This window comes from Bubalus bubalis, chromosome 6, assembly GCF_019923935.1.
Source record: "Bubalus bubalis isolate 160015118507 breed Murrah chromosome 6, NDDB_SH_1, whole genome shotgun sequence".
Classification (NCBI taxonomy): Eukaryota; Metazoa; Chordata; class Mammalia; order Artiodactyla; family Bovidae; genus Bubalus; species Bubalus bubalis.
The window spans coordinates 86,920,083-86,992,171 of NC_059162.1; the positions used below are offsets into that span (position 1 = coordinate 86,920,083).

Here is a 72,089-nt window from a genome sequence, read left to right on the forward strand (position 1 = left end):
GTGAGTAATACTGTAGCCGGGAGTCCAAAAGCTGCAGCTGGAGGTCTGTGCCAAGAAGACGGTGCCAGGTTTGGTTCTGAGGCAGAGGGGGCCACTCCAGGGCCAGCCTCAGCCGGATGGGGAACAGCTCAGCGTGAGTCAGGGGCTGGGTCTCTGCTCCAAGAGTCTCAGGCAAGCCACATCCATTCAGATGCATCACCCACACAGATGGAGCTGTCTTTGCAGAGACTCAGGTGGCTTTTCTTGGGGGTGGTACGTGCCGGGCATTGAATGGAAATGATAGAAAAGTTCTGCAGTCTAAGCACAAGCCAGCACAAAATGGAATGCAGACAGTCTGGGTTGCAGGTACCAGACCTGTCCCCAAGGCCATGGGCTGCTGAGCTGCCACATTGCAAATGACAAGAGCTACCATGTACTGATTGCTCATCAGATCCCGACACTGTGCCCAGTGCCAACAGCTCCAATGCCCTTGTGTACAATTACAGAGCATGTTGAAAGCAGAAAGCATAGTGAAGCTGGGAGACTATTAAGCCACTCCCTCCACCCCCAACTCACTACCTCAATTTCCCCACGGCAAAACAGATATGATACCTGCCTACATTATGGGTTACTTTGAGAATTGCAGTACAGTGGTTCAAAACTCAGACTTTTGAGTCAGAAAAATCTGGGTGTGAGACTCAGCTCGGCCTCTAATTCACTATGTGACCTTGAGCAAGTTTCTTAGCCACTCTGAACTTCTGTTTCCTCATCTGTTATCACTAGAGAGCCAGCCTCAAAGGCTTATGACAAAGATCAGATTAGGGAGTATGTGAGCCTGCTTCCTCCTCTATAAGCCAGAGAAAATAATATACATCTCTCATTATCGTGTAGAGTAGATAACATTTTTAAATGGCCTAATAAAGTGTCTTGCACTCAGTAGGCCCTCAGTGAATCATGGTTTTTTTAGTAGCATCAAATGAGACACTACATGGAAGGTTATTGGTAAATTTTAAGCCGTTGTTTTTGATAAAATGTACTACTTATTAAACTCAAGTTAGGTGCTTAATGTGGTCATTAGTACTTTGATTACAACTGTTTCTTTTTTTTTCTCATTCTGTGTTCTTTTCCATGAGAAGTTTAGATTATGTTGGGGTTTCCGACCTCAGATCCCTGGGCTGAAAGCATTAGGAAAGCAAAAGCAGTGAGACAGGGGTGTCTAGAAGTGTTTTCAACATTCCCAAAAGTATGGGGAAATTTACATTTGTCAATACGTGACCGCCACAAACTCCCAGGACGATCATGTTCCCTTGCTTTAGGCTGAGACTGTAGTGCTTTGATAGCACCACTAGCTAGCTACCACTCACCAAAACCTCCAGTTGACTGAGGAATGTGCGGTGGACCAGCTCTATTAGTGTCACGGGGCTCTAGAGCTAGAATCCCTGACTCACCACTTGGCAGCTTTGTAGCCTTTAGCAAGATTTGGACCCTCTTTGTACTTATGTCTCTTCATTTGAAAATTGGGGATAACAATACTGGGTAACAATGGCATCTCCCCACAGGAATCCTGTGGGGACAGTGCCTGGTCCATAGGAACCACTCTATAATGCAAATGCTTGTGTCATTGTCCTTACCAGATTTTAGGAAGCATCTTCCCAAGTTCAGACATGGCTAGTCAAGGGTAGCAGTTGAAGCATGAGTTGGAAGAGTGAGTATTTGTGCTAAGGAAGTCACATTTACTGGATGTGTATGAGGCATTGGGTGGTGGTGGGGGGGGTGGTTCCCAGGTAGCACTAGTGATAAAGAACCTGCCTGCCAGTGCAGGAGACATAAGAGATGCAGGTTTGATCCCTGGGTTGGGAAGATCTCTTGGAGGAGGGCATGGAAACCCACTCCAGTATTCTTCCCTGGAGAATCCCATGGACAGAGCAGCCTAGTGGGCTACAATCCACAGGGTCACAAAGAGCTAGACACGACTGAAGCAACTTAGCATGCACCCGTGCATGAGGCAGTGGATGCTGGGCCAGTGATCCAGATGTCCTCCTGTTGGATCTGGTCCACCATGATGTGAGGTTGGTATGTTACAAAGGAGGTACCAGGGTTCAGATTGTCCCCAAGTCACACAACCATCATGTGGAAGAATCAAAGACTCCAGTCCTGTCCTTCTGACCCCCATAGCACTCACTCTTTAAATTAAACCATGAGAATCCCAGGAAAAAGTTAAGTTACAGGAGGTTCTTCATGGACCATAGGATGAAAACCCTTAGTCTAGCATTGCAAACACTTGGTGAAATGGGACGTTTCTTTCCTTTCTTTACATTGATAACACAAGAACCACTTCTGAGCCCTCTTGGAAGAGAATGGAGTCTCAAAATCTCCCTCAGTGGTGGGAGATTTAGACAGATTTAGACATTGATACCTACATCAATGATGGCAACAGATTTAGACAGTTCCGTGAGACCCTGGGTGAAATCAAATCCCCATTTGGACACAGCAGGAAAACGATTTCTGTTTCCTAGCATGCTTAGACTGAAGGCTTGGTTAATGTGTTAAAACCAAGGCTTGAGGAGGTGGCTAAGAATGACTACCAGTTATTCACTCGTTCATACCACCAACACTTGCTGAGCCCTTCTCTTCCCCAGATTCTATGTTGGGTGTCGGGGAGTTGGCATAATAAGCAGGCTCTATCAATCAGAGCACAGACAAAAATACAGGTGCTAGTATCTGCTGCTTTCATGGAGGCAGCCACAGGAGGCCACTGAGCACACAGAGGGTCTGAGGGGATGCTGAGAAGAGGTGGTGTCTTACGGGACAGACGGTTTGTTAAGCAGAGAGGAGAAGAGGAATCGCATCTTCAGCAGAGAGAACAGCATGACGACAGGAACGACAATATGAGGGATCTAAATGGAGCTTTGTGTGGCTGGAGCAAAAAGTGAGATTTATGGAGGGCTGAGCCATGAGGCATTAATAACATGCAGAAGGAACTTAAAAAATACTCTGCTCAGAAGCAAGGATTTTATCCTTGGAGCCATCAAAGCACCTTAAGCAGGGGAATGGCCTGACTGTATTCTGCAGGTTTCATTTGTGCCATTTCTGGTTTCACCCTGACGTGCTTTGTCAACAGCATTTATGAAGGTCCCTGCCATCCAAAATTTTCATTTATCCCAGGAAATCTGAGGACAATGATGATTAAAATTATCATCATTTCATATATTGAAATTTCCTCTTTACTTAATTGTAAATCTTAGAAGATAGAGACAAGATCTTGTTTACCAATATTTTCTCAGCACCAAGCACAATGCCAACCACACAGCTGCTTTTCCTCAAGCTAGGCTTGAACCCCAGGTCTGCCTGACTCCAAAATGTTTTGCTTACAAATGCAGGATCACAAGTGTAAAACTGCATTTTAAGGCTGTGAATATCCTTTCCACCACCATTTTAGTCCACTCCACAGGGTGGGCATGAAACCACCCTAAGTGTGGGGGAGGGAGCAGGAGTAGGGAGGGTGGTCTGCGTTCAGTACATACGCAGTAAATAATGAACAAAGGACTGGACAGGAAGTCCAGGCATCTGAGCAACAGGATCGATATACTCCTTTTAAGCTGTAGACCTTGGGCAGCCAGTTGACCTCTCTGGGCTTCAGTGTTCTTGCCGTGTAAGGAAGGGCCTGGAACTGACAAACTCTAAAATCACTTTCAACCTGAGTTGCCATGACTCATCCAGACTGTTTTTTAAAGGCCACTTGAAGCTTTCCTAAAAGATCTTGCCTCTATCAATATATTATTTCATAAGACTTGCCTAGCCCACATTTTAACAGTCTCAGATTTCTCCCTGAGGGAATCTTAAGAGGTTTCTAATTGATGACCAATGCTATATTAAAAATCAAAGAGGAGAGTAATAGTTTTTCCACCCTGGCCACAAAAAGAAAAATGATAATCATAATCAAAATGCTGCTCCCTTGTTAAAGAGGTTTAGAAAACCTGACTTGAGCATGATGTTTTTATCCATCTTCCTACATGTCCTCTGGCTTCAAGGACACAAGGCTGTTTCTCTTGTGGCAAGATCAGCCCTGGGGCACAGCAGCTAAAGAGAATCTTCCCTTGGCCTCAGTTTCCTTCTCTGTAAAATGGAGATGTTCACAACTTTGCTTTGCCTACTTTACAAGGTTATTGGTAGGTAAACAGAGATAAAAGATGAAGAAGATGCTGGACAAATTCAAAGGAGATCATGGTGACTGTACAGTTTGCTAGATAAACAGAACCAGAGAGAGAGGGCTTGATTATAAGGAGCTGACTCACATGATTATGGAGGCTGACAAGCCCCAAGATCTGCAGTCAGCAAGCTGGGACCCAGGAGAGCTAATGGTGTAGTTCCAGTCTGAGTCCAGAGGCTTGGGAATAAGAGCTGATGGTGTAAGTTCTAGTCTGAAAGCTGGCAGGCTGAAGACCCAGGAAGAACTGATATTTCAGTTTGAGTCATAAAGTGGGGGAAAAGCCCATGTCTCAGTTCAAAGATCATCAAGTAGGTGGTCTCTCAAGAAGTCTCTCTCACTTATGGTAGGGGTTGGGGTGGGGTTTGTGTGTCTGTCTTTTTGTTCTATTTAAGGGATTCCCAGGTGACGCTAGCGGTAAAGAACCCACCTGCCAATGCAGGAGACTGGGTCAGGAAGATACTCTGTAGAAGGGCACAGCAACCCACTCCAATATGCTTGCCTGGAGAATCCTGTGGACAGAGTAGCCTGGTGGGCTACAGTTCATAGGGTCGCAAAGACCTGAACATGACTGAAGAGACCTAGCATGAAGCGTTCACCTGATTGGATGAATGAGGCCCACCCACATTAGGGAGGGCAGTCTTCTTTACTCAGCCTACTGATGTAAATGTGAACAAACTCAAATCATGCTTGACCAAAGAGCTGGACATCCTGTAGCCCAGTCAAGTTAACCAATTTAAGTTAATCATCATAATGATGAAAATGTAAACTCAATGAGGGAACCAAATTTTTGTCTATTTTGTTTCCTGTAGTATTTTCAGGGCCTGGGGTGGGGGGACAGTTTAGTGCAGAATAGGGGCTCAAAACATATTGAACAAATGAATGAGAAAGAGAAGGAACATTTGAGGCTAGTGGAAAAAGAAATCCCATACACATCTGCCAGGGACTTTGGTCATTTGTTCAATCAACAACTACAGATGTTAACTCTCTAGCAACTGAATCCCAATATTGACTTTGTGAAAGTGGAATTCTCTCAGTTGTGTCCAACTCTTTGCACCACCATGGACTACACAGTTCATGGAATTCTCCAGGCCAGAATACTGGAGTGGATAGCCATTCCCTTCTCCAGAGGCTCCCTCGTGGCTCAACTGGTAAAGAATCCGTCTTCAATGCAGGAGACCTGGGTTTGATCCCTGGGTTGGGAAGATCCCCTGGAGAAGGGAAAGGCTACCCACTCCAATATTCTGGCCTGGAGAATCCCATGGACTGTATAGTCTATGAGTTGCAAAGAGTAGCACACGACTGAGTGACTTTGACTTTCACCTTCTTCAGGGGATCTTCCCAACCCAGGGATTGAACCCAGGTCTCCTGCATTGCAGGCAGATTTTTTACTAGCTGAGCCACAGGGGAAGCCCAAGAATACTGGAGTGGGTAGCCTATCCCTTCTCCAAGGGATCTTCCCAACCCAGGCATTGAACCAGGGTCTCCTGCATTACTGGTGGATTCTTTATCAACTGAGCTATCGGGGAAGCCCTTGACTTTGTTGTTAGGCATTAATATCCTCATTTTTCAAGGTAAATAATGTGAGGTTCAGAGAAGTTAAATATCCAACAGGTAGACTATATCTTCATTCCACAACTTTCCAGGTTTCTTTTCCTATCTCACCACTTAGCACCATGCACAATTCCATCACTGTTTATTGATTTCATTTTATTCTTGCCACTCTCAGTGAGTTGTATAAAGTGCCCCAAAAGATAGGTCCACCTGGGACCCAGGCAAATGTGACCTCATTTAGAAAAGGGTCTTTGTAGATAGAGATCTTGAAAGGAGATCATCCTAGATCAGGGTGGACCCTAAATCCTGTGACAAACGTCCTTATAAGAAAAGAGAAGGAGAGAAGGCACACGGAGGAGAAGGTAATGTGTAGTTGGAGGATGAGCTTGAAGTGATGGTCTGCAAGCCAGGGAATATGGAGGCTTGCCAGTAAGAAGCTAGGAGAGGGGCCTGGAACCGATTATCCTTCAACGTCTACAGAGGGGACCAACTTCATCAACATCTTATTTCAGACTTCTAGCCTCCAGAACTTTGAGAGGATAAAAATTTCCGTTATTTTAAGACATCCAGTTCTGAGTTGTGTGTTAGAGCAGCCACGGGAAACTAAAATGCCCCCTACCTCCACTTCAGCCTCCAATTAGGCTCTAAGAGCCACAGGGGCAGTCATAGATTCTATTTTGTTCACTATTTTATTGAATCTAGAGTCTAGAAGTGCCAGGGTCAAAGTAGGAGCATGGAAATTGTTTGTAGAAAAAAACTGAAAGTTTGACTAACCAAATTTCAGATGCTTGCAGTCAGGGAAGTCTCTTGAGTCAGAGCAAAGAATCCTGGGTCTCTGTCCTGCTGCCTCACCAGGACACAGTCCCTAGGATTAGCAGCACAACTTTCAGGGTGGTGAGGTGGGCTGGAGGGGGACGGCCTGGGGACGGGGAGGGAGTGAGTGCATTTGGGTATCCATCTTCCAGTTTGCAAAGTGGGCCTGAGGCTTCCTCCCAGGAGTCTTCAGAGGTGGGCACCAGGTTTACCCACACAGGTGGGTACACAGGAGAGGTGAGGTGCCCTGATGAAAGGGAAAGGATGCTTCCCAGAATTCCAGGCTCTAGTCCAGCTGGGCCCAGGCTTCTGCCTCCTGTTTCCTTCTCCTCCTCTCTTCCTTTTTGTTTTTGTGCCACTTCTCCCTGCTTCTGCTGCAGAAGCAGTGGGTAGGCTCAGAGATGTCAGGTAGGGGACTGCTGTGAGGCCAGGGGACTCAGGAGGTTGGGCTCTACAGGTTCCCACCCCCTCCACCCCCTGTGCACCCTGGGCAGAATCTGCTCCTCTCCAAAAGGGTCAATAAGATCTGCATTATCCATTTAACAAGTCTTGACTCAGGACTTCCCTGGGCCTGAGCACTTCCTGCTTATCAGCAACACATAGGAGGACGGCTCAAAATCCAGGAGGAAGACATGTCCATAACCCTTTCCAAGTAACAAAACTGAGTTAAGTCCTTGACTGCACTACTTATGTGCAAGTTACTTAACCTCTCTGTGTTCAGTCACTCAGTCATGTCCAACTCCTTGCAACCCCGTGGACTGTAGCCTGCCAAGCTGTTCTGTTCATGGAATTTTCCAGGCAAGAATACTGAAGTAGGTTGCCATTTCCTACTCCAGGGGATCTTCCTGACCCAGGGGTCGAACCTGTGTCTCTTGCATCTCCTGCATTGGCAGGCGGACTCTTTACCACTAGCACCACCTGGGAGCATCTATAAGTTGTGAAAATACCACCCACCAATCCTGTGAAAAGAGGACAAACAAAAGGTGTTAGGTCTTTTAGACTAGAGTCTAATATATAATAGGCGCTCAAAATGCACTTTATCTCCCTTTTCACTCTTTTCCAAAAGAGATCATAGATATTTGCATTCATTCATTCATTGACATAGTAAAGTACTTATCATGACTCAAGGAATAGCAACTGATATTTTTCATCCTTTGAGCAATTATAGCATCTGTGATCATTTGGGATCTGAAAATCAATATGATGCAAGGGAGTTTCAAGAGCATATAGCCCTGCCCTAGGTTCTTCAAATCTGGAAACAAAAGCTGAGAAAAGGCAAGGGATTTTCCTGAGGTCACACAGCTGGTAAACTTAAGAGTTAGAACTTCACTCAGCCTGCTGCTCATTCACCTAATGACTCATCAGGCCTCAGGCAGTGATGACAAAGGCTATTCGCCAACATCCTCTGGTACCTACAGAACCCAAGGCCAGAACTGGCCACTCTAGAGGCCCCAAAAAACCTTCAAGGGCCCCAGAAATGTGGACAGATGGAAGAAATTATAAGGCAGGCATTTAGGAAGCAGTTCCTTTCCAAATCAAATGCATTCTTGCATTCTAACACTCATATCCTAAAAATTGTTGTTTAATGGGCTCTCCACATCCGAACTTGACTCACTCTCTGAAATGGAAATCTGGGCACTTTGGAGTTTGGGTGGCGGTTCTTAACAGCCAGCCACAGGATAGTGCTTGCTGGCAGTGCCACAGGCAGCCCTGACCTCAATCCAGAGCCTCTGCCTCCAAGGCCACTGGGAAGTTTGAGCGCCTCCAGAGCTGGGGCCTCAGCCTGGGGAACCTTGACCTTGCCGGAGGCTGGATCTGTTTCTGATACGGCGTGGCAAATTTCTAAATCTTAGCTGTGGGATGGCATTTGCTCCTTGCAGAAAAAGAGCAAGGGGCCCAGGAGGTTCCAATTGATTCCTAAGTAGAACCAGCTGTTGGAATCCTGCAGCGCTGATTAGGGAAGTTCACTTGCAGGTTGCAGTTTCCAGTTGGTGCCCTCACCCCCTCCCAGTGCTGTCGGAGAAGCACCCCAAAATCTAAACTGCTGCATCTATTGATCCAGAGCTGGAAACGAGGCAAAGGCAGGAAGAGAGACTAGAAACTATAGCTTCCATCTCTTGAGTACCTAGTTAATATGTACCTGCCATTGGGCTAGGTGCTTTGTAAATATCATTTCCAGTTCTTACAACCATACCAGCATTCCCAGATTTACAAATGAAAAACCAAAAGAGTGATTCAGGGAATAATAAACATCATCATCACTCTTTTTCTACCTACTAGTTACTGAGTGCTGACCATATGCCACACATTTCTTAAGCACATTACATGTCATCTGCCAATTTATCTTCACATCAACCCTATGACACAAGTATTATTATTGTCTCCACTTTATAGATGAGGAAACTAAGGCTTAGGAAAGTTAAGTAACTCCTCATGTCCCTCAGTTTGAGATATGCAGCACATAGTTCCTGCCAGGGATACAAAATCCAGGTCTTTCTGACTACAATATTAGTAATAATAATGATAACAGCTGACATCTGTTAAGAGCTTAGTATGTACCACATGCTGTGCAAAATTTCTTTTCTTAAATGGCGTGTTACTTCATTGAATTCTCATGACAATCCTGTGATGTGGGCCATAGTTTCCTGCTTTTACCAATGAAGAAACTGAGGCTCAGTCATTAAGAGAAGCAGGATTCAAAGGCTGCCTCATTGGTCCCCAGATGGCTAGTTTTTAATCACTGTGATCTCTACTTCCCCAAGCGTCCTGTCCTTTGGTTTGAGTTCCCAAGTTTTCCATTCTTCATATAGTTTTATCGCATAACGAAAAACAAGGAGCCAGCCTCTGACTCAACTCCAGGTTTCACCGTGACTCTTCTGTCATTCTTTCCAATATGAACCTTCAAAAGCCACTGTGAAACTGTAGTTGCAATTTGAAACTTGCCTTTATAACTGAATGTTATTTATAACTGAATGTTATCAACAGAACATTAATCTAGGGTTGATTTTGTAAACTATTAAGGATGAAATGAGTTTGATATTTACCAAGTTAAAAAAATATGAAGCTTATGGCTTTCAAATTGCTCTGCAGAGTCTTGCTAGAATTTTTTCCTTATTTAAAATCATAATGAATAAAGCTTTTGATAATATATGTTTTATATTCTCAAGTAGAAGTCCACTTGATCTCACAGATACCCTTTAAAGCAAGATGAAATTGGCATATCTGAAAAGGAGTAAAAGGACAAATTACATGTCTCATCAATCAGTCCACAGATACTAAACACTGACTGATGTCTCTGTGACCACTGGACATGTTCCAGGAGCTTCCAGCATGGTTAGACTTGTTTGTTAATTTTGCATGAATATGTGATGTGGTTGTTCATACATTCATGCAATTATTCATTCACTTCTTAATGTTAATTAAATGCCTTCATGTGATATTTACAGATGCTAGGCATGGAAGGGTCCTCCAGAACTTGGGGAACTCAGAACAGGTCATCCAGAACAGGGTCCTCCAAGACTCAAGGGGAAGCCAACAAAGAAATATCACTTAAAGGTCGCTATTGATGCCACAGGAGCAAGAGGAGAACCCTAATACTGCCTGGGAATAAGGGAGATCAAGAATGCTTTCTGAAGGAAATATCACCTAAGCTGATGAATAAAGAATGAGTGGAGTTAATCTGAAGAGAGATAAGCAGGAATACCAAGTGGAGGAAAAGGCTTTGCAAAGATCTTGAGCAGAAGGAAACTGTACTTGCCAAGTGCTGAGAAAATGGGACAAATGACACTGTCAGAGTTTAGTGAGGAAAGCTCCAGTAGAATTAGTGTGGTCAGGAAAGATGCACTGGAGATGCTAGAACTGGAGAGAGTATTTAGCCAGCAGGGGAGGATAGGGAGGTGTGAGGAACTGCATAACTAAAGATACCAAGGGCGAAAGTCATGTAAAAAAAGGTAAACAGAAGACCCACCATAATAAAGCAAAGCACACAACCACCACCATACTCATCATGGCTGATGTTTACTTACAATACACCTGGCTTCTATTGGAAGATAATTCTCTATAGGTCTTTCACATTTCTGCGTGACTTGTGAGTAGAGGCACTGATTGCTTTTGTTCCAGATCATCTTTTCAAGGATGACTGTATAAGAACAGACTTGGAAGATAGAGATAGTGCCCCCACTCTACAGCAGAGGGTAGGTTCACCTACAACCCACTAATAAAAAGATTGAAGTTCCTAAAGCTCAGGGATCCTCTCCATAATGCAACCCACAAATGTCAGGTGTCATCTGGCACCTCTTCACATCATCACATGGGAACTGAAGTTCAAGGAATGAGCATAAGAAAACACTGATACTCATAGATGCAAACAATCATAACAGAACATGATGAATAATTATATGTGACAAATTGGACAACCTAGAAGAAATGGAAAACTCCTAGAAACGCAGCATTCCAAGACTGAATCAGAAAGAACAGAAAATCTAAAAAAAAACCAATTACTAGTAATGAAATTGAACCAGTAATCAAAAAACTTCCAAGAAACAAAGTCCACAAAAGAATTCTACCAAATATTTAAAGAAAAGTTAATCCCATTCTTCAACTGTTCTTAAAAACTGAAGAGGAAGGAACACTTACAAACTCATTGTAGGAAGCCAACATTACCCTAATACCAAAACCAGACAAAGAAACTACAAATAAAAAGAGAGAGAAAAAAGAAAGAAAATTACAGGCCAATATCCCTATGAACATAGATGCAAAAATTCTTTACAAAATATTCAGTTCAGTTCAGATGCACAGTCATCTCCGACTCTTTGAGACTGCATGGACTGCAGCAGACTTCCCTGTCCATCACCAACTCCTGGAGTGTGCTCAAACTCAGGTCCATCAAGTCAGTGATGCCATCCAACTATCTCATCCTCTGTTGTCCCCTTCTTCTCCTGCCTTCAATCTTTCCCAACATCAGGGTCTTTTCCAGTGAGTCAGCTCTTCACATCAGGTGGCCAGAGTATTGGAGCTTCAGCTTCAGTATCAGTCCACAAAACATTAGCAAACCAAATTCAATAATACATTAAAATGATCATATATTATGATCAAGTGTGGTTTATTTCAGGGATGCAAAGATGGTTTAATATCTACAAATCAATCAATGTGATATACCACACTAACAAAACAAAGAATAAAAAAATCACATGATCATCTTAACAAACACATAAAAAGCATTTGAAAAAATTCAGTATCCCTTCATTATAAAACTCAAAAAATTTAGTATGGAGGGAACATACTTCAACACAGTAAGTCATTTATAACAAACCCACAGCTAACATTACACTCAATGGTGAAAAGATGAAAGCTTTTTTCTAAGATCAGAAACAAGACAAAGATGTCCACTCTCACCACTTTTATTCAACATCATATGGGAAGCCCTAGCCACAGCAACTAGACAAGAGAAGAAATAAAAAGGCTTCCAAATCGGAAGGGAAGAAGTAAAACTGTCACTATTTGTAGACATGATCCTATATAGAGAAAACCCTAAAAATGCCAAAATATTAAAAGCTAATAAATTCAGTAACATTGCAGGATACAAAAATTAATATGCAGTAATCTGTTGTATTTACATATACTATTAATAAAATATCACAATGAGAAATCATGAAAAATAATCCTATTTACAATTGCATCAGAAAGATTAAAACATCTAGGAATAAATTTAACCACACAGGTGAAAGTCCCACACTATGAAAACTATAAAACGTTGATGAAACTGAAGGCAACACAAATAAATCAAAATATACTGTGTTCATGGATTGAGAGAATTAACATTTTTAAAATGTTCATACCCCAAATAATCAATGTAATCCCTATCAAAATATCCATTTTTCATAGAACTAGAACAAATAAACCTAAAATTTGAATGGAACCACAAAAGATCACAAATAGCCAGAGTAATCTTGAAAAAGAAAAACAAAACTTGAGGAATCAAGGTATCAAGCTCCCTGACTTCAAACTAAACTGCAAAGCTACAGCCATCAAAACAGTCCAGTACTGGACAAAAACACTCACATCAATGGAATTGAACAGAGTCCGGAAATACTTGTATGCCTGTGATCAACTGATTTACGCCAAATGAAGGAAGAATATACAAAACACAGTCTCTTCAACAAGTGATGTTGGGATAACAGGACAACTACATAAAAAAGAATGAAAATAGACCTTTTTCTTACACCATATGCAAAAACAAACTCAAAATGAATTAAAAACTTAAACTTGCCAAAAGGTCAAGAAAAGACTGAATTCAAGGCTTAAATGTAAGACCTGAAACCATAAAATTCTTAGAAGAAAACAATAGGCAGTTCCCTCTTTGAAACTGGTCTTAGAAATATTTTTTTGGATCTGTCTCCTCAGGCAAGGGAAACAAAACCAAAAGCCTTTAAATGGAACCACATCAGACTAAAAAGCTTTTGCACAGGGAAGGAAACCATCAACAAAAGAAAAAAGCAACCTACTGAAGGGGAGATGACATTTGCAGATGACACGTCTGATAAGGGGTTAACATCCAAAATATATAAAGAACTCGTATAACTCATAATATTAAAAAAAAATCCAATTTAAAAATGGACAGAGGACCAGAATACACATTTTTGTAAAGACATAAAGACACAAGTCCAACAGACACATGAAAGGTGCTCAAGATCACTAATAATCAGGAAAATGCAAATCAAAGTCATAAGAAACCATATCACTCCTATCAGAGTGCATGTGTGTGTGCATGCTCAGTTGTGGCCGACTCTTAGCCACCCCATGGACTGCAGCCTGCCAGGCTCCTCTGTCCATCCAATTTTCCAAGTAAGAACACTGGAGTGCGTTGCCATTTCCTTCTCCAAGGGATTTTCCCAACCCAGGGATCAAATCCATGTCCCTTGTATCTCCTGCATGGGTAGGCAGGCTCTTTACCAACTGAGCTTGTCAGAACGGCAATCATCAAAAACACAAAAATACAAATGTTGTCAAGGATGTGGAGAAAACGGACCCCTGTGCACTGTCGGTGGGAATGTAAATTGATGCACTGTGGAAAACAGAATCGTGGTTCCTCAAAAAATTAAAAACAGAACTACCATATGATCCAGTAATTCTACTCTTGGGTATTTATACAAAGAAAATGAAAACACTAACTGGAAAGGATATTTATTGCAGCATTGTTTACAACAACCAAGATATGGAAACAACCTCAACACCCGTTGACAGATGAGTGGCTAAAGAAGAGGTGGCATATATATACACATATATATGGGTGTGTGTGTATATATATATCAGATCAGATCAGATCAGTAGCTCAGTCGCGTCCAACTCTTTGCGACCCCATGAATCGCAGCACGCCAGGCCTCCCTGTCCATCACCAACTCCCGGAGTTCACTCAGGCTCATGTCCATCGAGTCAGTGATGCCATCCAGCCATCTCATCCTCTGTGTCCCCTTCTCCTCCTGCCCCCAATCCCTCCCAGCATCGGGGTCTTTTCCAGTGAGTCAACTCTTTGCATGAGGTAGCCAAAGTACTGGAGTTTCAGCTTTAGCATCATTCCTTCCAAAGAAATCCCAGGGCTGATCTCCTTCAGAATGGGCTGGTTGGATCTCCTTGCAGTCCAAGGGACTCTCAAGAGTCTTCTCCAACATCACAGTTCAAAGGCATCAATTCTTCGGCACTCAGCATATGCTTCCCTGGTGCCTCAGACGATAAAGAATCCACCTGCAATGCAAGAGACCTGGTTCACCCATACACACACACACACATATATATGCACACACACACACATACAATAGACTATCACTAAGCCATAAAAAGGAAAGAAATCTTGCTACTTGTGACAACATGGAGGGACCTAGAGGATACTTTGCTTAATGAAATAAGTCAGACAGAGAAACATAAATATTGTATATTTATACTTACATGTGGAATCTAAAAAACAAACTTATAATAAAACAGAAACAGACTCAGATACAGAGAACAAACTAGTGGTTGCCAGAGAGGAGGAGGATGGGAGGATGGGTAAAATAGGTGAAGGGGATTAAGGGGCACAAACTTTAAGTTATATAATAAATAAGTTACAGGGCTATAATATACAGCACAGAGAATATAGTTGACTTTGCATGGTATGTAATCTCTAAAAGTATCAAATCACTATGTTGCACACCTGAAAGCAATATAGTATTGTGAGCCAACTATGCTTCAATTAAAAAAAGAAAGAAGAAACACTGATATACTGACTATTGCAATTGCTGTAATAAAATCCCTGCCTCTAACCTTGCAGACATGAAATTGTGCCAGGTTAAATTATTATTTTGCAAATGACGAAAGATTGTAGATCCTTCACAATTCTTAAAAGCCCTGTTCTAAGTGCTTTTCCATTATGAACTCGCTTAATCTTCACAAAAATCCTATGCTATAGGAATGATTATCATCCCTATTTGGGCAGGAAAAATAGAATAAGAACATTCAAAAAGTAGGTTGGTGTTGGGTCATGAAGAGTTTTGTGCAACAGGCTAAGGAGGTTAGGCCCTATCTATTTTGCAATCATGGAAAGATTCTGAACAGGAGAGGAATATGAAGAAAACAACATTTTCAAAAAGCTTTCCTAGCCATAGTCTGTTGGATGGGTAGGGCAGGGGGAAAATCCTGCTAGGAAACAGGCTAGCAAGTGTTCGGTGTCAGAACCAAGATTCCAGACAGACTTGATAGATGGGCTAAATGTACTCCCGGCAGAATAGAATTTCACTAGCCTAAATGTCAGGCCCTGGACAAGACTTCTTAACACCAATGGCTCCAGTAAATGGTTAGGGAGACATGAGTTAGCAGTATAGCCCTTGAGAATGAGGCCTAAGGTTTCCAGGGACTGGGCAAACTGGGGTGAGTCAGCAGGGGACGTGCCTGCCAAAAGCGCCACCGTGATCCTTGGCCGCATGAGAAGGTCCGTGTTGGGCCAGGAGGAAACAATCCAGCTCCTGCTAGGCTCCTTCAGGTCACCCTATATTTGGTTCTGGGCCACACTTTGCATATGACCACAGCTGATGATTATTGCATGCTTGTCAGACTCCGTGTCAAGTCCTTTGCATTCACGATCTGATCTAAATCCCCCAAACAGATGGATAGGGTATTATGACCATCTTGTTTTACATATGGAAACTAAGGCTCAGAGAAGCTTTCCTGAGCTCTCCTAGTTAATAGGTGGCAAAGATATGCTTCATACTTGGGCCTGGTGAAATCCCGAAGACTGTTCTTAAGCGGCATGCTGCCTGCTACTTTATGAAGGATGTGCTCAAATAGAACAAGTTCAGAGTCAGTGCTCAAAGATGAGAAGGGAACTGGAAACCATGACACTAGTCAGGGGTGACAGAGGCACTCAGGAATGAGGAACCAAGCCACACACACAGCATGGCACACGAGCTATTCCCATATTAAGGGGCCATCCACAAAATTCATGTACACATCTGTGTAGTTCATCAAGGGCACAAGGACCAAGGAATGGTTAAACATTCCCCTTCGTCTAATTCCTTCCCTCTGCCTCTTGGCCTAGAAAGTCTCTGGGCATCCTTTATGCTGGAGCCCATGGACCACTCTGGAGAAGGAAATGGCAACCCACTCCAGTACTTTTGCCTGGAAAATCCCATGGACAGAGGGGCCTGGTGGGCTACAGTCTATGGGGTTGCAAAGAGTCGGACACGACTAAGCAACTAACACACATACACACACACACACACACACACACACACACACACAGACCACTTCCCCCAAAATCTTCCCTGCCTGCTCAGGTGCTCTTCCTTCATGAAGCTGCAAGACCCACACTTCCTTCCATCTACCTGTTTCACCCTGATTGAAATGTTCAAGGCCTCCTAGCCTGGGAATGTCTCGAGGGCAGAGGCTGTGTTCAACTCTACACCCCCAGAGACCTGTGCGTCCCTGGCTCAGCAGAGGGGCATCGAGTGAAGACAACCAGAAGATTCCATGGTAAATAAGAAAGGAAGCCATGAGGTCATGAAATGGATCTGGGAGTGCTGACCTGCAAGGATGCTGGGAAAACTGGGCCAATGAGAAATGGGTAGCGTGTTCCTAGCTCTGGCCAAGAGAGGGGATGTTCTGGCAGGCAGAGTTATTCTTGGTAGTTGGGCACCTGATATTCAGGACCGGAGAGGAGGGACAGGAAGGAAGCATCCACCTTGCACAGTCAACGTTCCCACATCTTAACATCCTATTCCTCCCTGGACATATTCCAGGGAGGGAAAAAAAAAAACAGGTGTTCAGTCAGGGATGATGTTTCATCAGTGTCTGTGGGGGGGTCAGGACATCAGGGACAAAACTCTCTCCCCTCACCTCTGCAAGCCTGCCCTGAGAACAAGAAGATGAGGCAGAAAGAGAACTGCGGCTGCTGCTCCTGCTTAGTTTTGAAGTCAAGTCCAACTCTGAGATCCTATGGACTGCAGCCTGCCAGGCTCCTCTGCCCATGAGATTCCCAGACAAGAATACTAGAGTGGGTTGCCACTTCCTTCTCCAAGGGATCTTCCAATCCAGGGATCAACCCTTGTCTCCCGCCTGGCGGAAGGATTCTTTACCATTGAGCCATCTGGGAAGCTCAGAAAGAGAAAACTCATTAATAAATCAGAACATCAAACTTTTCCTAAGTTCCTTCTATACTCTTGGCGTTGAGAAATGAATGCCAAGATCAACACAGCATAGCATGGTGTAGACAAGAGAGAATAGGCAGGGAGTTAAGCCCCTGCTAGGGGAATGCCCAGCTTCATTCCCCATGAAGCTGGGATGCTGGATTCCCCATGCTGTGGGATGCTGGTCAATGACTTGACCTGTGGGAGCTTTGGTTCCCTCACCTATAGATGGGGGCAGATGCCACCCTCACTGAACTGGTGTGAAGACTGAATAGGACCACATATGGGAAGTCTTAGAAATCACAGGGATGCCCTGGCTGCTAATGCCTACCACCCGCACCCTGACTTGTCCATCGGCATGAGAGCTCACAGGTGGCTACCCACCTCTCAGACTCACTGGGCACGAGCTGTTGCTTGGTAAACTAGGATAAGGGGATGGCTGTGAACATGCTTTGTAAACTGCAAAATGCTTATCAAACATAATAAGGGAACATAGCTATTGCCATTCATTCTCTCCTTCAGAGCATAAAACTTCATGCCTAAAGAGATGGCCTAAAACACAAGTCTGTTGAAGCGCAGTGGTGGTTTAGTCCCTAAGTCATGTCTGACTCTTGTGACCCCATGGGCTGTAGCTCACCAGGCTCCTCTGTCCATGGGATTTCCCTGGCAAGAATACTGGAGTGAGTTGCCATTTCCTTCTCCAGAGAATCTTCCTGACCCAGGGATCGAATGTAGGTCACCTGGATTGCAGGCAGTCTCCTGCATTGCAGCCCCTGTTGAAGTACAGTAGGATTTTTTTTTAATTTTTTATTTTATCTTGGGGTATAGCTGATTAACAATGCTGTGATAGTTTCAGGTGAGCACCAAAGGGACTCAGCCATATATATATACATGCATCCATTCTCCCCAGACTCCCCTCCCATCCAGGCTGCCACATAACATTGAGCAGAGTTCCCCGTGCTATACAGTAGGTCCTTGTTGGTTATCCATTTTAAATACAGCAGTGTGTACATGTTGATCCAAACTCCCTAACTATCCCTTCCCCCCATTCTTCCCCCTGGCAACCATAAGTTCATTCTTTAAATCTTTAAATCTGTTTCTATTTTGTAAATCATATCAGATCAGATCAGTCGCTCAGTCGTGTCCGACTCTTTGCAACCCCATGAATCACAGCATGCCAGGCCTCCCTGTCCATCACCAACTCCCGGAGTTCACTCAGGCTCACGTCCATCGAGTCAGTGATGCCATCCAGCCATCTCATCCTCTGTCGTCCCCTTCTCCTCCTGCCCCCAATCCCTCCCAGCATCAGATTCTTTTTCAATGAGTCAACTCTTCGCATGAGGTGGCCAAAGTACTGGAGTTTCAGCTTTAGCATCTTTCCTTCCAAAGAAATCCCAGGGCTGATCTCCTTTAGAATGGACTGGTTGGATCTCCTTGCAGTCCAAGGGACTCTCAATCATTTATATCATTTCTTTATAGATTCCATATATAAAGGATGGCGTAGGCTACTTCTCTATTTGACTTACTTTGTTCAGTATGATGATCACCAGGTCCATTCATGTCGCTGCAAACGGCATTGCTTCATCCCTTTTAATGGCTGAGTAATATTCCATTGTATATGTGTGACGTGCTGTAAGATTTTAAGAGCAGACCTTCAGAGCTGTAGGATTTCAGGAGAGGAGGCCTGGGTTGCATATGGGCTGAGGTGATTGGGAAAGGCTTCTTTTCCAGAGGATAACTGGACTCAATGGAACAAGCTCAGAAGGCTGCCTGAGCCTCTCTCGAGAACATTCAAGGTCCTTCTAACCTGGGAGGGCACCCTGTCTCTGAACTCCCTCATCCCCTACACTTCCTTCCCAAAGCACATCACTCTGAGCTGGAATCATTTATTCATGCATCCATTTCCCTGCCAGCTCATGAGTTGGGGTCCATGTTTCTCTGCTGTCATATCCCTACCACCTTGCACAGTACCTGTGAATGCTGAACAGGTGCATTTGGGGGACAGTGGGAGGGCTGGGGCAGGGAACCAAACAAAACCTGAACAAGGTTTTCTGAGTCACCAAAAACCTAACAGGTCGTAGTTTCAGCACAAGAGACAGGGCCTGAATGTCTTCAGAGTTTGGTCTTTCCCATCCCAGAAGCTCCAAGCCAAGTGGTTGGACCTGGCCTGGCCTTCTTTATGCCAGATGAGTGCCATCTCATGGGAAGTGTTTGCTATCCCCAACCCCTTCCTTCGTCCCAGCACCTGCTGCCTGACCCTTATATTCTTTCTGCGTAAAAGGGGAATCTGAAGTCTAGATGGGCAGTGCTCAGTAGCCCTTTCTATCATAAAAGTGCACCTCCCACCTTCTAATAAAATTGCTCAGCTCACCTCTCTACTTCTGTCTGCCTTACCTTTTCTGGAATCAGCAGCCAAAAGGGGCTTTGGGGTGCCTATTCCTTTTTCTGCTCCAGGCCACAGAGAAGGAATCTGATTTCCAGGAGTTTATGACTCCTTATCTCGTGTTCAGACCCATATTTACCTTGTTCCTAGGGGATCTGGGAGGAGTAATTATTGTTCCTGGCAACTTTGAAGGTTGGCTTGCTGTGTGGCAATAGAGGTGTCCAGTGTGATGATTACCATTAATAAGTACTATGAGCAGCAGAGCTTAGCTCTTTGAAAGGGAGAATTGCCCTGCAACTATTTCCCAGATGCTGAAGCTCCCTCCATTGCTCGTTTTGCTCTTAAAGGAGATGCCATGATAGGATGAGGCAGGCCAGGGAGTTAGACCACAGGCCTCCTGGAATGATCACAGGCCAACTCTAGCCAAAGAGACGAAAGAGAGAGAATTGTGACCCTAGCATTTAGTATTTATCCAAATACCTGATCTGGCCCCTCCCTCCCTCATCTTGAGCCACTCTCCCCTAGCTCTTCATATGAAGACACACTGGCCCTCTTTGACTTCCTCCACTGTGTGTGTTCTAACCCCAGAACTATTAAACATGCTAGTCCATCTGCTGAGAAGGCCTTCCTCCCATCCATGACCCTGGATGGCGCTGATGTCAGTGCATCCTTTGGTCTCTGTGATATGCTGCTGGGTACTCTGGACTTATCTTCTGCAGCACAGACATTTACTCAATTTCTGTCTTCCTTACTCTGTTGGGATTTTTACAAGCACACAGTCAAAGTTCATTCATCAGCCAATTCCTTTCACTCCATTCTCTATACTAAGTTTGATGAAGCAAGTAGGTGCTTATACTATACATTACACTGAGCCAAACTCACATTAAGTGAGGGATGGCAAGATATCCAAAGAGCAATCAGTGCAGAGTTCCCCCCTTATAACTCCAAGCAGGCCTGTGCTCCCAAAGATGGAACATCTTAGAGAAGCCAGAAGCCTGCAGAAATATCCCCTTTTCATATTTCCGAAGAAATATCCCCTTTCTTTCATTGCTTAAATTCCATTTTTGTGAATACAACTGAGTGTAACTATGTCTGTGCTTTCTCCACCCCTTGGCCACTTGAGGTGGAACAATGGTAATATTCATGCCTGGTCACAGGGATTTGTCCAAGGCAAGCACAGGACCCACCCAGGCCAATCACAGGGCTTCCCTGGGATTTTTCTACCTCAGGTTGTAGGGAAGAACTCTTTTTCCTTTCTGACAGCCAGTTGAGAAAAATTGAAGGCTAAACTGTACCTACATCATTATATACATGTAAAGTATATATTATATTTCATGAATTAAAAGACTCTGCAGAAGTTGGAAGGCAAGCCTGGAGCTTGGGCAGTTGTGGCACCCAGCACACATGGGATGCTCTTGAAGCTCAGGAGAGAATGAGGCAGAATCACAGTGAGTCAGACAGGACTTCTGGCAGGACTGGAGAACCGGATCAAGCCATTTCCGAGGTTGGCCCCACCTCTGCCCTTAATTCATCTGAACAAATAAAGTCCCCTTTTTGGCATAAACTAGGTTTCTTCTACCTAAATTGACTAACTACCAAGAAAGAAAAATAATATTTCATGTTTTATTTGTGTTCCCTTTGTTCCATAAATGATTTTTAAAGTTTTTTTTTAATGGGCCATTTTAAAAGTCTTTACTGAATTTGTTACAATATTCTTTCTGTTTTGTGTTTTGGGTTTTTTTTGGCCACTAGGCATGTGGGAATCTTAGCTCCCCCAAGAGGGATCAAAACTGCACCCGCTGCATTAGAAAATGAAGTCTTAACCACTGGACCACCAAGGAAGTCCTTTCATAAAGGACTTTAAAGCTAACATCCTTCCTCTGTCTTTTATTTTCTGACTTATGATGTATTATTTCACTCAAGGTCATCTCTCAATATGGTTTTGCAAGGGAAGCAAAGCAAGTTTAATTCATTCATTTTACCGATAATAATATAAGTGAGGTCCAAAGAAGTAAAGAAACTCATGTCACATGGCTAGTAATGACTATTCCTGGACTAAAATCTGGTGTTTGTTTTTCTCCATTTTGCTAATAAATCATGGCTATGAGCTCTAAGAGATGGTTTGACTGTTTGCTTATAACATTCCCCAGGCTCCACCTGTGAGTAATTATGCACCTTTAAGAAGCACATTGTCATGGTACAATAATGCTTGCTAGAAATATTTCTGAGAAGGAATGGAAGTTAAAGACTATCACAAAGTCTTAGGGGTCTGCCAGGTTGAAATAATATATTTAATGTCTCAGTGCTAGCAAGCTCCTGACTTGTTGCTAAGGAGGACAGGGTGCCCTGAGCCTAGTGGAAGGGACTACGGGGTGCATTTGGTGAGGAAGGCTCCACTGCCGTTGACAAGAGGGAGGAAGTGAGAGGGAGGAGGCTGGGAAAGGTTCTGCTTTTATAAAAGGAAGATGAGAAGTTGGAAACCACCGTTACAAAGTCAAACAGACCCAAGTCTAACTAGTTAACTTCTTGGGCAAATCATCAAATATCTTTAAGCCTCTGTTTCTTTACAAGTAAAATGGGGATAATATTAACACCTTTCAAAATGCATGTGTGTGGATCATACAGATAAAAGCACCCAATGGTGCCTGGCACTTAGTAGTTGATCGATAAACATCTCTCTTTCTTTCATTGGAGGAAGGCTCATGCTTTGTCCTCCATTATGAGAACTCAGTAGGAAACACCTGTGTGACCCAAGGCAGAGCAGTGCATGGTACACGTGACCCTGCAACTGGACCTTCCACCAGGTGACCCCAAGTGCCCTACCCAGCCACAATGTCCTTCCCTCTTCCTCCTCCCAGGCTGCTCCAACCATCCAGACTGTTTGTCCTTCTTTGGCCAAATCTCATCCTTCCTGCTCCACCTGCATCTCAGTACATTTCCAAGCAGACTGTTTTCCTAGACAGTTGATTTGCCAGTTAAACTTCCTCTGAAAGAGCTCCTAGTGGTATCCTCTCTGCAAAAAGCATTATCTCTTCCAACAGAGAAAAGGGAAGGAAATAGAAAAGGAAGGAGGGGGAGAGTCAGCAGGATGGAAAAAAAAGAAGAGGAAATATAATAGACGTATTGTTTCAAGGGCTTTCCCAAGAACTATATTAATAGCCATAGGAAAATAGTAGACTCCACTAAAAATCATATTTACCAATTACTATACCCAAATTCTCTATTTTTGGAAAATTCTACATACATCCCTTTGGGTAAAATGCTACATAACCCTCAAGGCCTGGCTCAAAATGTCAAAAAAAAGTCAAATGCTTTTTGACTCGTGTTAATTAATTCATGCATTTGAATTAATATCAAGTGAACTCTGATTACGTGCCAAACACTGGGCTGGGTGCTGGTCTGTCTGACCGAGACAGACACGGTCCCCACCCGGATGAAGCTTTGAGCCCTGCCTGGTTCCTCCTCACACTGTGTGCCCCTCTCTCTGCTCCCCTAACTGTTGTTACTGCCATTATTGTCATTGCTTTTATGTCTTCCCTCCTTTTTAAAAGGCCTATAAAACAGTGTGACCTACTCATCTCAGTTTGCTTGGGGCTTTCCTGGCTCTAGCACTGAAAGTACTATGTCCCAAGAAGCCTCTTGGGCTTCAGCAAATTGGGATGGTTGCTCACCCTATGATAAATGCAATGCTACGTGTGTGCATATGTGTTCAGTCGCTTCAGTCCTATCCAACTCTTTGTGACCCCAAGGACTCACCCGACTCCCCTGTCCATGAGATATCCAGGCAAGAATACTGGAGTGGGTTGCCATGCCCTCCTCCAGGGGATCTTCCCAACCCAGCCATAGAACCCGTGTCTCCTGTGTCTTCTGCACTGCAGGTGGATTCTTTACTGCTGAGCCACCAGGGAAGCCCAAAGGCAAAGCTATGACTACAACAAAAACTATTCCTGGAAGGAAACCACTCAATCATTCATTCTTCAAATATTTATTGAGCTGAGTTAGTATATTATCATAGCTGGCTGCCTCTATTTTGTGTTAGATCTCCCCCACTCTACTATGAGTCCCTGTGGGTTGAGGCCCAGGTCTTTTTCAGAGCGAATTGCTAGGTCCCAGCAGTGTCTGGCACATAAAATTGACTTCATTTTATGAAAACCACTGTATATTGAGAAACAGAGTGTGTTTGTATAAAGCAATATTAAAGTATGTGTTTCTACAATTTTTAAACAGAGATCACCAGCTAGAACCTGGCTTAGAATCTTCACAAGTAATAAGATCTGCTCACAATCTTCTCCCCGCCGAGTCTCCCTCTAGCGCCTCCAACAGATGAGCTGTCTCTTCCCAGCTGTGGCTGCTTAAAGATTGCTATATAACACAGAGAGCCCAGTCTGCACTCTGTGATGACCTAGAGGGGGCGGGATGAGAGGAGAGGAGGGAGATTCAAGAGGGAGGGGATACATGTATAATTATAACCGATTTGCACTGTTACACAGCAGAAACCAACACAACACTGTAAAGCAATTTTCCTCCAATTAAAAAATAAATTTAAAAAATCTCCAATATGCACGTACAAGCGTCACCCACTCCTAGTTGGCTTTAGACAATCCTAGTTTTAATTGTAAACTGATTTGAAATACAAATCTCTGTAGCTTCCACCGATTGGCTGTGGCCCTTTTAGCCAGAGACCCAGTAAAGAGACCCAGACTCCTGTAGCTGGCAGCCCTTCAAGTATTAGAAGTGCGTTCCCATGCCCTTACTTTTCGCCCCATCCCATCCCATGTAAACACACCTGAGGTGTTCTTAGGCATTCTAACAGCGGCCACACTGATCAGTGTGACCAGACTGATATTATTTTAGGGTCCAGGTCACCAACCTCTGAAATTTCCCCACTTTACCTCCCTCTTAAAGCACATATGAACGGTTACTCTAATTGGTGTGACTAGTAGGACTACCATTCACACCTGTACCTAGCTTCAGTTCAGTCACTCAGTCATGTCCAACTCTTTGCAGCAGCACCATGGACTGCAGCATGACAGGCTTCCCTGTCCTTCACCATCTCCCAGAGCTTGCTCAAACTCATATCATTGAGTCGCTGATGCCATCAAACCATCTCATCCTCTGTTGTCCCCTTCTCCTTCTGCCTTCAATCTTTCCCAGCATCAGGGTCTTTTCCAGTGAATTCGTTCTCATCAGGTGGCCAAAGTATTGGAGCTTCAGCATCAGTCCTTCCAATGAGTATTCCTAGCTTAGCAAAACCTAATAATACCACCTAAGATTTAAATGTCTTTTTCTTTATGTGTTGTGGGCCATGTAATCAGGTACCTGGCACATTTTAAGTCCTCACTCAGTAAATGATCAGGCTTCCCAGCTGGCTCAGTGGTAAAGAATCTGCCTCCCAGTGCAAAAGACATGGGTTCAATTCCTGGGTCAAGAAGATCCCCTGAAGAAGGAAATGGTAACCCATTTCAGTATTCTTGCCTGGAGAATTCCATGGACAGAGGAACCTGGTGGACTACTGTCCATAGGGTTGCAAAGAGTCAGACATACCTTAACGGCTGAGCACACAGGCACACATGCAGTAAATGATCACTGGCTGGATGGATGCATGCATGGATTCATTATATGGATGGGACACAATAAAGATTTTTTAAACTATAATCATAAAAACTAACTACATTGCACTGAGTTGCATAGTGTTCTTCCAAAATTCCTATCTACCTAGGACCTCAGAATGTGACTTTGTTTGGAAATAGAGTCATTGCAGAAGCAATTAAACAATTAAGATGAGATCATACTAAAAAAAAAAAACACGTCAATTTGAAAAGCAAAACCCTATAGCTTAAAACAAAGGAGACATATACATAGAGGGAAGACAATGTGAAGAAACACATGGAGAAGGCCATGTGAGACGCAGGCAAAGATTAGAGTGTAAAAAACACCAAAGGCCGTCAGCAGCCACCAGAAACCAGGAAGAGACAGACAGCGATTCTCTGTTAGGATCTTAAGAAAGAGCACGGCCCCGATGACACCTTGATTTCAGACTGCTAGCCTCCAGAACTCTGACTGAATACATTTCTGTTGTTCTAAGTCATGTGGTTTGTGATAATCTATGACAGCAACTATAGAAAACTAATACACACAAATGAAACGTTTCACTCTTTCTCTCTTCCAGTTATCCCAAGAGCATGCTATGAGATTACTGAAAGAATATTCATCAAGGTTAGAAGAGCTGGGTTCAAATCATAGTTTTACCATTCACTAGTTGTGTGACCCTAAAAAGTAGTCTCATTTCTTTTATTCTTAGCTTGATCACTAGCAAAGTAGAGATACAAATATATAACATATAGGATTAATTTAGGAACCAAGATTGATAAGGAATGGGGAGGTGTTTTACAAATTGTTGAAACTTTTCAGGTATCAATTATTTTTTCTTTTTTTTCTTAAGTAGATTGTCTATAGGTTTGCTTATTTTACTCCTCCCTCCCCCAACAATGAATCAGCTCATGAATTTATTAATGAATTCTATTATTTTGCTGATTTTCTAATTCACTTGTTATCCTCATTTTTTTGTACTGCCTTTTTTTTTTTTTTTTTTTTGGTTTTCTTGTGCTGCCCATATTCTAAATTTTTAGACACTTAGTTGCTTTCTTTTCATGTATTCTTATTTTTAAATGAAAGCATGAAGGCTATGAGTTTACCTCTGACTATGGCTTTGGTTGCATTACGTACATATTTCGAGTTAGTGTTCTAAAGATCTATTTATTTTATTTTTTTGGCTATAGTGGGTCTTTGTTGCTGCACACAGGCTTTCTCTAGTTGCGTGAGCAGAAACTACTCTGTTGCGGTGCATGGGCTTCTCATCGCCATGGCTTCTCTTGCTGCAGAGCACAGGCTCTAGGTGCACGGGCTGCAGTACTTGCAGGGCATGCGCTCAGTAGTTATAGCACAGAGGCTTCGTTGCTCTGCAGCATGTGGGATCTTCCCAGACCAGGAATTGAACCAGTGTCCCCTGCATTGCAAGGAGGCTTCTTAGCCACTGGGCCACCAGGGAAGCCCTAGACCTAGTGTTCTCATTTTCTTTTTTTCTAAGTTGTTTACAATTGGGTATTTTTTTTAATTTCCTCTTTGAGTTATTATTAATATTATCAATCCTTAGCAATGTATATTGGCTTTACTGATCCAGGAGTATTCATTGTTATTACTATGCTGGAACTAGAGTGTTACAATTTTCTGTAACCAGCTGTTTCTCTGACGTCTTTTAGACACGTACATCGTGACTGAAAAAAAATTTTTTTTAAGAAGAAATTTTATATTTCCTCATCATGAAATCGGAGAAGGCAATGGCACCCCACTCCAGAACTCTTGCCTGGAAAATCCAATGGACGGAGGAGCCTGGTAGGCTGCAGTCCATGGGGTGGCTAAGAGTTGGACACGACTGAGCAACTTCACTTTCACTTTTCACTTTCATGCATTGGAAAAGGAAATGGCAACCCACTCCAGTGTTCTTGCCTGGAGAATCCCAGGGACGGGGGAGCCTAGTGGGCTGCCTTCTCTGGGGTTGCACAGAGTCGGACATGACTGAAGTGACTTAGCAGCAGCAGCATCATGAAATCTCCAGGCACAAAATATTACCTGCTTTCTGGATTCAGGCATTTGTCAGTGAATACATTTCTAGAATGTTCTCATATCTTCCTCCAAATCCACCAGGAACTAAAGAAGTTAACAATCCTGCTGAAAGAACATGTTAGCACCACTAGTCTATTCTAGTGTTGACTTATGAATTATATTCCCAAGGTTGCAGTCTAAACCTTAGCCCTCCTTTAAGCTTAGCAGAAGGCCCAATTTCTCCCTGAAGTCTTCACAAACAACCTCAACATAGGGGAATCTCTTCTTTCTCAGATGACATACTTTGCCCACAAGTCTGTAACTCAGCCCAAGGTCCCAAATGAGGTGGTAAGCTCCTTGAGGGTAAAGGCATGTCTTATATGTCTTTTCACTCCTCCTTATACTCCCTAGCATCAAGCTCCAGTAAATACTACATTGTTTGATTACAATTCTCTGAGAATATTTCCTGAGAGGGAACATAATTGACATTTAGGGTCATAGATTTTAAAGCAGTCTAGTGGTAAAAATTAAGTACCATTTAAAAACCTTTAGAAAGGTTGATACTAATGTCTTAGACACATGCTTTGAAAAGAAATCATGCTGTCTCAAACATCAAGAACATTTTTAGAATTTATGAAAACCCAAACGGCATGTTGGTATTTGTCCAACTAAAGCTACCTGTGGATTCATGTTCTGTCAACTCTGAAGGTGACAGCAATAAAGAACAAAGTGATTCTAACAATAATGCGTCACATATATAAAATACTTCACAATTCACAAAACTCTCCCATGTGTTAGCTCATCTGATGCTCAAGACAAACCTGTGAGTAAGGCAAGCTAGGGACTATTAACCCCTTTATGGAAAATAGATGTTTGGGACTCACAAAAGGTTGGTTAATTTATCCAAGGTCACAATGTTAGTGGGTAGATGGAACACAAATTAAGCCCAGATTTCCTGATTCTCTTATCATAAATTCTTTAGGCTAGAGCTACTCTATTGATTCGGGAATTCGTGGAATATACCTTTACAAAGAGTCATCAGTTTCAAAGGCTAAATGTTCAATTACCAAATACCCTTCCCATATCCACATGCTTGGAGACATCAGAGAAAGAAGACAAAGTTTCTACCTTCAAGAAGCTCACAGAGCAGTAACCTGAGCATCACAATGACAAACTGTTTTTGTTACAAGTGCCATGAGAGAATTAAGATAATAAGAAACATCGACTGAGAACTTGTGTCAATTTCTGTCCTAAGGACTTTGCATCTGAGGTGAGTAACATTACGTACCATATTGCTTGGCACACAGCAAAACTTTAAGTTGGCAACCATTATAATGATTATAGTTTTTAAAAATAAGATCATGGATTGTTATTTGGGAAAAAAAAGAAGAACATTTAACATTTTAAATTATCCAGAGCAACACTATAGAGGAGAAACGAGCTATTCTGAAGGAAATCAGAACTGCGGACGAAATGCTGAAGTGGGGTCTCAAAGGAAGATTAGTGGCTTGTAAACAGGGAGGGGAAGAACATTCCAGGCAGAGCAAGACGGGGGCCCTGAACAGCAGGGAAGGAAGAAGCATGGAAAGGAGGTGCTGCCCTCCACATGGCCAGAGACAACATACAGAAGAGGACAAAGGAGGCGGCCTCCAGTTAGAAAGCAGTAGAAGGGCGTGGTTCTCCCTGTGCCTGACCCAGGCACTCAGGGTGAGGCACAGATTTTCCAAGGCTATTTGTTTGTAGATTATATTTTTCCTGAATAGAATCCAAATGCCTTTGTTTTTGTAAAGAGCACCATAGTTTCCAAAGAAAAGAGAAAACAGACTTCTTGGTCCAAGGGCTTTCCCTGAGAAATATTCTAGTGGCTATGGGCCAAGGCAGGGTTCCACCGAGCTCTGCACTCAGAGAACAAGAGAGCAGTAGGCTAGAATCTTCTCCAGGACCTGTAAGAAAATGGGAATTTAGAGAACATTCCCTGGGAGATTTTTAAATACAAGTAATATGTCCTGTTGGATCTGCCCCAACTAAACCCTCCTACGTGAGGTTCCCAGAATATTGCAAGCAATGTGAAAACTCTGTGCCTGGCAGGCGCTCTCACTTACACCCCACCCGACAGCCCTGCCTCCTCTTCCCTGCTTGGCATGGCCCTGCTCTTCCTACAGGTCCAGCTGAAAGACTCCTCCTCTGTGAGCTTTGCCTGGCAAATCTAGGCCCCAAAACCAGGGTGGGTGGCTGGCTTTGACCTCAGTGCTCCTACAGAGCCACAGACCCACCTCTACAGACAGTCACTGTACCACTTTGTAATCATAGCACATCTTCTCCCCATCCAACACCACCCCCCATCCCACACCATGTCTCTCTCAATTTTGAGAGCCCGTGATGAAGCAAAGATGGTGAATAGGAGCAGTCTACTCTGGAGGCAGGTAATAAGGGGGATGTTATCTGCAGCAAACTTTAAAAAAGTACATATAATAAAAGTCAATCTTGTTTTAATTGTCACCATGTGCAGGCAATTCTAAACAATGTCAGAAATATTTAATAAAATACTCTTCCTCTCTAGGGCAAAGGGTATGTGGCAAGTGGCATACCCCTTGCTGTGCCACTCCTGTGATCATGCTCCAATGCCTTCTGTCCAGGAAAAGGACATGCATCAGGGACAGAATGCAAGGCTGGGCGGGGTTTTTCAGTCAAGAGTTACTCACTAAAGCCAAGGACGTGCCAGGTACCACGCAAGCCATTTTACATGCATTATAGCCAACTTCCCAACAACCCCGGTATATGGGCACCACCATTTGGTTAGGGTCATATGAAGAAACCAAATCTCAGCATAGTTCAACGATCTGTCCAGGGTTCAACCACAAGGAAGCGGTGGAGAGAAATTCAAACCCAGATCTGTGTACCCAGCGTCTGTATTCTTTCTCCTGTGCCTAGACCACCATGGCTACCCTATACCAGGGGCTACAGCTGCAAGCCACACGTGTCCTTCTTAGAAGTTCACAGTCTACTGGAGAAAAAGACTCAGCAACTCACCATGATTCAGCTTAGCATGTGACAAGTAGCTTCAGGAATAAACCAGACTAAACCTCCCTACGATGGCCACCTCATTGTGGATTTAAGTCTGAAGAGCCAAGTGGGGGAGGAGGGCTTAGCAAAAGAAATAATCAGCAGGGATTGAACTTAAAACAGATGCTCTTCTGGATATACGCACATGCTCTCCTGCTTGGGTTTTATCACAAACAGCGCTGAGGTAGGTCTCATTGTCTTGAGTTTTCAGAAGTGCTCAGAGAAGTTAAATTACTCACCCAGGGTCACACAGCAGCTAGTAGTCGGTGGAGTCGGGGACTGAGCAGAAGCCTCCCTGACTTGAAAGCTGGGGCTCTGGGCACAGCAGCAGCCTGATGAGGATGGTGTGAACACATCCACCCTGCAGGTCCTCTTAGGGACCAGGGGATGTAATACTGGCAAAGGGGATGAGGAAGAGGAAAACGATAATTCCTCATTTTTCTTTCAGCACTTTACAATTTATAAGATGTTTTCTCATACTGTCTCATTGGATCCCTATGAATTTGGAAGGATAGGTGGTTATTATCTCCATTTTGCAGATGAAAAAAAACACGGAGGCTTTAGTAAAGTTATAAGAGTTTCCTGAGCTCGTACTAAGTGGTTGCAGAGAGCCTATGATTTCTTCATCTGACTTGCTCCATGCATTTTCACAGGTAATAGACAGGTACCTTTGTATAGCATCTGATTCTTGAAACAACCCCAGAAGGTAGGATGGGCAAGTCTGATGCTCCCCACTGTATGGTGAAAGAAACAGAATCCAGAGAGGGTAAGGGACTTCCCCAAGAAGTGGAACTGGGACTAGAAAGCAGGCGCTTGCTATCACACGACATGGAACAAATCATCCACTTACTCATTCAGCACCAAACTTAGCAGGCTTGCCAATCACTTGGGAGTGGGCATGTCCCTAAGAAGCCCCACCAGTGTGTTAGACATTCAGGTCCCCTCTCCTCCAATAGCTCTTAGATCCCCCATTACTGCCACCTCCAAATCTTGGTATCAAAAGGTAACTCTCACAGACTCTTAAGTCTGCTTGGCAAACAGAAGGCAAAGAGTGATCCAACAGTGGACCCCACCCACAACATAAGTGCATCTTAAATGAACCTGAGTTTATTTCCCCTTCCCTCACCCTTTTTTAAAGTTTCCCTCCAGTTCTAAAGAAAAGTATAACACTACTCCTCTGCCAACGTATTTCAAATTTCTTGATCAAGATCCTGTAATTACAAGCAACAAAACAAATAAAGACAATGACTTACAATGCAAGAATATCAATTATGCACAGTCCAACCAGAATTCATTTAGTTCCAGAAAAACATAAATTATCATTTTTGTTGTTTCAGATACATTATAGACACACAGTTGGGGGCCCCGAGAAACAAGACCATGAGCTGGAAATGTCTGGGCCTGGGGATTGTTAAGCATTCTAGAAGAGAAAAGACCAGGAGCTGACTGTGGCTCAGATCATGAACTCCTTATTGCCAAATTCAGACTTAATTGAAGAAAGTAGGAAAAACCACTAGACCATTCAGGTATGACCTAAATCAAATCCCTTATGATTATACAGTGGAAGTGAGAAATAGATTTAAGGGACTAGATCTGATGGAGTGCCTGAAGAACTATGGACGGAGGTTCGTGACATTGTATAGGAGACAGGGATCAAGACCATCCCCATGGAAAAGAAATGCAAAAAAGCAAAATGGCTGTCTGGGGAGGCCTTACAAATAGCTGTGAAAAGAAGAGAAGTGAAAAGCAAAGGAGAAAAGGAAAGATATAAGCATCTGAATGCAGAGTTCCAAAGAATAGCAAGAAGAGAGAAGAAAGTCTTCCTCAGCAATCAATGCAAAGAAACAGAGGGAAACAACAGACTGGGAAAGACTAGGGATCTCTTCAAGAAAATCAGAGATACCAAGGGAACATTTCATGCAAAGATGGGCTCGATAAAGGACAGAAATGGTATGGACCTAATAAAAGCAGAAGATATTAAGAAGAGGTGGCAGGAATACACAGAAGAACTGTACAAAAAAGATCTTTGTGACCAAGATAATCACAATGTTGTGATCACTCACCTAGAGCCAGACATCCTGGAATGTGAAGTCAAGTGGGCCTTAGAAAGCATCACTATGAACAAAGCTAGTGGAGGTGATGGAATTCCAGTTGAGCTATTTCAAATCCTGAAAGATGACGCTGTGAAAGTGCTGTACTCAATATGCCAGCAAATTTGGAAAACTCAGCAGTGGCCACAGGACTGGAAAAGGTCACTTTTCATTCCAGTCCCAAAGAAAGGCAATGCCAAAGATTGCTCAAACTACCACACAATTGCACTCACCTCAACACTAGTAAAGTAATGCTCAAAATTCTCCAAGCCAGGCTTCAGCAATATGTGAACCGTGAACTTCCAGATGTTCAAGCCGGTTTTAGAAAAGGCAGAGGGACCAGAGATCAAATTTCCAACATCTGCTGGATCACTGAAAAAGCAAGAGAGTTCCAGAAAAACATCAATTTCTGCTTTATTGACTATGCCAAAGCTTTTGACTGTGTGGATCACAATAAACTATGGAAAATTCTGAAAGAGATGGGAATACCAGACCACCTGACCTGCCTCTTGAGAAATCTGTATGTAGGTCAGGAAGCAACAGTTAGAACTGGACATGGAACAACAGACTGGTTCCAAATAGGAAAGGGAGTACGTCAAGGCTGTATATTGTCACCCTGCTTATTTAACTTATATGCGGAGTACATCATGAGAAACACTGGGCTGGAAGAAGCACAAGCTGGAATCAAGATTGCCAGGAGAAATATCAATAACCTTAGATATGTAGATGACACCACCCTTATGGCAGAAAGTGAAGAGGAACTAAAAAGCCTCTTGATGAAAGTGAAAGAGGAGAGTGAAAAGTTGGCTTAAAGCTCAACATTCAGCAAACGAAGATCATGGCATCTGGTTCCATCACTTCATGGGAAATAGATGGGGAAACAGTGGAAACAGTGTCAGACTTTATTTTGGGGGGCTCCAAAATCACTGCAGATGGTGACTGCAGCCATGAAATTAAAAGATGCTTACTCCTTGGAAGGAAAGTTATGACCAGCCTAGATAGTATATTCAAAAGCAGAGACATTACTTTGCCAACAAAGGTCTTTCTAGTTAAGGCTATGTTTTTTCCAGTGGTCATGTATGGATGTGAGAGTTGGACTGTGAAGAAGGCTGAGCACCGAAGAATTGATGCTTTTGAACTGTGGTGTTGGAGAAGACTCTTGAGAGTCCCTTGGACTGCAAGGAGATCCAACCAGTCCATTCTGAAGGAGATCAGTCCTGGGCATTCTTTGGAAGGAATGATGCTAAAGCTGAAACTCCAATACTTTGGCCACCTCATGCGAAGAGTTGACTCATTGGAAAAGACTCTGATGCTAGGAGGGATTGGGGGCAGGAGGAGAAGGGGACGACACAGGATGAGATGGCTGGATGGCATCACTGACTCGATGGACGTGAGTCTGAGTGAACTCCGGGAGTTGGTGATGGACAGAGAGGCCGGCGTGCTGCGATTCATGGGGTCACAAAGGGTCGGACACAACTGAGCGACTGAACTGAACTGCGAAGAGAAAACTGAAGCTCAGAGACGTTAAGTAAAGTGCTGAAGGTCACACAGCACTCCACAGAGTCAAAAATGAAAACAGAATCTGAATTCAGGTCCCTCTGCCTCCACATTGCTTCCCTGCCCTCTTGGATTAAAATGTGTATTTATCCACCCTCAGGGCTGAGTGGAAGCATACCAAAGGCTGCAAACTGTGCCTCAGAACTGGGTCTTTGGCTCTCCCATAACTGTCCTGCGTCCTAAAAGCATTAGAGTATAATGAATACTACATGCACAAGGCAGAGCTAAGGCAAAAGAATGTCCAGTTCAACCTTGTTTCATTCTGCTTTATCATACTAGATAATGTCATTATTCTGACCAGATTCCAGTGGGATTCCTCTGTATTGGTGGTGTGAGGAAGACCACTAGTGTGGTCTGGTATGACTTCAATGGCCAGTGCTATTCTTGGGAGGCCAGTCAAGTGCTGTAGCTCCTTAAGCCTTGGGTGGGGGTAACTGAAGTGTAACCCACACTCCACAGTCCACCCGCAGGACCAAGCTGAAGCTACCCTCTGCAGGTAGCATCTCAGTGCTAGCCCCAAAATTACAGTGGGAGCAACTTGTACATTCAAGTTGGGATGGGTTTGGCAGATTGCTCTTTAAGGAATAACACTAAAATACCCTCTATTTTACATTCAGAAACTCACTCTGACTTTGTTCTATTTTGGTCATTGAAATTCATTTTAAAGATCATATTGTTCTTATACTTTGCTCCAAAGCCTTCATTTTGTTGTTGACTGAAAGCTATAAAAATCTGACCGAGGAATTCAGCCCAATTTTCTGGCTGATAGACCATGCTTCATTCATTCTCTTATTCATCCACCCACAGCTGGCTTGAACTCAGGATAAACTGCATGTTGATTTTATCCCACCTACCAAACAATCAACTTCACCAACAGCTGCCATCGAAAACAACCTGGGACTACCCCCCTGGGACCGACCCCCCCTCCTGCCCCCCGCCACCCACCCATCTTAGGGCCTTTGCACTTGCTACTTTCTCTGCCTAGAATATGCTTCCTCCAGATATTCACCCAGCTTCCTCCCTCACTGCATTCCAGGCCCTGGCAAATGCCACTTCTTCAAAGAGCCTTTCTTGATCCCCCATCTAAAATAGTCTGCCCTTCCTCCATTCCATCTACCTTCTGTGATCCTATTCTTTCTTCATAGTCTGAACTGAGACATTTATTATTTACTTATGTCTTTCTCCCCGAGGAGAATGGAAATAACATGAGGGGAGATATTTTGTCTACTTTGCTCACTGATATATCGGTAGTGCCCAAAACAGCACCTGTGGGTTAGCAGGCAATTTTTTTTTTTTTAATAAACAAAGAATGAATGAGAATAAACTCTCTTCCCCAAACTCTCTTCCTTTTATTTATAAAGTCTTTCCAGGAAAATACTACAAAGTTAAAGGCCTAGAAACTGGGAGATAGTTTCAATCGCCTGAGCAGGTCTCTATGTTACCTGTGGATCAAGGAGCTTTCTACTTCAAAAACCTTCAGTGGCTCCCCATTGCTTCAACAGAGGACAGTTTTCCCTCATTGCTTAGAGCCTGGGTGAAGATTTAAGGCTATAAAAATATCTGATGGTGACATTCAATGTGGGTGTGTATGCATATATTTATTGCACACACGTTTACCAAGTGTTTGCTACATGTCAGGTAGTCTGCTGAAAAAAATGCAAAAACCTGGTTCATCTCAATCACCACAATTTGGGGAGTGGTGGTGGGAAGATGCACAGGGAGGTCATAAGTGATTGAGAGGGAGAGACTTGTCAATAACATGTAAGTATAACAAATGCCAGGAGATGGTTCTACACAGGCAGGCAGGAAAGAATTAGTCCCTTCACTTGGATATAGGTAGGAGTCCAGAAAACCTCCTAAGGAAGCTGCATTTCAGCTGCATCTTGATACATAGGTGTTTACCCAGCAAACAGGAGGTGTGGGGAAGGGGTTGAGAGCATTCCAAGCAGAGGATGAGGCCTGGAAGGATAACACACTCTGGAACTCCAGGTGATCAAGTCAGTTTCAAGTGTGGACCCTGAGCTAAGGCATGGTGAGATACCAGAGAGGCAAGCAGGGTGTTTAAACAAAAGACACCACACATGAAGGGAGCCAGCCAGTCAGACCTGAGTTCAGGTGCTGACCATGTCACTAGCAATTCATTCTCCTCTGGGCTCTACTTCCCAGGAAGGAATTGACCAGGAGGTGAGGGGAGTGAGCAGCTCTCACTGGGTTGGGTGGAGGTGAGGAGCTAGAACCAGAAGCTCTGAAGAGGCTTATTAGGTTTAAAAACAAAATATTGAAGATGGGATTTCCCTGGTAGTTCAGTGTTTTAAGACTCTGGGCTTCCAAAGCAGGGGGCTGTGGGCACAGGTTCGATCTCTGATGGGGGAACTAAGATCCCAGATGCCACAGGGCATGGCTGCAAAGCAAAAGAACCAACAAAAAACCTGAAAATGTGAAAATGCTGTCCCTTTGCTTTGTTTTGAATCATAATATTTATTTTGAATTTGAAACTCATTCAGAAAAGGCTTTTGCATTTATCTACAGTGACCTGGATTTCATAAAGAGGCAGAGAAATCCTGGTTGAGGGCAACTTAAAGTCCCCTCTGATTCTTGCCTCCAGGTCTAAGATGACTGACAGCCAGGCATATGGGAAAAAGAAGAGAGGTGCAGTGAATTAGCTGCTGAATTTAAGATTAGACCCAAATTGCAACTCAGATTATACTCCTTACTCCCTGGTGAGACAGGCAAGTTAATGAACTTTTTGGAGTGTCAATTTCTTCCTCTATACATGATGTTTTCCTCACAAGTTCATTTTGCAATTAATTTGAAATAATGGACTTATAAGCATCTAGCACATAGTAGGTATTCAATAAAAATCAGTTGACTGGAAAATCTTCAGTGGTCTCTCTGCGTCCCAGTCCCTAATCATAAAGGCTTCCCTTGAGTGTCTACCATTTGCTGAACCCTCTCCACAGCTATCTCATGTTCAAGAAGAAACTCACAATTTAATGCTTTGTCATCAGTTGAGCTCATTGCATTGTCTAAAGGTGGTTTAACTCTCAGAATACAGCATTGCTGGATGATGGGAATTTAGGGCATGCTGCTTGGAACCAGACCAGGATTCAAATCTGAAATTTAAAGCTTTTTTTTTTTTTATTACTCTGGAAACCTATCCACTGCATGCTTTTATTTCCAACCGTTAAGCACTTTCCCCCCTTACTTTCCACATTTAACTCAAGGCTTCATATGCAAAAGGCAAGCTTGAAACGATCATAACATTTAAGCAATGAATATAACAACAGCTTACACTTGCATCGCAGGAAGATCTACATTCTATATTTAATAGCTTTAGTCATTTACAGCAAGAGTTATCACAGGCGCCCCAAAGAGGGAGGGCTGGAGAGGGAGAATTCTGCACCTTTGATTAAAGATGTCGTAGTCATAAGCTGTTTTGGAAATGATTAAGTGATAAATACAGTAAGTTCATCCTCAGTTCTGGGAACCCCACAGCACAGACAGTAATTTTCAGAGGCAGAAGCAATCATTATTATTTAAAGGTCTAAGCCTTAGTGTGTTCGCTAAGTACAGGGAAGGAGGAACTCAGGTATGGGGAGCACCTATTAGACACTAAGTTCTCTATCGCCTAAAACATCTAATGTCCACCCTCCAAGTAAAGACTTGTAACTAGACCACAAAAATAGGGGAAGAGGGAAATTAACAATGTCAAATAGCTCCCTGCCCCAGTGCACACAATGCACATATAAAATATGATAAAGTGCCTACAATGCTTAAGAATAAGCAAGGAAGGCTGGAAAACTAAGAAAGGAGATCTTGCCCTTTGTTGAGGAGATGGCTGTGTGCCATCGTTATTCCTGTCTGCATCCCCAGACCCTACCTCCTACATCTGGTAGGAGTTAGGAACACGGAATAGGAAGCCAGATTTTGCAGCTCTGTGCAAATCCTACTTAGTAGCTGAGTGACCTTAGATAATCATTTAACCTCTCTGTCTCAGTTTCCTATTTGTGAAATGGAAAATAGTAATATCTCTGACATACTGTAATTGTGTAGGATGAAAGGCACTAATAAGTGCAAAATTCTTAAGACAATGATGGCAAATAATAAGAGCTGCAAACATAACCACGTGTGGTCTTGCCAGATGCTGGGGAGGCCGTCTGTCCTCATCCCCACCCTGTGATGGCAATTGTAATGAAGCTGTCTTTTCCAGGTGGGGGAACTAAGAAAGTCCATCTGCCCAGGTCATCCAGTTCTGAATTGGCCTGAGAGTCCCACCCAGGCCCGCCTAGCAATAACAGTAAAACAGCATTTAATTGTTTTTTTCTTTTTAATGTTCTAGACCTTCACAGCTAGGTACACATTTACTTCTCACAGCAATTACATGAGGTAAGACTCGCTAACTCCCATTTTACAGATGCAGAAACTGAGAGAGAGAGAGTTTAAGTAATTTTCTTAAGACCTTAGTGTTAGCAAATACCAGGGGCGGATTTAAGGTCAAGCCTAAGTACCTGATTGTTTCCACGCGCAAGGACAGGGCCGCCGGTCCCAGGACCTGAAGCTGGACGGGCTGGTCAAAAGCTCCCTGCACCTTTTAGCCCCTTTTGGGAGGAGGGGTTTGGGACCGGGATTCTCAGGTCCGGGATGGGTCCCCCGGGCTGGGAGCAGGGGCGGGGCCTGCAGCGCCCGCCGCCTGCGCGGGGCGGGGCCGTCGGGAGTGGTCCAGGAGGAGGCCTACCGCACGGTCGCCCTGCGGGAACCCCGGCGGCGGCCCCGCCTGCGCGCTTTACCCGTCGCCCTCCCGGGCCCGTCGCGCGCGCGTCCCTTTCGCTTTTAGCCCCAGCTGCGCTGACTGCTCGCGATTACTCAGAATCGTCCCTTCGGTTGGCAGAGTGACAAAAATCGGCAGTGGCTGTCCAAGGACACCTGTTTACAAACAGGACCCCCGCCCCCAGCCGAAAGCACCCCAGGCCGAGAGCCCGGAAATCTCGGTTCTCCTCCCACTCGGCCTCTCGCTCTCAGTGGGACTGGTTTCGGGCCTCAGTTTGCCTGTTTATGTACTTGATGTCAAGAATGTGTGTGCAATCGAACGAAAGGTGTGCGAGGTGGAAACAGCCTGACATTTAAGTCTTCTGTTTTCAGCTATCATTATTTTGAAAATTATATTCTTCTCCATCGTAATCTATTTTAATAAATATATTTTTAATTAAAAAAAAAAAGAGTATGATTGGTCACCCAGGAAAAGTAGGTTGTTACTTATCCTGTGGTTCGAGTCCACTTGTTTGAAATACCAGCAGCTCTGGAAGGCCCTTTCAACTCCCTACGATCTGTTAATCTGATTCGTGTTTTTTTTTTTTTTTTTTTATTCTTCTCCTTTAAGACCTTTACGGTCTCACTGGTGACCGGTGGGGAGGGAGAAGACTGGGTTTTGCAGCCAGGTATATTCGGTTAGAAGTTCTTGGTTTGCCACTTTTTTCGCCTATGGGACTTCGGTCAAGCCACTTACACTTGGTGAGCCTCAGTCTCTCGTCTATAAAATGGGGAGGATACTCCCAGGGTCGCGGGGAGAATTCAGGACGATATTTGTCAAGGGCCTGCCACGCGCGGGGTGATCCACGGAAGAGGGTGCAGGTGGGTGGGGACTTTCTCGTGCTGGGTTTCTCCGCTTGGCTCATTCTGGGGGGCCCGGAGTGCCGCCCCCGCGCGACGGCTGAGCGTGGCGGACTCCGGGCCTCTCCCGGCGCGGCTGAGGCGGTCGTACCGGTTCCGAACCCTTCCCCCACCGGCCGGCTTCTGGCGGCAACCTGCAGGCAGAAGGCCAGGCTTTATTTACACAAAAGCAGCGGGTGGAAGCTGGCCTTGTAAGGACGAAAGAAACGTTGGCGGGCCGGGAACGTCGCCGGGGGAGGCAGTAAAAGCGGTTCTGATAGGAAGCTGTGAATAAATAAATAACGTGAATCAAAGAATGCATTGAAATTCCCTCCTAGGATCACAGAAACAGGACCCTAAGGCAGCCTTCGGAATCCTCCCACACGTCCCACCCTATCTGATAATTTGTCAAAGAGGCCCAAATTGATTCTGGAGTTATTATCAAACCAGGACGCTTGCCATCCAGATCCTACGGTCTTAGGGTGGCCTCTGGGGAGCACCTTCCGGGCTGGGAGTGAGACGTGGGTCTGAAACAAAGGGAAAGGGAACCCCGTTTTATGAGCACCTACTCATGTGCTAGGCATTTGTTCCTAGGCGGTTTCACGACTCCTCACACCACGCTTTGAGCAGGATCCCGTACTCTGATAGGCAGGGGAAGTTACCTGCTCCAGAACACAAAAGCCGATAGATGGGACTGAATTCCAATACAGTTCAGTCCCTGGTTCCTTCTACCAAACCTTGCTGCCCCGGGCAGGGGGCAAGGATAAAGCGCAAAAGGCGCGTTTGCAACTACAGTGGTGCGATGACCTAGCTGTTTCTGGGCGCCGCGCCTTCCCTCCTTTTTCTTTACCTACCTACAGGATGTCCAAAGCCTCTTGTAGTTCTACCTATCAGATGATTCGCTGCTGCCGCGCCCGCTCGCCTGATTTAGCAGCCGGAAGTCGCACGCCCGGCGACCGCTGACCTAGAGCCCTTAGTCTTATCATTGTCAAACCAGTGTTGGCCCAGAGGACACACAGGTGCGCCCAGGGCACGTATTTCTCCAGCCTCCGCCCTAGTCACGGGGCTGCATCCGGTCCAGGAGCCAAGGAAACTGGTCCAGCTGCTCCTTTCCCGGCAAGGCCCCGCCCACGCCCACCCCAGCGGAGGCCCAGAACAGGTTTCTTCACTTTCCCTGGCCCAGCTCCCGCCGCGGGCGAGAAAGGGAAGCTGGTTGCTCAATGTGCCTGAGGATCGTTCTGGTCCGCAGGCAATTCGTGGACGAGCCATCAGTCAGGTGGCCCCAACTCAAGCCACCAGGCACAGTGCACCGGCTTGTGCACCGAGGTCTACCCAGCAAACCCTTAGGGTTCCTCAGGTGACACCTGGGCCCCTTGCTTTGTGCAGGGCCAGCCAGCATCAGGTCCCAAGGGGAAGGTGAGCAGAATGGGATGAGTTACCCGGCCGCCTGGGTCCACCCAGCAATGAGGGGGTGTGGGAGTCCAGTGTCAGGCTTGGCCTGGGGGTAGCACACTGTCACTGGCCACTGGCCCTCCATCCTCATGTGCCCAGGGTTCCTGGGGACTTTCTCAGAAGCCTGGCTCCTCTGTTTTAGACTTCTTGGCCAAGAGGAAAGCTTGGGCAAAAACCCTTCAGAGAGAATTTACTCACATATTTACTGAGTGCCAGGCACTGTGCTAGGCCCTGGGGAGATCACCATGACCCAGACACAGAACCTGCTCTCAGTAGTTCTAGCTTAGTGAGTCAGCCAGGTAACAAATAGATCATTTTAATACGGGGCAAAGAACCATTTCCTGGAGCTTGTCTGGGAGACGACCCTGAGTTGGTTAGAGGTGGGGTCAGGAAGCTTTAGGAAAAACTTTCTCAGGCTTCAAACACTGCTCTTTTCCTTCTTCCTTTCATCTCTCAGCACTCATTTCTGGAGTACCTGCACCATCCTGAGAGCTCAAGGAGCAGTTGATGATATTAGGGTGTCGTGTTTAAAACATCAGGTCTCTGGCTACAGCCACTTACTTTGTGCCACTGAATGATTTGCATAATTTCTGGAGTGCATAACTCCACTTGCTGTATCTGTAAAATAGGGATAAAGATAATACCAGCTTCATAGAACAAGGTCTGGCCCATGGTAGCTATTAATGAGTGGAATCTATGTACTACTTTGTCGTTTGTGGTTCACATACTTCTTCCAGTCTGCATGACAACCACCAACCCTCCACCCCCACTGTGGTTGGCGCTCAGGTAACTTCATACCCATTTTACAGATGAGGAAGCTGACTTGGACAAATTAACAGGATGGCTCATGTCTGGTAAGTTTTCAAGACCAGGATCCTGGGGAGGAGAGGCCTCCTGAAATAGGGGAGATATTCTGACCTTCATCTGCCCTCCCTGAAACCCCAGATGACTGGTTAAGACTGAACTGTCTGGGGAACTTCCTTTGACCTAGATCCTGTGGGCTCTACCAGAACACCAGCCAAAAAATGCAAGCAGCCACACCCTCAGCCTTCTTGCTCCAACCTGCACTTCATGCTGGGGATTGTGCTTTCAGGGACTGTTCTTTCCAAGGGGGGATTATAACTGGACGGGTACTGTGCGCCAGACCCTACACCAGGCATGCTCATGAGGGCTATTTCATCTTCTGTGAGCCATCGTCTGTGGTCAGGGAAAGGAGGAGGAAAGAATCAGCTTATCCCAATAATAATTATGTGTCCACAATAAACCTTGACACATGTGCATTCAACCCCGAGTGCTCTTTCTAAAGTGCAAATGTGACTATGTTATTCCAACTCTCTTGTTTAAAATCTCTCAGCGGTCTCCCACTGCCTTTTTAGAGTCCACACTGAGGAAAGGCAGACTCAGCTAGTCACATTATCACATCTGCTGTTTCCACTTATCTCCTTGCCTTTGCATATGCAATTCCTTCTTCCTGGAATGCCCTTCCCAGCTCCTCACTTCCTTTCCTACTTTTATATGGTTAAATACTATTTATCCTTCAGCTCTCAGCTAGATGTCACCTCCTCCAGGAAGCCCTCCTTGTCCACTCAAACAGGGCTAAGCCTGACTACACTCTTTTGTAAGTATCTGTTTAACAGTCTCTCCCACTAGATGGTGAGCTCCTTGGTCAGGGACGGTGTCCTCAGCACCAAGAATGGTATGACTCATAACAGGCATTTAATAAAAATTTAATGGATGGATGAGAAAATGTTGAGCATGAAGATCATCTCCATTTAACAGAGGAGAAAACCAAGTCTCAAAGAAGGCAAAAATACCTATCTTAGGTCAGATAGCTGGTTAGTGGGTGAATTGAGCTAGAGAGAAATTCTTCCAAGTCCCATCTTGTTTCACTATTTTACTTATATTGAAGATAATACAACCTCCTTCTAAGTTGTCTTATTGAAGTTGTTCTTAGCACTGCCTCTCCACATTTTACAGAAACAGATTCTGGGTCCTGATAGTGGAATATTTATGAATACCAATCATCAAGCCTATAGTTAGTCACAGGGACTGATTTTAGGTGCCTGAGACAGCTTATATCTCATGACACCTTAGAGAGGACATTATGATGTCTGCTTAACACATGAGGAAGCTTGTTCAGAGAGGTTAAGTGATTTGCTCAAAGTTCCACAGCCTTCAAACCCAAGTTAATCTCCAGCTCCTAAGCCCAGGTTTTTTCCATCTCCCCAGACAGCTTCCTGACAATGGCTCTGGATCCAGCTCTCATGTAGCTTTAGGCACCAACTGGACCCAGGTTCTCTCTGAAAAGGGATATAGATGAAACTCCATAACTTCCAGGGATCTTCTGGACTTGACCCAAATGTCATCCTAACGCTGCCTTTTTTCTCTGGCCGCTCCTCTCTTTTCCCTTGGGTTGCAGCATCTGCGCTGGCTCCACCTCTGGGGAAAAGTCAGGGCATGGGAAGCTGTCCTTGTTCCTTGTTCCCAGTAAATGGCCCCCTTGGGAACCAGGCAGGTAGGAGCAGATCCTCCTGTTCTCAGGTGTCTCAACAAACAAACTATTTAGCAATTACACACGCCTTTGGATGGAGCACCCACAGCCTTTCCTGACTCCGAGGAGCTGCTCCTCGACTCCACCCCAAGAGCTTCACTAAGGTGCTTGCATTGATTTATTGACTGACTATCTGCCCATCTCCTACCTCTATTACGCTGCTCTTTCAGCTAACAGTGTTCCCCTTGGAGCCCTGGCACTTCTTCAACTATCTGAGATGAGGAAGCTCCCCCAACTATCTCATACTAGACAAGAAGGCAGGGGCTGTATCTGTTTTGTTTCTCACTCTATACCCATCACCTGGTGGCTCAGATGGGAAAGAGTCTGCCTGCAATGCAGGAAACCCTAGTTAGATAGCTGGGTTGTGAAGATCCGCTGGAGAAGGGAATGGCAACCCACTTCAGTATTCTTACCTGGAAAATCCCATGGACACAGGAGCCTGGCCGCCATAGTCCTTGGAGTCGCAAAGAGTCAGACATGACTGAGCAACTAACACACACAAACTCATCACCTAGCACTATCCCTGACACATGGTTGGCCTTTAATGAAATGGTTGTTGAACAGCTGAATACTAAAGCTCCATTCATCTCTTTAAAGTTAATCCTCCACTTAGAGATAGGAATCATGGCATGTTAGATCAAAGGGGAACCCAGAGGAAATATAACTTACTCTAAATCCTTCATTCTACAGAAACGGAGACCCAGAAAAAGGAGATACAAAGTCTAGGGAAGATCTACAGGATAGCTCAGGCCTCCTGACTTTTGTCTCAGCGCCCTCTCCGTATTAGGACCCTACCCCCAAACCATAAACATGCTGTGCTGTGCTTAGTTGCTCAGTCATGTCCAACTCTTTGCAACCCTATGGACTACAGTCTGCCAGGTTCCTCTGTCCATGGGGATTCTCCAGGCAAGAATACTGGAGTGGGCTGCTATGCCCGCCTCCAGGAACATATTCTTTTCTAATTCTCACAGCAGGCACCTGGAGCTGGGAGCGGAGAAGGGAGGGCATTGCCATTGCCAAATGGCAGAAAAGAAAAGTGGGCTCAGAGAGGTGAGTGGAGTGTACCCAATGTCACACAACTGGAATCCCGGGCTTTTCCTGTCACAGCCTGTGTTCAGAGCTCCTTCTACCCCATTCTCTCTCCCCATGGCTCTCTGCTTTTATGAGCCTTGAAAGAGATTTGAAAAGACAGGCTCTAGGATTTCAAGGACTTTCGTCTTTATTATTCATCTTGCTTGTGGAAGATCTGGTTAATCTGTGTGCCCAGTGCAAAATATGAAGACCATTAAGGTATTAATCAATATCGTTCAGGTATTCAAAATTGTCATCTACTCTAAAAGGGGGCTGGTGGCCCAAATGCTTATCTTAAATGTTCAAATATGACACTGAGGATATCTACTTTCTATGAGGGGCACTGCTGAGTGGGGCCAGGGGGCTTTGGAAGACTACTAGAGCCCATCACAAATCTCAAAGGTCCCTTTTGGACCCTGGCCACACCAGCTCTCTTTGACCACAGGATCATCCAGGCCACAGGTCCTGGTCATGGCTAATGCTGCCTCAGCAACCACATAACTATGGTGATGGTAGGGGACAGTCTTAAAAGGAGGCCAGTGCCTTAGGGGAAAAAAAGACAAAGAGAGAATAGGGTCAAATGAGCAAGGGTGGCCATTGTTGTACCTTCAGACATCACACTTAAGTGACCTGGGGTGAAGATTTATATCTCTAGGACAAAATAGCCCAATTACTCAAGAATGAAAAGATAAAGCACTTCTTTCTCTAAAAAAGCAGGGGCAGAGTCAGCATGCCAGCATCCTGGTTCATGAATTAGAGATCATTTATAACTTTATTGAAGAATAAAATGTGCCACTGATAACCTTAAAATGTCACTGTAACTGTTGTTTGGACAGCACTGGGCAGGAGCCCCTGCTTTGCTCCACACCAACTGAGTGATCTTGGGGAGATGGCCCCAACTTCCTGAATCTGTCTCCTGGGCCACACAGGGCACTAATGGAGGCCCTTGGCAGGGTTTGTGGGAGTCCAATGATATCACAGATGTAAAGTGCCCAGTACCATGCCTAGCCCATAAGTGTTAAGTGTTAGTTGCTCAGTCATGTCCACCTCTTTGCAACCCCATTGACTGTAGCCCTCCAGGCTCCTCTGTCCATGGAATTCTCCAGGCAAGAATACTGGAGTGGGTAGCCATTTCCTTCTCCAGGGGATCTTCCCGACCCAGGGATTGAACCTAGGTCTCCTGCATTGCAGGAAGATTCTTTACCGTCTGAGCCTCCAGGGATGCCTACCTGGCCCATAATGAGTGCCAAACAAATATTAGCTCCTTTTTTTAAAAAAAAAAAAAGAATGGGAAATGAATTGTGCTCTGGAAATAGAATAGTCATGGAACAACTCAGCTTCCCACCCCACCCCAACTGCACCCCCCAACCCCAGCAAAGTAAAGTTCCGCTGGGGCCCCCAGAGCCACTTCCCATTGGTTTGTTCAAGGACTAGCCTCACCATGTGTCTGGCCTCCCACGCGGTGGGCTTGTGTGCTCCCTTTCCTGTTTTCCTTGAGGCAGGCTTTGCCAGCAAAAAATGCAGTTAGCACTCAAAATGCAATCATTACAACTCACCTAGCAGGCACGTCAACATGTCTGTTGACATGTGCTCACAAATACTAAAAATGCATGCAATGCGATGCAGCCAGATAAAACGTGTGGCACCCTTCCATGTACATTCAGTGAAATAGTAGAGCAGAATGGAAAGAGCAGACGCTTTGGAGCTGGGTGAATGGAGGTTCCGAGTTGTTTCCATCTTTTAATAGTGGTATGATCTTGAGCACGTCTCTAGGTGTCTCAGTCCCCCTCATCTGAAACACCGTATTCACAATTCTTAGCTTTTGGTCTTGTTTCGAGGATTGTATAAGACAATGTATGTAAAAGAATGGTCTGATACGCAACAGATGCTTAAAGGTATTTATTGCAGAAATGCCAAGAATCTGAAAAGGGAGGAGAGAGGGAGAGTCCAGTGCTGGACTCACCTTCTTTATGGTGTTTTACCTTTTTTCTGTTTCTCAGCTCCTTAGGAGCTTTTTGCCTCTTGACAGTAAGATCTTGACCTTAACTGATTTTACTGTTATGGACCTGTTTCCATTTTACCTCATCAAATGAGCCAGAAGACGATCTGAGTGTGAATGCTGTTTCCCTTCCACATCTCCCCACCTTCCACCCATAATCCCAAATGCCCCGGCAGAGCTAGAGACAGCAGGTCCTCAGTGAAGGCTGGGAAAGGAGCATTGGATTTATCTTTATCCTCAAACTTCTTGCCATGGTCCTAATCCCCTCCTTCTTCCCTCTGCCTCTTTGAGCCTAGTTGGGTGAGAGGGACTATAGTCAGCAAGAAGGGTGAAGATCAAGAAGGCCACAGGATTTACAGTCCAGATCTGGAATACATATTTTGGAATGGGAAACAAACAAACAAAAAAAGTGCTCTAAAAAGAGTAACCTAGGGAGACCCCCTATCCCCCTCCTCATTTATCTGAAACATTGTCAGGAGGAGAAGGAAGACAATAAAGAGAAGAAATCCAGCTCTGAGACATATTCAAATTTGAGAATCATATTTTGCATAACATAGAGAACTTTCCTCAACTTTGTGCTGTTTCACCTTCACACCATCTTGGTGAGGCAGACACTGTTAGCCCATTCCACAGATGGTAAAGCCAAGGATAAGAGAAGTATAGTCACTTGCCTGAGGTCACACAACAGGGGAATACCAGATATGGCGCTCAAAATGGAGTCTTCCTCATCCAGATCCCTGCTTCTTCCTGTTATGGGGGTCATTTCTCCATAGGACAAGGAAGAGGAATTCTGAGTCATTGACCCATCTTGAACGCTTCTCTATTCTGCCTCTTCTCTGACAATCCAACAACCCAGGTGGTGTACACACAGGGCTATGCACTTATTCATCAAGCTACACTCTTACAACTTGTGCACTTTTCTGCATATATGTTATACTTCTTAAAAAAAAAAAAAACACGACATGATAAATATAATTTTAAAATCTACTACAAAGTCACTTTCCATTACAGGCTTTCTCTAATTTTTATTTTTAATAGACAGATATGTCTATCTCTCCACTACTTTCTGGATGGCTTATAGCACCCTGTCCAGTCTGACCCCTTGCCTGCCTCTTCAGCTCACACCCCCTACTTTGTGGATTCCTTTTCTTCTACCTAGAACTCCTCCCTCTTTGGGCATGGCTGCTTCCTACTACCTCATCCTTCAGGTCTCCTGTGAGATACTACCCCTCCTCCTCCAGGAAGACTTCTCTGAACACCATGCCTCCAGAGCTCTCCAGATCTCCAGACTTTCTGCTAAGCCCCCACAGCTTCAGGGTCCACCTCCTCCAAGCCCTACCATGCTGAGTTGGAAACACCTGTTACTCTCTACCTGTTACCCATCCCCCACACACCCCCTCTCACCACTACCACCACCCTTCCCACCAGTTGGTGGTCACCTTATCATTTCTACTTCCTTGCACCCAACTCAGCAGGGGTTCAGCAGTGTTACTGGATCAAAGAATGAATGAATCAACCCCCTACCCATCTTCCAGAAGGGTTTGTTTTACTCTTTACTTGAAACTCTGGTTGCTCAGCTGTTTGTATTCTGTCCCTTTGCTTAATCTGAAATTCTCAAAGAAATTGTATTAGATCAAACTGTGTCCCCCCTGCCCCCAAAAGATATGTCCAACCCCCAGTGTTTGGGAATATGACCCGATTAGAAATAGGGGTTTTGTGGGTAAAACTAAATTAAGGATTTCATTGTGGATTTAGGGTTAGCCCTAAATCCAGTGACTAGTGACTTAGAAAAGAGAGGGTGATGTGAGACACAGAAATACCTACAGGGGAGGGATGGGAGGCAGGCAGGGATGGAAGCAGAGATTAGACAGATGCTGCCCCAAGCCAAGTGTTATCAGGAGTCACAGGAAGCTGGAAGCAGCAAAGAAGGGATCTTCCCTTAGAACTTTCAGAGGGAGTACAGCCCTGCTAACACCTTGATTTTTTGACCTCTAGAATTATGCAAGAAGAAATTTTTGTTGTTCAAAGCCACCGAGCTTGTGGCATTTGTTACAGCAGCCCTGGGAAACTAATTGGAGCAGAACCATGCCTTTCACTGCCTGCCTACCTGCCCCAGAATCTTCTACCCTGCCGTGCAAACAGAGAAGACTCTTGAGAGTCCCTTGAACTGCAAGGAGATCAAGCCAGTCCATCCTAAAGAAAATCAACCCTAGATATTCATCGGAAGGACTGATGCTGAAACTGAAGCTCCAATACTTTGGCACCTGATGTGAAGAGACAACTCACTGGAAAAGACCCTGATGCTGGGAAAGACTGAGGGCAAGAGGAGAAGGGGGCAACAGAGGATGAGATGGCATCACCAACTCAATGGACACGAGTTTGAGCAAATTCCAGGAGATAGTGAAGGACAGGGAAGCCTGGAATGCTGCAGTCCATGGGATCGCAAAGAGTCGGACAGAACTAATCACAACATGCAAACAGTAGGACCTCTATGAAAGCCTTATGCAGTACCGCTTCCAAAAGGCCTTGTCTCCGTGTTTAGCTGGCTTGTCTATCCCAAAGGTTGACCAAAGCCAAAGTAAATTTACATCACAGCCATGTAATCAGTGCACATGGGAGGCACTAGCGCTGATGAGGGTTCACCATGGCTACCATTCTTCCTCAGTGTTACCTTTTGCCATTTTTCATTCAGCACAGAGTACTGAGCACCTGTTGTCAAGGCCCATTTTACAGAGAAGGGTACTGAGAGTCAGGGAGGGAGGGTAAGTGCTCAAGATCTCACAGTGAATAAGGGGTGGTGTTGGGACTGGAAACCCAGACCCCCAGTACAACTGTGCCCTCCACTAAGCTACCATACTTTACAGGAACAGAATCAGGACAGGAGGGTGAAGCCAGGGAGAGACCAGGTGGCTAAGAGTGATTCAGTGCTAGCAGACTTTGTGTTTTTGTTTTCATAGTCTGGGAAAAAGCAGATATTACATCTCTAACTTTCAGTTTGTGGTAGTATGCTAAGTCACTTCAGTTGTGTCCGACTCTGTGCAACCCCATAGATGGCAGCCCACCAGGCTCCCCCGTCCCTGGGATTCTCCAGGCAAAAACACTGGAGTGGGTTGCCATTTCCTTCTCCAATTCATGAAAGTGAAAAGTGAAAGTGAAGTCGCTCAGTCGTGTCCAACTCTTAGCGACCCCATGGACTGCAGGCTACCAGGCTCCTCCATCCATAAGATTTTCCAGGCAAGAGTACTGGAGTGGGGTGCCATTGCCTTCTCTGTTGTGGTAGTATACTAAACACAAAACATTAGCCAAGAAAATGAGTGATCTTTATCTATGATCGATACATTATCTCTATGAGCAAAATTAATCATATTGCAAAGCTTCCATGAGAATTCCAGACAACAGTGCAACTCTGAATGAAGCAGTGTAAAACCAGGTATGTCACTGCCACAGATGAGACAGATCTGGTCTTGAAGGTGCATATATGAGAAGGGTGGGTCCCTAAAAGGCCACCTAATTTTCCTCTTCGCTGCTCATCACCTTGGCTTAGATACAATAAATACTGGCCAGTGAGCCATCAGGGCTGGAATCACCTGGAACATCTATGCAGGCTCTTCCCTATCATTTCATACAGAGGCCACGCACATTCATCAATTCAGCAAATATTAATTGAGCACCTACTATGTGTTGGGTTCTGGGGACATAGCAGAAAAGACAACAAAGTCTGTTCTTATAGAGCTTACTTTCCATTGTGGGGAGAGAGGCAATCAAAAGTAAAGGAATAAATCTAGAATCTGTCTATGAAAAGTGAGGAGATAAATAAAATGGAGGATTGAGAGTGATTGGGGTGTTATTTTATGTAAGGTCATCACAGAGCACCTTTCTGATAAGGTGACATGTGGGCAGAGGTGTGAGGAAGTGAGAATGAACTCTATAACTGCTTGGAGGGATAGAGAACAGCACTTATAAAAGACCCAAAGCTGGAATGTCCTTGGAAAGTTCCCCGTAATAATCAGAAGGGTTTTGAGGCTGGAGCAGAGTTAAAAAGTGCTAGGAAGCCAAATCAGACAGTTTGCCAGAAGACAGTTCACACACAGAGCCTTTTGGACTATGGTGAGGGCCACAGACTGCTCTCAGTGTGATGAGAAGCTACTGGAAGGAGTGGCACAGAGGAGTAGCAAGGTCTGGGTCAGGTTATGAAAGGATACCCTGTGTGAGAATACAACCACAGAGTGTTGGATGGAGAGGAGGGTGAAGGAGGCCAGGGAGAGCTGCTGCCACAATCCAGGGACCAGGTGACCCTGGATAGAGGGGCTGAGTCATAGTAGATGCAGGCTGACCGAAAAAGAAAAAAGGGAGGAAGGGAAATAAAAGGGTGGGAAGGAGAAGATAAAGATGGAGTATGAGAAAAGGAGCTTCCTGGTGGCTCAGACAGTAAAGAATCCTCCTGCAATGCAGGAGATCTGGGTTTGATCCCTTGGTCAGGAAGATCCCCTTGGAGAAGGAAATGGCAACCCACTCCAGTATTCTTGTTTGGAGAATTCCATGGACAGAGAAGCCTTTGGGCTACAGTCCACAAGGTCTCAAAGAGTCAGATACGACTGAGCAACAAACACACACACGAGAGAAAAGAATTTGTTTTACATATCAAACAAGAACACAGCCATCCTGAATGTCAGCCTCTGGGATGGGAAAAAGGGAAACAGATACTTCCAATGCGCTATCTGAGGTACTAGGTCTCCATAGGTCCCACCTCATCATGTGACAATCATTTGAGGTGGGAATAATGAGCCTTTATTTCATAGTTGAGGAATCTGAGGCCCAGAAAAGTTAAGTAATTCCTCCAGGGTCACACAGTCAGTATGAAAGTGCTAGAATCAAAACTGAGGAATTGTCTGACTCCAAAGCCTGCTCTTTCCAAATCTCATTCTGACTGGGTGCAGAGAAGTGTACAGATGTAGTCCCTGCCCTAAAAAATCTCTGTGACAACCTAGAGGGGTGGAAGGGGGAGGGACATTTAAGAAGAAGGGGACATATGTATATCTATGGCTGATTCATGTGGCAGAAACCATTATAATATTGTAAAGTAATTATCCTCTAATTAAAAATTAAATTACAAAAAAATCTCCCTGACTTACAGCAATCCCATGAGGTCAGAACTGTTTTAACCCCTGTTTTTAGAAATGATAAAACTGATGCCCAGAGAGGTTAGGTGACTTGCCTAAATCACAACAGATGGTAAGAGACAGAGCCAAAATTCAAACCCTGGTCAAGCTCCGATATCTTAACCACTACTCTGCATCATCATATAATATAGTTGCTTGGAATATTAGTGAAATATATTTTTAAGCCTCATTTACAGCTGGATGATAGGTAATGAACCAAATCATCCAAGTACACCAGTATCTCAAGACTTCCTGAAGAACACACACCATGCATGCACTTGCACACTACACTTATTGACACATAATATGGACACACCTATAAAATGCATGCATATACAACATTCCAAAGTCATTTACTTCCTAAATTAGCCTCTGTTATCTGGCTGTCTGGGGAAGCTAAGTTGTTTACCCAATTATGATAAATTGCCAAAGCCACCTTGTCCATTCCCAAGAAGTACTGGATGTAGTCTTCAAATTACTTCTTAAAAAGTCAACTGGAAAAGTCTGCTAACATTTCCTTGAGAAGGTCGGGACGAGATGGGAGTTAGAAGGTTGAAATGTTGGTACCATCCCCTAGCAATGGAGGCCTCGGTGAAACACTGATTTTCAACGCCTTGCTTCCTCTCTGGAAATACAGACTCTGCCCCGCTGGTATGTAATTCAATTCCAAGCATCAGAAGCAAAAGTCTCCTGTTGAGAGGTGCTATGGTGTAGGGAAATGTGTGGAAGCTAAATTTGTCCTCCGACAGTTCTAAACCCATCCCCAGCTATGTGAACCCAAGCAGGTGACTGGGTTCCCTTAGAAACAAAATAAGGATAATACCTACGTCTAAGCTATCATGAGGATTATAAAAGATCCCTTAAATAAAGTGTCAAGCACACAGTTGAGGCTGATGGAGTGTCAAAGTTCAGTGTCTTGACCTTTTCCCTACAAGGTAGAAAGTCACTAACTTTCAACCAATAGAACCTATAATTACTATTTTTGGCCACCACTGGAAGGATTTTTTTTTTCTTTTTTTTTAAAGTAGTCAGATGTTTTCACAAAGGCAGGCAGGCCCAGGCATCATTACCAGGTTGCTAGGTGTTGTTAAACCACCTAAGTAGCCACAGAGTGGGCAGCAATTAAGGTAATTAGCATACTGATGAGTGTCCTCAGCAGCAATAAACAGCTCAGGCCTGTAGAACTTGACAGACCTGCTGCTCCCACAAGGCTTCTGACACTATACGTCCACCTGGGGAATCGTGTAGTGTAGTTTTGTGGGAAAAGACCATCTTTGACTCTGTTGGAAACAGATGTAAATCCTGTCTTTGAAAATTCCTAGCTGTGTGACTGAGGGCAAGCCATGTCACATCTCTGAGCCTTAGTTTCCGTATCTATAAAATGGGATTATTGTAGTTATCCTTATCATCATCACCATCATCATCAACACAGCAGAAAGCCCCCAGCCAAGCTGAGGTTGAACTTGCAAAAGGGTGCAGAGTTCAAAGAAGAGACAAACACTGTGGGCACCTGGCCCTGGAACAGCCCATTTCTTTTTCTTTGGGTAAATGCAGAACATGGAGCAATGATTAGAGTGGCTTTACAGAAACCACTGGAGTTTGGGATAAAAAGGATATCGATACCCAGAAACAAGGGTGAGAGGAAGAGAGAGAGGAAGTACTCTTGGATTTAATTATTTAATATTATGTTATAAATAATTACCACACATGTTATCATCAGCAATACTAGTCCTTACATAAAACAAAAGCCACAGCAATCTGGTAGTTGGTAATAAAAGCAGGAAACCAGCTTATAACTTTGAATCTAGCAATTCTGTCCAAATTGACACCCTCACAAAAGAAGTCAAATGATCAAAGGTTATTAAGTGTATGAATGTATATGTTCTTAATAATCATTAAGAATTCACTAATTCACTAATTCATCCAACAGTTGCTGAGTGCCTACTAGTGCCAGGAATACAGACCTTAAGTGTGGGGAGATGTATACACACAGACAATTAGGATTCACTGAAATGAAGGCTCTGAAAAGGCCTGTAAAGGAGAGGGAATCAAGAGCGGGGAATTGATAGGGAAAGTGCTAAGCAAAGAGAAGGGAACCCCTGAGGCTGACAAGGGGGAGAACCCCATGGATTCTTGGAAACTTGCATATAAGATGGTGTTAAATGAAAGGAAACTAAGAGAAAAGAAAAATAATCACAGAATTCAGAGAATGTCAGAACTAAAAGGACTTCAGAGAACATCCCTTTCAGCAGTTCACAACCTCTTCCATGGAGTCTTTATGACAGTGAGGCTCATATGGCCTAACAATGTAGGCAGAGAAAACTTAAGTTCTGGGTCACAATAATAAAACTGTCTAGCTGCTAGTTGTCAATCCAGGAGTTGAGAAAACTTTTCAATATACTAAAGAATATGGCTCCATTTAATAGAATGGAGGTTGGTAGTGAACATTTCAGTTGAAAACCAGTGATCTGGCCCAAGCCTTCATGCTATTGGTGAGAATCTGAGGCCCCAAGCCACCTCTCTACCCTATTACACCAGCACATACTTCTTGCTCAGTTGGTGTGCATTGAGTGAGTGTTGGTAAGTAATAGGAAATGAGATGACCTAACCAAGGTTACCCAACTTGTATGGGGTTGGTAACATATACTAATTAAAACTTAGGCATTGGGAGTGAATTTAGACCATGGTACATAGAAATACATGCTCATTATATTTCCCTTCTTTAATCTGCTCAAGTGTAACCTAAGAAATAAAATAATTGGGTAATTCCCTGGAGGTCCAGTGGTTAATTCTCTATGCTTCCACTGCAGGGGGCAGAGGTTCAATCCCTGGTCAGGGAATTAGAACTGCCATGCCACTGGCCAAAAAAAAATAAAAATAAAAAAATAAACAACAGCCTGGTCAGTTTGACAGTGTAGAAGGGGTCACAGTAGCCTGAAAAGATATGGAGTTCTAGATTCCTCAGGCTGTGGTTAGTACCAGTACTTGAAAGCCACCACTGAGGGCTCCCAATACAGGAGACACTAAAAATGACCAACTGGAAACAGGATTTTTTAACAAGATTGGCCAAATGCAGAACCAATAGGCGGAGTTCCTCAACACTTGGTCACTGGTGATGGCTCTTTCCTGCCTTTCCTCTGCCTGGAATGCCCCTCCCACACTACCCTGCTCCTTCAGGAGTCAGCACTTATATGCTTTATATCGTAGCTGCTCTTCAGAGAGCCCCTTTTAGATAACCCTCTTTAAGAAGTTTCCCACTGTTGATCTTCTTCCAAATCACAAATGTATAGAAATCTTTCAGGTCCTCAGGCTCCATCATCTCCCCACTCCCCTATCAGATAACGTTTGCATAGTCTACCAACTACAGAGTTAGTTAGAACCACAAAGTTCCAGGTTATTCTGCTCTTTTCATTCATAATACTTATAGCTTATTGTGATTTTATATGCATGTGTTTATTATCTATAGGCAGCAACTATAATACTAGTAATTACAGTTAATATTTATTGGGCACTTTCTAGGTCAGGTACTATTCTAAGTATTTTATATGTCCATTCATTTAATATTCATAACAACTCTCTGAATTGGGTTCTATTATGAGCCTTATTTTACAGGTAAGGAAACAGAGATTCAGAGATGACTTTGGCCAAGTTCATACAGTGGGTAAAAGACAGAGCCAGGTAACAGATCCAGGCAACCTGGCTCCAGAAGTTAAGTAACCTTAATCTCCAAGCAACACAGAAGCACCATAAAGGCAGATTCCATGTCTTTCTTGCCCACCATTTCATCCTCAGGACCTTGTAGTGCCTGGTATGGGGTAGGGACCTGATGGATATTTGTTGGAAGGAAGGAAGGGAGAGAGGAGGAGGGAGGAGGAGGATTTGCTGCTAGCCCCATTGTGGACTTCTCGTAGGTAAAGTGGGGCTGGGACCCACTGAGGACTCCCTGCTTCACTTCGGAGCAACAGGGACGGTAGGGATAGAGCTGAATGAGACACAGTCTTTGTCCTTACGGAGAAGGTGCCTCCATCCTCATCTCAAGGTGGCCCTGTGGTTCTGATGCCCTCAAATGAGCCCAGGGACCATTCGGTGAGTTCTGAGGTTCAACTGTAATGCAACTATTCTGCTCGAGGACCCATTGTGGGTCCTCAGAGCTCATCAGTGAATTAAGACAGAGCCCTCTCTCAAGGAGCTCACAGGCTAGTGAGAAAGAGAAAGTCTGAAACCAAGGAGAGGAAAAGAAGTTAGACAGTTCAGACTAAGAAAGGAAAACAGGTACAGAGAGGAAGACTCGTGACCTGGATGAATTCTACCTCTGGGAGTCTGACTGTGCTGCTTATGTAGTCTGGGACCAGGAATTGGGCGTTCAGTTGAGAACTGCACCTCCCCACCATCTGCACGTGTGGGTTGCCGTACTACAATACATGATACTGTGACCCATTTTGCTGGAAGACAAGGTAAGGCTGATCACTAGAGGAAGGAGAGCAGAATAACATGCAAGTTGCTTTTTTCCACACTGATTTTTCCCAGGATGTTAATGTTTTGTTCTACCGAGGAGCAGCGACTGAGCAGAAACGACATTAACAGAGTAGAATGTGGTTGCCTCAGAGGCACACAGATCTGGGAGACAGAATGCCCTTTCACCCTTCATCCTCCTGCTGGGCTGTTTGCCTGCATACTCCTTGAGAGAGCTTGTTGCATGGTGCATCATCATCTTTGAGGATTTGCCCTTGTTGACCCCATAGCTTCAGCAACTCGGTCTTCTTTATGTCTTCCATCAAGTTCTTTTTGCCAGCTTTAAGGTTTAAATGCAGGATTAAAATCCTACATTTGCTGTAGTATGTGTGGGTATGTGTTTATTTATTGAGTCAAAATTTAATAGATCTCCTTAGCTCTATTACTTTTATTAGGATAATCAGAGTTTTATCTTAGCAGTATGGTTGTGCAGGTTGTCAGTGGTCTACCTTAACCCTGTTTGGATTTTTAAACAACTTTTAAATGTACAATTTTTAAAAAATGTACAACTCTTCAGAACACAGTGTTTCACGAATGTACACATCACATTATAGCAGAAACACCTGTATCTAAACACCCAAAGACTTTCCCACTCATTATGATGTCATTCCTTCCAGAAGTTCTTTGAAGTAGCATAAATGGCAACCACCACACTCATTTTCAGATGAGGAAACTGAAGCTCAGAGATATTAAATGACTTATCCAAAAGGAGATAAAATGGGACTGGAATCCAAGTCTTCAACTCCATTTACTCATTTGTCATAGCACCCATGCATTTAGTACATTACCGAGTACATGTAGGCAGTTGATCACTAGGTTATTTCATTTTATGGATTAAAATGATGCTCCATCTTATGGATAAGAAACTGATGCTTAGTAATTAAGAAAATTGCCCAAGGTCACACTATCGGGAAGAGAATGAGTTGAGATTTTAACCCATGTCTTCCTGATTGCACAGCCCCTGTTGATAATGAGGTTTAGTCGCTAAGTTATGTCCGACTCTGTGACCCCATGGAGTGTAGCCCTCCAAGTGTCTCTGTCCATGGGATTCTCCAGGCAAGAACACTGGAGTAGGTTGTCATTTCCTTTTCCAGTGGATCTTCCCAACCCAGGGATCAAACTCACGTCTCCTGCATTGCAGGCAGATTCTTTATCACTGAACCACCAGGGAAGTGATGTCCAGAGACCATACCTTTCTACAATATCAATGGAAAAACACCTACCTTGTGTAGAATAAGAGACAAGTTATCTATTGTAATGATTATGTATTTATTTTTACAGTTGTCTAAATGTTTATGGCAAGTAAATACTTTTTATCAATTTATACTGGTAATATATCATCTCCTATAAAAATACCTTTAAGTTTTAAAAAAGTGAATCTCTTTAAAGAAAACTAGTAAGTATACTGATTTAAAGAAGTAAGTAGACAGAGAAAAATAGAAAAAGTGATGGGTAAATGACTGAAACTTGAGAAATACAATTCTTAATCTTAACAAATAGAGTCCTCAGTAAAACATTTGCTTTATGCAATTGATTCCCATAAGCTATATCAGCAGATATTTCTAAATTACCTAGAAAAGAAAGGAAATTAAAATAGGCATGATTCCCTGGGCAGTGTTTTAGGAAATTTAACATGCTTCTCTTCATTTTCAGAGTCTGTGCCAATGGCGTTTCATTGCATGACTCAGAGGTAGTTGGTCAAAGCAGTACTTGAGTTCTCTTAAGATAAAGGAAACAATAAAACAAGGAGGCTTGATATACTTTTTAAAGACAGAGTAGCGTTAGTTTCAGGGTCTAGTGACTATTCCCAAATGCTCCATATGCTTGATTGTTCATGTTATGCAGAGAAACAAAATGAGAGGCCCTGGGCCCACTCAAGACGTTTAGGTTTCCATCCTATCTTGGCCACTCAGGTAAGTGACAGCTGGGGGGTCTCCCAGTCCCCATGGGCTACCTGAAAGAATTTTGATTCCATAACCATTTCCCAGCAATGTGAGACACACCCAATCAAGAATGACTGTAACTGGCAAAAGCAGCTGTTCATATGAGTTAAGAGGCACCTGCCTACCATAGGCACTAGAGCCTTCCAGGTCCAAGAGTCTGTGATTCTATGATTTAAGTTCTTTGGATTGCAAATGGCCACACAAGTAGCAGTGATGTATACACAGGGCCATTAAACACTCTCCGAATTATGCTCAGAATGTTACACCACGGGCAGCACAAGCCAACTGGTGTAAAGGTCTACCTGCCCTACTAGGCAATGAGTTCTCTGGTTAATTAAATGTTCCATCTTAATATCACTGTGCTCATTATAATTGTAGATATGGAGTTTGTATTTTTAAGAAATGTATAAAGTGACTTTGTAATATATTAAACACAACTTAAACTATCCCTGGTAAATATTCTTTTCCTCACTTTATTTTTTAACTAAGAAAGCAATGAATGTTGATGGTAGATTACTATACAGTGAATATTCACTTTCTCTTTCCAAACCTCTATGACTTTCCAGCCCCACCACTACTGGACAAGGCCATGTGACTTGCTTCAGCTAATAGAATGTGGGCCAAAATGACATTAGGCCAGTTCCAAACCTGGGCCTTCACAGGCTTCCCATGTGTCCATTTGCCCGCACCTCTATCATGAAAAGGACAGACCCCTGGCAGATTCTGCTTCTCCAGGATGGGTTCTAAGATGAGGCATATGGAACAGACCTGAACTTGACCCTCAGCACTGCTTCTCCAGGTTGCACCTGAGCACACACAACACAGCACTAATGTCAGCAGTTCCAGGAAAAGTCATCATCGCTACTTAGAAAACTGCAGGGGAGGCAGACGCGGTGGGAGGAAAGCAAGCCAGGCAGGGCCTTGAAAGGCTATGCTGACTAGCTGACTGCATACGCATAAGCAGAAAACAAAATACTTTGCACTCATGTGTTACTGTGGTTTCTTTCACCACAAAAGTTGATTAATCCACATATGGTGATCAGTAAAAATGTACAGAAATCATTTACTTTTAAAAGTAAATAAAATCTCTCTCATCCCACCCCCAAGTAAGATAGCTAACAAAAACCATTCATTCTATTAATAATGTTCTACTCCTTTTTCTGGGTTTTGCAAGGATTAAATGAGCAAATGCATGTAAAAAACACTTAGCACAGGATGGGCATATGATGTAAGCACTCCTTAAACATTCGCTGCTTTTATTAATATTCTCATGTAAACAAATGTGCTCAGATACAGGGTTTTTAATTTATGCAAAAATGAGACCAAGTTATACTGTATAACTTGCTTTCTGTAACACTATATTATGGGCTTTTCTCCAGGTCAACTCATTTTTTTAAGGGCAACTACCCATTTTTTACAATGGCTATACAATATTCCACAGTTTGAATAATTTTTTACTTATTTCTATTTTAAAGATACAGAAGCTAAGATTCAGAGAGCTAAGAAGGTGTCTGTCAAAACACTGGCTGCTCTTCCTCATCAGCCTGTGACACACTATGACCACTCAGAGAGGAAGTGACTGTGGGCAAGGCTTTAAGAACTACCCTGGTGGCGCCTCTCCCTTCCCTGTGACACAAACCAGCAACATCTCATCCAGGAGCCACTTCTTCACCTAGGGTCTCTAAATAAAGAGCTAAGCCCTAAATGAGGATGGATAGGTAACACGCACATCAATTAAACTCATGCTGTTTCAAGCCTCTGAGATTTGGGGAGGGGGATTGTTTGTTGCCACAATATAATTTAGACAATGTTAATACAGTGTTTAAAGACTTTCATGAGGTACCATTTCATGCCAGTCAGAATGGCTGCAATCCAAAAGTCTACAAGCAATAAATGCTGGAGAGGGTGTAGAGAAAAGGGAACCCTCTTACACTGTTGGTGGGAATGAAAACTAGTACAGCCACTATGGAGAACAGTGTGGAGATTCCTTAAAAAACTGGGAATAGAACTGCCTTATGATCCAGCAATCCCACTGCTGGGCATACACACTGAGGAAACCAGAAGGGAAAGAGACACGTGTACCCCAATGTTCATCACAGCACTGTTTATAATAGCCAGGACATGGAAGCAACCTCGATGTCCATCAGCAGATGAATGGATAAGAAAGCGGTGGTACATATACACAATGGAGTATTACTCAGCCATTAAAAATAATACATTTGAATCAGTTCTAATGAGGTGGATGAAACTGGAGCCTATTATACAGAGTGAAGTAAGCCAGAAAGAAAAACACCAATACAGTATACTAATGCATATATATGGAATTTAGAAAGATGGTAACAATAACCCTGTATACGAGACAGCAAGAGACACTGATGTATAGAACAGTCTTTTGGACTCTGTGGGAGAGGGAGAGGGTGGGATGATTTGGGAGAATGGCATTGAAATATGTATAATATCATATATGAAACGAGTCACCAGTCCAGGTTCGATGCACGATACTGGATGCTTGGGGCTGGTGCACTGGGACGACCCAGAGAGATGGTATGGGGAGGGAGGAGGGAGGAGGGTTCAGGATGGGGAACACATGTATACCTGTGGCAGATTCATTTGGGTATATGGCAAAACCAATACAATATTGTAAAGTTAAATAAAATAAAATTTAAAAAAAGACTTTCGAATATTTGGGTGTTCACTATCACTGGTTTGACCAAGCAGCAACATGCTAGCCAATCAAGATGTGGATTGATGGGATAATAAGAAACTATTTCCTCCCTAACTTCATTCTTTAAAATTATCCATAGCCCTCTCCCCTGCTGCCAAATCACTATGAAAAGAACATGAGAGCATCACAGAAATGAGAGGTCTAATGACATAGTCCAGTAGGTGGAGAACCATTTTTTGCATGTGGCAAGCCTCTTATGTCAGTCAGGATCATGAGACTGTGGATCCAATTTCTCCAAGTTGCAAACAACATACATAAGAACATGCAACATGGCACTAAAGTCAGTAGTTCCACGAAAAGCCATCCTCAGTACTTAGATAATAGCCAGGGAGGCAGACGAAATGGAGATGAAGTAGAATGAATGGGACCGGAGGAAAGCCAATTCCAGTACCACTGTGCATCAGTTCTGGACCTCACCTTGCTCAGACAACCACTCTGAGGATCTGATGATGTACAGCAGGTGCAATCACAACTAAGGAGAAAATATGCTCTTGAATTTCAAAATTCCTAATGTAACACATGTTTACTGTATACAGTTTTAAAACAAACAGTTAAACGTAAGGGGAAAAATAGAAATTACTCAAATATCACAAATGTTGACATCCTGATGGTAAATCAGCCATATTTTCTTCTAGGTAAATGCATACACTGTCCACACAATTGTGCTCATTTCACTTGCTAGCAAGGTAATGCTCAAACTCCTTCAAGCTGGGCTTCAACAGCATGTGAAGAAAGAACTTCCAGATGTACAAGCTGGATTTAGAAAAGTCAGAGGAACCAGAGATCAAATTGCCAATATCTGCTGGATCATAGCAAAAGCAAGGGAATTCCAGAAAAACATCTATTTCTGTTTCACTGACTGTGCTAAAGCCTTTGACTGTGTGGATCACAACTGGAGAAAATTCTTAGAGATGGGAATACCAGATCACCTTACCCTCCTCCTGAGAAACCTGTATGCAGGTTAAGAAGCAACAGTTAGAAATGGACATGGAGCAACGGACTGGTTCAAAATTGGAAAAGGAGTATGTCAAGGCTGTATACTGTCACTCTGCTTATTTAACTTATATGAAGAGTACCTCATGCAAGATGCTGAGCTGGATGAAGCACAAGCTGGAATTAAGATTTCTAGGAGAAATATCAATAACCTCAGATATGCAGATGACACCACCCTAATGGCAGAAAGCAAAGACAACTAAAAAGCCTCTTAATGAGAGTGAAAGAGGAGAGTGGAAAAAGCTGGCTTAAAACTCAGCATTCAAAAAACGAAGATCATAGCATTGAGTCCCATCACTTCATGGGAAATAGATGGGGAAACAATGGAAACAGTGACAGACTTTATTTTGTTGGGCTCCAAAATCATTGCGGATGGTGATTGCAGCCATGAAATTAAAAGATGCTTGCTCCTTGGAAGAAAAGCTATGACAAATCTAGATAGCACATTAAAAAGCAGAGATATCACTTTGCCAGCAAAAGGTTCATATAGTCAACGCTGTGGTTTTTCCAGTAGTCACGTATGGAAGTAGAATTGGACCATAAAGAAGGCACAGTGCTGAAGAATTGATGCTTTTGAACTGTGGTGCTAGAGAAGACTCTTGAGAGTCCCTTGGACAGCAAAGAGATCAAATCAGTCAGTCCTAAAGGAAATCAACCCTGAATATTCATTGGAAGGACTGATGCTGAAGCTGAAGCTCCAATCCTTTGGCCACCTGATGTGAACAGCTGATTCAGTGGAAAAGACCCTGATGCTGGAAAAGATTGAGGGCAGGAAGAGAAGGGGGGCAAAAGAGGATGAGATGGTTGGATGCCATCACTGAATCAATGGACATGAGTTTGAGCAAACTCTAGGAAATAGTGAAGGACAGGGAAGCCTGGTGTGCTGCAGTCCATGGAGTCACAACGAGTCTGACGGGATTTAGTGACCGAACAACAACAACAAAATGCATACACATAAAGTACCAGGTCTTCCACATGCATTTATCAAATATGTGCATACATAAATTAAGAGTTCCTCCTCTCATGCTCATCTTCTCCATGCTTCCTTTTCAGCTTACCTTCTGGTCCCTCCAAACACACCCCCATCTTCAAGCCTGTATCTAGGCCTTTGTACGTGCATTTGCTCTTCCTAGAATACTCTTCCTGTCTCCACTGTCTCCTCTTCTTCTGGCTAATCCTACTCATCCTCGTGGTCTCAACATATTCACTACCTTGCTGCTGCTGCTGCTAAGTTGCTTCAGCCGTGTCAGACTATGAGACCCCATAGACAGCAGCCCACCAGGCTCCCCCGTCCCTGGGATTCTCCAGGCAAGAACACTGGAGTGGGTTGCCATTTCCTTCTCCATTCACTACCTTAATAGAGGACAATTCTCTGACTGCCACCCCTGCAGATGTCCCTTCTATGTGCATCCTAGAAGATCCTGTCCTCCTTTCTCACAGCACTGTCATGCTCAACTAGTCTTGCCTCTTTATTTCTATTTTCCTTGCTATACCCCAATTTATGGGCAGGTACCGTGGCTTTCGTTCACCAATGTTTCCCAGTGGCTAGCTCATAGTGGACTCTCAAAAACTGTTGAATATGAATAACATTTAATAATTCGTGCTACCTGTGCTTCTTCTGAAATCCCCAAAGCACCTGGAATTGCTCAATAAATATCCACCGAAAGATTAAATATACAAGAGACAAAGCAACATGTCTCATTAAATTTATATATCAGTTGGGAAGAAAACATGAGCAAAAAGGAAGCATCAGTGTGTAATTAAGTGCGGTGTCTTTTACTTCTGCTTCCTCCACTGATTCTCTTTAAACAAGAAAGGGTGAAACAAAATCCCTAACTTCAGTTCCATGTTTCTTCTCTCTTGGAGGGCATCTTACAGCACAAGTTGGAATAAGAAGACACTAGCAGCTTCAACATATATACTCCAAAAATCTCAGAGTTTCAACACTAAAGTTGATTTCTCATTCAGGTAAAGTCCAGTGCAAAAAAAAAACAAACAAACAACAACTTAGCCAGTGGGCAATTAATCTTCCACGTGGTCATTCAAGATCCAGGCTCCTTTACCTATGGTCTGCCCTTCTCTTCGAATCTGACATTGAACCAGAAGATGGGGAGAGATGGTTTTATGAGCGAGGTCTGTAAGTGGCACACATCACCTTCACCTCTTTTGCACTGGTTTAAGCTCAGCCATGTGGCCACACCTAATTACACAGGAGGCTGGGAAATGTGACTGAGCTGTATGCTCAGGAGGAAAGGAAAAGGAGTTTTAGAAAAACTTTGTAGTTCTTCTTCCACAAATAGTAAGGGACTATCTAGTCTTTTAAGATTTAACTTTATTTTTTAAATTTATTTGGCTGGGCTATGTCTTAGTTACAGTATGTGGGATCTAGTTTCCTGACCAGGGATTGAATCCGGATCCACAGCATTAGGAGTTCAGAGTCTTAGCTGCTGGACCACCAGGGAATTCCCAGGAGTATTCAGTCGTAAGTGATCCCAAGTACAGGTACTTTTGACTTATAGACATTAAAAACACTTGTTTTGATAGAAGAATGTCCATATAACTAATATTTGACATAAGAAAATATCATCTCAGGTTTTCACATTTTGAAAGGAAAAAAAAAGGGGTGGTCAGTTCCAGAACTGAGAAACAAAGCCACTAATACTGGCGACCACTCCCAAATTCTAAAAGAGAATATTTTAAAAGGTTTTTATAAATTTTGAAAATAAATAAGTGTAACCTGAATACTATAGGTTACTAAAAGATCATTAGGAATTATCATACACTAAACCAGTATTGCCAACATCTGCTGGATCATTGAAAAAGCAAGAGAGTTCCAGAAAAACTTCTATTTCTGCTTTATTGACTATGCCAAAGCCTTTGACTGTGTGGATCACAATAAACTGTGGAAAATTCTTCAACAGATGGGAATACCAGACCACCTGACCTGCCTCTTGAGAAACCTATATGCAGGTCAGGAAGAAACAGTTAGAACTGGACATGGAACAACAGATTGGTTTCAAATAGGAAAAGGAGTATGTCAAGGCTGTATATTGTCACCCTGCTTATTTAACTTCTATGCAGAGTACATCATGAGAAACGCTGGGCTGGAAGAAGCACAAGCTGGAATCAAGATTGCCGGGAGAAATATCAATAACCTCAGATATGCAAATGACACCACCCTTATGGCAGAAAGTGAAGAGAAACTAAAAAGCCTCTTGATGAGAGTGAAAGAGGAGAGTGAAAAAGTTGGCTTAAAGCTCAACATTCAGAAAATAAAGATCATGGCATCCGGTCCCATCACTTCATGGAAATCGATGCGGAAACAGTGGCTGACTTTATTTTGGGGGGCTCCAAAATCACTGCAGATGGTGACTGCAGCCATGAAATTAAAAGACGCTTACTCCTTGGAAGGAAAGTTATGACCAACCTAGACAGCATATTAAAAAGCAGAGACATTACTTTGTCAACAAATGTCCATCTAGTCAAGGCTATGGTTTTTCCAGTGGTCATGTATGGATGTGAGAGTTGGACTATAAAGAAAGATGAGCACTGAAGAATTGATACTTTTGAACTGTGGTGTTGAAGAGGACTCTTGAGAGTCCCTTGGACTGTAAGATCTAACCAGTCCATCCTAAAGGAGACCAGTCCTGGGTGTTCATTGGAAGGACTGATGTTGAAGCTGAAACTCCAATACTTTAGCCACCTGATGCGAAGAGCTAGCTCATTTGAAAAGACTCATGCTGGGAAAGATTAAGGGCAGGAGGAGAAAGGGATGACAGAGGATGAGATGGTTGGATGGCATCACCGACTCAATGGACATGAGTCTGGATAGGCTCTGAGAGTTGGTGATGGACAGGGAGGTCTGGCGTGCTACGGTTCATGGGCTCGCAAAGAGTCGGACACGACTGAGCGAATGAACTGAACTGAAACCAGTACTGAGTCTGGTACATAGTAAGCAGTAAGTATGTATTGAGTAGATGATTTTCCATTCTACTTTAAAAGCAACTATCACATTGATATATAGCTGATATACAGCTATAACTTCAGAAAGTTCTTCCTTAATTGCAGCAGAGTTTTCCTCTGTAACTTCTAGTCATTACCCTTGCTCTGATTTCAAAACCTACAGGAGAAGTTAACTCCCCCATGTGATGGCTGCACAACTATTTGGAGACTTCTCTACATGGTCTCAAGGTCTTTTATTCCTCCCCCTGGGTATATATTCCCAGTTCCTTCAATTCTTCTCCACTGGACATATATTTGAGCTGCTTACCATTTGGCTGACCTTCTCTGAGATCTCACGGATTGATTACAATTTTATGTCCACAATGTTCCCAATGAGGTCCTATCAGCAGTATTCAGTAGACTTATCAGGCCCCAGCTCTGAGGATCCCTAGAATGATTTAAGCAGAGATGATGCTTTCAAAGGGATTCCTGCATTGGGAAAAGGGCAGGACTTGGAAGGTGGCTTTAAGGGCCCTTGTTACTTTATGATCCCTTAAGTTTGTAGGTATTCTCAAAGACAGAAATATAGATCAATGGAACAAAATAGAAAGCCCAGAGATAAATCCATGCACCTATGGACACCTTATCTTTGACAAAAGAGGCAAAAATTTACAATGGAGAAAAGACAGTATCTTTAACAGGTGGTGCTGGGAAAACTGGTCAACCACCTGTAAAAGAATGAAACTAGAACACTTTCTAACACCATACACAAAAATAAACTCAAAATGGATCAAAGATCTAAACATAAGACCAGAAACTATAAAACTCCTAGAGGAAAACATAGGCAAACACTCTCTGACATAAATCACAGCAAGATCCTCTATGACCCACCTGCCAGAGTAATGGAAATAAAAGCAAAATAAGCAAATGGGACCTAATTAAACTTAAAAGTTTTTGCACAACGAAGGAAACTATAAGCAAGATGAAAAGACAGCCTTCATAATGGGATAAAATAATAGCAAACGAAACTAATGAAGAATTAATCTCCAAAATATACAAGCAGCTCATGCCGCTCAATACCAGAAAAATAAACAACCCAATCAAATAATGGGCCAAAGAACTAAACAGACATTTCTTCAAAGAAGACATACAGAGGGCTAACAAACACATGAAAAAGATGCTCAACATCACTCATTGTCAGAGAAATGCAAATCAAAATGACAATGAGGTACCATCTCACACCAGTCAGAATGGCTGCTATCAAAAAGTCTACAAGCAATAAATGCTGGAGAGGGTGTGGAGAAAAGGGAACCCTCTTACACTGTTGGTGGGAATGCAAACTAGTACAGCCACTATGGAGAACAGTGTGGAGATTCCTTAAAAAACTGGAAATAGAACTGCCTTATGACCCAGCAATCCCACTGCTGGGCATATACACCGAGGAAACTAGAGTTGAAAGAGACACGTGTACCCCAATGTTCATTACAGCACTGTTTACAATAGCTAGGGCATGGAAGTAACTTAGATGTCCATTGGCAGACGAATGGATAAGAAAGCTGTGGTACATATACACAATGGAATATTACTCAGCTATTAAAAAGAACACATTTGAATCAGTTCTAATGAGGTGGATGAAACTGGAGCCTATTATACAGAGTGAAGTAAGTCAGAAAGAAAAACACCAATACAGTATATTAACGCATATATATGGAATTTAGAAAGATGGTAATGAGACCCCTATACACGAGACAGCAAAAGAGACACAGATAAAAAGAACAGACTTTTAGACTCTGCGGGAGAAGGCGAGGGTGGGATGATTTGAGAGAATAGCACTGAAACATGTATATTACCTTATGTGAAATAGAAGACCAGTCCAAGTTCAATGCATGAAACAAGGCACTCAAAGCTGGTGCACTGGGACAACCCAGAGGGATGGGGTGGGGAGGGAGGTGGGAAGTGGGTTCAGGATGGGGGACACATGTACATCTGTGGCTGATTCATGTCAGTGTATGGCAAAAACCACAATATTGTAAAGTAATTAGTCTCCAATTAAAATAAATCAACTAAAAAAAAGTTTGTAGGTGTTCTGAGTGCTGAAAACACATCACAGTCAGGGGGATGGTATGTACAACAGCGTGTTCATCCCAGCCACTTTTCTCTCTTCGCAGAATGGATTTGTCTATAGGATGCACACAGTCAATGTCCATTTGGAAAAGATCTGCGATGCAGGAGACCTGGTTTCGATCCCTGGTTTGGGAAGATTCCCTGGAGAAAGGAAAGGCTACCCAGTCCAGTATTCTGGCCTGGAGAATTCCATGGACTATATAGTCCATGGGGTTGCAAAAAGTCAGACACAACTGAGCCACTTTTAATTTCACCTTTGCTTTGCAACTTCCTGCCTTTGCCAGAGAGCAGTGGGTAAGTTTAATTCAGGGTGAAACATGAGGAAATCCATTAAGTCTGCCATGCCCTCCAATCCAGCCCATATCAGCTATCAAGTGGACATTGCAATCACCATTCATCTGATTCCTGTATCTAACTTTCAGCTGGTTCTGAACTTGGGAGAGAAAGAAAGAGGTGTGATTTATCACACTCCTGAACTTCTATAAAAAACATAGAGACTTATGAAAAAGCATAAGAGAGGGACCTAATTTAGATGGGCGTGGGTGTTGGGGTATAGTATGAAAGAAAGCCTCTTTAAGTGTCATTTAAGCTAACCTCTAAAGAAACAGAAATTGACTAAGGAACAGGGAAGAGGTGGGAGGGTGCATATAAAGGTTCTTAGACAAGAAACAGTTGTCTTGTTTGAGGAACTGAAGAAGTCCAGTGTGGGAGTTATTAGGACTGAAACTTCTAGCTCACTGCCTTCCAGGCAAATAGGATTGCATTTCCTGGTCCGCTTGTGACTAGACTTGTTTTAGCCAATGAATTGTAAGAAGTGTCATGTGACATCCCCTGGAAAATGTACCTAATTGCCTGGCTAAAGCCCTTTAGGGAGCCTGATAGGCTACAGTCCAAGGGGTCACAAAGAGTTGGACATGACTGAGTGACTAACACACACATAAAGTCCTTCAAAGCTCCCTTTCCCTCTATCTACCATGAGATCTATAATGTTCCTAAAAGTACCTCCTCCATCAGACTGGATCCCAGAGGAAGGCAAAATGATCAGAGTTCCTGACAACCCTTGACAGATGTGGAACAGAAAGAAGAAATATAACTTTTTTGTCACTAAGCTCTGGAGTTGTTTTTTACTGGAGCATTACTAGGCTATCTTGACTGATACAATCATAGCCAGTGTAGCTGCAGAATAGTGAGGGGATAGGTACAAGTTATTTCAGGCTGGTGAGGTAGGTCAGCTCAGATCATGTAGGATCTTATAGGCAAAGTAAAGCATCTGGATTTTATCCCAAGTCCAATAGCATGTGCTTAGGGAGGGTTCAGTGGGGGAATTTGACATGTTCCAAATTTTATGTATTAAAACAAGTTACTGTTGCTATTTGACTAGTAAAATACCCCCTTAATCCCAGTATGTGTGTATTAGTGTTAGCCACTCAGTCATGTCCAACTCTTTGCAACCCCATGGACTATAGCCTGCCAGGCTCCTCTGTCTATGGGATTCTCCGGGCAAGAATACTGGAGTGGGTTGCCATTCCCTTCTCCAGAGGATATTCCCAACCCAGGGATCAAACCCGAGTCTTCTGCATTGCAAGCAGATTCTTTACTGACTAAGACACCAAATACCAGTATAGAAAAGACTGTTTTTAAGAAAACCATCAATAAGCGTTTACTGAGCACCTTCTCTCCTTCCATGTGCCAGACCCTGCATTAAGCATTGGAAATACAAAAAAATGAGTAAGACACAGTTCTTGTATTTGTAGTCAGGGTTGTAAGCAGAATACGTGAGGTACATTTGCAGCTTCAGGTGTGTACCGAGTGAGGCAAGCCAAAGAAGATAATAACTATTTGAGGGTGGAAGCAAGTTTCAGAGGGAGCAATTATTTAAGCAGGGTCTTGAAGGATGAGTAGGAGTTGGCCAGATAACATTTTGATTAAGGATATTTTATAATAAATGGAATTTAATAAATGGAAAAATAATAATAAATAAATGGAATAAATATAATAAATGGAAAACCAGGAAAATGCTTAGGGTAGCTGAGACTATGGAATGGGAGGAACGTGTAGTATAGGGTGTGGTAGACTGTATTACTATTTGCAAATACTTGCTGCCCCTCCCCACAGACAACAGGCTTGGCCACGTGAACTGCTTGCAGCAGAAGCTTTAAAGCACCATGTTCTTCTCTCTCTGTCGTGACAATCAGCAATGTTTCAGAAAAGGTCCCAGAGCAAAGATGATGTATGTGAAGCAGAGACATGGCCAGCCCATTATGGGCATGCAGCAGGAGTGAGGAATAATTCTGTGGTTGTCATTGGGTCAGATTTTTGCATCGCTACTATAGCATAACCTGGCCTATACAAACGCATGCATTTCCAGCTCTTAACTTTCAAGCACATAGTAGGATTGCACTTTCCTGAACCTTTTAAGTAAGACTAGGTCACATGACTAGTTTTTAACCAACACTATATGAACACAAGTAACATATGTCATTTCTTGGAGGCAACTTTTAAAGCCAATACAAATTCAACTTGCTTTCTTTCTCCTGTTAAGGTGACTGGGTGATTGTAGAAGCACACGTTTCAAGATGAAACCTTCAGACTCTCTTTGAAGTGAGTATATTGAGAAAAGCCCCTCTGACCTTGAACAAGTAGTATGAGCAAGAAATAAAATTATTTTGTTAAGCCACTGAGATATTAGGGTTATTATGGTGGCAAATCTAGTCTATCCTGACAGACATAAAGACTGGCACCTAGACATAGGGTAATGTAATAACAACAATAATTGAACTGTTTAGAGGGCAGTAATTAAGAACTCTGTTATCAGAAGGTAAAAGGATGGGGATCTATTTGGTGACTGTGATAATCTAGAAGGCATATCATGAACCTAATGAACTAAAGGAAGAGGTTGTAAAACAAAATGTTAGTAGCATGTGTTGGTGGCTGTTGGATGCACTTAAAAACATTACAAAAACGAGGTGAGGGCAGAGAAGATTTGGCCAGTTTGTAGGCAGGAATGAGTGCAGGCAAACTATAAATTCAGAGATATGAAGGGTTAGAGGAAGGTATTGTTTCTCCATCTCAACTAGTAAAATATAAGATGAAGGAAGGTTTTCAGCAAGAAAAGGCCAATGAAAAACAGCCCCGAAGTACGGCTAAAGTTAAAGGTATGGCCTCAAACCTATTGTTAAAACTTCTGGATAAATTAAGATGTTACTCAGCATATCTTTCAGTTAGAGAAAGGGGCTCTGGAAAAGGAAGAAAAAGTAAGACTCTCCCACCTAAGCCCAACAAGCCCAAAGCACTCAAAACCAAGTCAGCAGAGAGGGAGACAGAAAGAGAAACAGAGAGAGAATATGAGAATGAGATGAATGAGATAGATATTAGCAGCCACAACAGCAAGAAAGCAAAGAAACATGGAAACCATGGATGCTTGTCTAGAAAAGAACTGGCTACAGCTACTGGCACATAGAAAGCCTGGAATCAAATAGATAAGAAACGTACATTATGGGGAGAGCTACACTGCCAGAAGAATATCAGCCTGGATTAAAGGAGATTGTATTCCCCCACGTCTATCCCTATTTTTAAAAGCTGATTTTAAAACCTATTCCCTATGCCTGCTTTAGATGTAGAGAAGGAAGAGTCTCTCAGAGTACAAGGCCAGGGGTCACGGAAAGCAATGGCCAGGGCGGCTACACTTAGGGAGCAGAATCCAGGTCTGATCAGGGTGTTGGGTGAGGTGTGGGATGGGCAACATGTCTGCCCTGTGGATTAATGTCCACAGTGGTGTCCCCTTCCTTCACTTTGGTGTATCCATTGCAGTCCTGTCTGTCCCACTGTTACACCCTGAGGGTGTGCTGGGCAGACATCTTGCCTTTGGATGAACAGGCACACCTGGAGCCAATATAGAGTCTACTACGTATCACCCACTACCTGGAAAGTGAGCTCAATATACTGTGACTAGATGGGTCTGCAGGGTCAACGCCCTTGATAGTGTGAGGGAATTCTGCCTGAGGGAGGACAGTAAGCCAAACATTTGGTGAACAGAAAGGGAGACTGTTCGAATCATTAGTGCTGTTCCCCA

General features: G+C 43.6%; 1 long non-coding RNA gene across 1 annotated transcript; it reads right to left on the minus strand.

Moving 5' to 3' along the window:
* Nucleotides 1-17,927: 17,927 nt before the first annotated feature.
* On the minus strand, nucleotides 17,928-32,635 carry LOC102405796. Its single transcript, XR_326645.3, has 3 exons — nucleotides 32,577-32,635; nucleotides 18,732-18,835; nucleotides 17,928-17,978 (listed from the first exon to the last, which is right to left on the minus strand). It is a non-coding gene; the product is annotated as an uncharacterized LOC102405796 (long non-coding RNA).
* Nucleotides 32,636-72,089: the final 39,454 nt, after the last annotated feature.